General features: G+C 38.3%; 1 protein-coding gene across 1 annotated transcript; it reads left to right on the forward strand.

Moving 5' to 3' along the window:
• Positions 1 to 18,124: 18,124 nt before the first annotated feature.
• On the forward strand, positions 18,125 to 32,866 carry LOC139686360 (uncharacterized). Its single transcript, XM_071583550.1, has 2 exons — positions 18,125 to 18,220; positions 30,318 to 32,866. Exons 1-2 carry the CDS (start codon positions 18,199 to 18,201, stop codon positions 32,336 to 32,338), a joined length of 2,043 nt encoding a protein of 680 aa, XP_071439651.1. The 5' UTR covers positions 18,125 to 18,198; the 3' UTR covers positions 32,339 to 32,866.
• Positions 32,867 to 72,089: the final 39,223 nt, after the last annotated feature.

Consider the following 72,089-nt stretch of genomic DNA (forward strand, 5'->3'; position numbering starts at 1 on the left):
ACGATTAAGATTACAAAACTTACAGAATTGAACTGGGTGCCAGGGTGAAAGCAGCTAATCTTCTCACGTCAGGCGAGGAAGTCCGGAGATCTGCCAAACTCTCGACGGAGAAGGGCGACAGTGAAGCATGAAAGCGGAGAAAGCCCAAATTTACGATTTCGGTGCGCATGCGGAAGAGTCCTTGGTATCGCCTGATGATCGGGTGGTGGCGCGATTGTTGGGTCGGGCCGAAGGGATTCTTCGCCTTTGTGACACCGGGACGGGACGCCGCCACAGCCGCGGCGATTTATCTGACGGCGCAATCGAGGTCCCCCCCCCCCAATCCCACCTCCTCCTTTCACTCTCTCGGCTCCGCATCCTTGGCCTTCCGCTTACCCAGCCGGGGTGGGCGAAGTCGCCTCCGATCGACGCGCACACGTCCACGGATCGGCGGGGAAGGAGAAAGAGGCAATTATCGCCCTCCTTTGTAACAAAGGCATTCCGTTTTATCTCGGGTCATCTCGAGCATTCCACCATCCTCCACTCCTCCTTCCCAACACTTTCAGGTCACGCTCGATGCGGAATGTTTACTCGCATTCATTCTCCCCAAAATATTTGACGAGGAACATCTTCCGGATTCTCGGAGGCATTCGACCGCGCACTCAATGATGATTTCCTTCACGCTTCATCCTCGCCTGGCAAGCGCGCCGGCCTGCCAACTCACTGCCGGCGACGCGATGATAAATGCCTCCATCCGCAACCTCGGCGGGCGTGCCCACAACGCCATTTGGTGGAATCAGACTCGATTTGAAAAGCTTTTGTTGTATCAGTTGATGCGACCAATGGGTATTTTGAGAAGAGGTCAAGGTTTAGAGTTGAACCCTTCGACCATTGTTACTTATTTGATTGAATATATCAAACCTCCACTGAATACGCCGTGTAATTGTATATTTCTCTCCATTATTTTTATCCTTCGATGAAAATAAATCCCATGAATAAACTCCTGGGTAAAAGGTAATGCTTTAACGTTAGAGAAATGAAGCACAGTCGAAAATTAAGGTCCGTTTTCTCAAGTTTAAAAGGTGGCGGATCAGAACTAAGTTGCAGGCGTGTAGCGCCATCTATTGTTCGTTCTCGAAGCCACTGAAGTTAATATTTTGATGTTTGCCTATCAGTGAATGCAGATAATAATGTCTGCGAAAATCGCTTCACCCGCCAGTTGCGAAGTGCGTTCTTAGGATCATAGGGACCCAATTCATTGGGAGTTGAGCCTAGTGTATGGGCCTACAGTAATGAGTGAAGGAAAGTTTAAAAAATGTTTTCGAAACTTCAAAAATTACCGTAAATATGTGCAAGATGAAGAGCGAAACAGTAAGTCCAATATCCAGACCGATGAAATCATTCAAAAAGTAGACTTAAAACTCCAATCTGATCGACGGTTGATGGTTAGTGCTCTGGACGATAAATGTTATCCTAAAGGAGTAAGACAAACTTTGTACATTCACAAAAAAATTTTAATGCGCTACTACCGGTTTCATCACCAAGGTGACATCTGTGATGAAACCGGTAGTCCCGTATTAGTAAATTTTTGTGGATTAACAAAGTTTTTCTTATTCCTTTAAAATGAAAGTTCACAAGGTCGACACCGATACCATTGAAATGAAATGTTATCTTGTTGGATGCACCAATATGCTTACCGACTTGAAAATGCTTACTGACCAAATCAAAGATCAAAGAATGCCGAGTGGACGAGCGTTTTTGAACCGCTCTCGATAAGACCTTCCACCTAGCGCCTAGTTCCTCTTCTTGAACTCGAAAGTGGCTTGATGGAAAACGGTTTAAAGACAACGAGGAACTCAAGACCACCACCGTCAACTTGTTCCTTTCCCAGGCGTCGAACTCCTATGCCGAGGGATCAAAGAAGCCGGCGCAGCGTTACAAAAAGTCCCTAGAAGTCAACGGCGGTTACGCAGAAAAATGAAGTAGGCTTGCAGGAAACTAAAACCGCCAATAAAACCTTTTTCTGTAGAATATGTTGTTTTTATGATCATACGGCCCTCACTTTTTGAATATGCCTTGTAATTTAATTCTTATAAGTTTCATAAACGTTTTGATAGCCATGACTCCATGTCAGTTGTTTCTGTTTAACCTAAAAATGAGTACCATTTGGAATATGCTTAAGGTTTCAGTCAGATATGAGGACATTTTAGTTAATGAAACAAGGTGTGGGTTAATACTTTTACACATATAGGTGTAATTTTTGTACACTGTTTGTTGCTTTTTTGCTCATAGACTGTGATGAAAAGATAGACGGTGTCAACAAGGTATTTCAAACTTCGGTTAGAAATTTCACATAGGGGAATTTCGAAAACATCATCGGGCGAAAGAGTTAAAAAGGAAGAGATTGAGGATCGTAAAGGAAGTCAATATACGGAGGAAAGCGAAGAAAACAAAAGCGCCAGATCAACATAGCCGACGAATTCTAAACATACAAAGAGACATGTATGATTTTCCATCTGGCAGTGGGAAAGAGAACGTAACACATCGGAATAAATCGAATCCTAAATTTTCACTCACATTATTAAGAAAAATGGTATATTTAAAATAAAAATTTTCTCCCCGAGAAATAATGTCACATAGATTCCAAGGACCATTTAGATGAATAGAAATAAAATATCATGATGTTAAAAACTAGATAAAAAAGTAATGGAGCCAGATTTGGGCCTGACTCGTTAATAGATAAATTCAGATTCCTCACCAAGAGTGAAGTAATATTTCCACTTTTGGAAAATTTCAAGTAAGAAAACCGGAGTTCGGAAAGAGCTCAATGGCAAGGGAATAGAAAATCGTCATTTCTTGACCAGGTGTGACATGAATCATTTCAAGTATTTTTATTTTCCAAGTTTTACATAAATTATTGCAGGGCGATATATTTCAGCTTTCACTGAATGAGTATAGAAAAGGCACGAAAACCGGGAACGGCATACCCGAAGTTATTTCACAACGACAGAACTGTGCAAAAGATTGAACACCGTGAAAAAAAGTTACGTTTATCCATCATGACAACCCTATTTGGTTAGGATTGAGCCTTAACAAGTAGAAATAACAGCGTCAATAGTTCACCCGCAGGGCGAGAAAGCTATAAAATACCCAATTGGTAAGTAGTAATGAGGCAAAGCATGCTAGACCTACACCATCCCTTTTCTCACGACCGTCCCAGGATAGCGTGCAGGTTGATCTGTCCACCATACTATTAAATCACAAGAGCTGCTTTCCCGCAACCTCTAGGGTGATATTCTTGCCTAGATCCCACTGTTATTGTGGTACTTTACCTTCACCTATCCTGTGTCCTGGAAAAGAGGGTATCTAAAATAAGAAAATAGTGCAGGGTTATATTCTGCCGCAAGGATGATCCTGCGTCATCTCATTTTATGACGAAAATATAAATTTTTTACGGCGTCTATTTTTAATATGTCTTATAGTCTCAACAAAAAAATCCAAAAACAAAAGATCAGCTGTCGTTTTAGGAACCTTCATGACCGGAGAGGTTAGAGAAAAAAATATACATACATTTTTGTTAAAAGAAGAAGCGAGATAGCGCTGGCGAAAAAAAAACAGAGAAACACTTACAAATGAAACTCACACGTATTCCGAATTTTCGGTGACCAGATCACCTTCCTCAAGGGAAAGAAGGAACTATGTATGTATGTATGCATGTATGCATGTATGTATGTATATGTATGTATATGTGTGTATATATATACTTATGTATATATATATATATATATATATATATATATATATATAAATATACAAACATATATTCATTATAAAATAGCATTCTACTTGATTTTTGACCCAGGCTTCTACAAATTCATGAAAACATATACCCTTATTTTCGTAAATGATGTTACTGGTGAATCCTCAGACCCTAGCTTTGAGGAATACCTCTTGGGTAACACAAGCACAAATGAACAAAACCCTCATAAAATTAAATGATCAAGACTTCTTTTATTTAAGGATATGGTGCGACATGAACTATTTTTGAAAATATTTAAAGTAATTGGAAGAATTCATACTTATTGCTTGAAATTGATATTTACTGAGGTTTCAAAGCGTCCAGAATAATTCTCCCCCCCCCCCCAACACCTCAATTATCACAAAATATTCATACTTTATGTATTATAATTTTAGTCATAAATAATTATAACTGACACTCTTCAGATAAAGTTATTTTGATATCATATTGCCCGAGACTTTCCACGCTTAGAATTATAAAAGGCCGACCATTAGTCCATGCGGGTTTGATGCATTTAAAAACCAATTTATTCGGTGAATTGATAGTGGGATGAATGACGGATTAGTACAATTTCAAAGAGTAGTTTCCTCGCTCGAGATACTTCTTATACAATCGGGAGTAAGCTACCAATGATGAAGTGCGGGAGGGTGGAAGGCGTCGGTATCGGCCTACCAGAAAGGTTTACGGATTTAAGGCCGTTGAACCTAGGTTTACCTGCTCGTTCCCACAAATGAAGAGAAGCTTATCACTGAAAATCCTCTCGCTCGCAAAACATTCTCCTCATTTTACGTCCTTGTCTAGGGTGAGCAGAAAATAAAGCTCGTTTACGGCGGCGGGAGAACTATGGGAAATCCTTCGTGTCTCTTAGCCGTGGACTGGGTCGGGTCAGGGACGAAGCATTTCGAGATCCGCGCGTCCTCTCCAGCAGACGAACTCGTCGTTCCCATCGAAAGATATCCTCCACCGCCTGGTCTACCCCTCCCCCGGCAACCACCATCCCCGCCGCCGCCCCTCGCCACTGGGAGGGCGTTGGTGGGTGGGAAAGGAGACGGGCGCCACCGTGGAGGAGCCTGCCGAGGGGGCGGAGGGAGGACGCCGGGAAGGAAGAAGAAGGAGATATAGGAGACGGCAGGCCTTGAACCGACGACCGCCACTGCCGCCAACGCCGCCAAGTGAACGAGCACTCCGGTGCAGCAGCGACGACGGCGCCCCCCGTGAGAGGGAACCTCGGGCAGGAGGAAGGGAGGTTGGAGGGTGAGGGGGTGGAGCGAGGGAGAGGAGGAAAACGTGGAGCGAGAGGGAAGGGCTCGTTCGAAAGGGCTGGATTAGAGCGTAAAATTACACACTGACACGGGAAGGTACTTTGCCTTTGGCGAATTACATTGGAGCCCGAGTTCTTGGAAATTTTCTTAGGTCCACATATTCTTCAAAGGCTATTAAAGGATATTGCCCATAAAATATTATTTTTTTAAAATTTGAGAGTCCGATGAGCTAAAATTAAATACTGTCTATCCTTTTACCTTTATACAGAATATTGGCCAATTTTAACGTAAAATTTAATTGAAAAATAATATGTAGTTAATATTTATTGATAAATATTTACTAATTAACGGCTAGTCCTCTGAACACTCCACATAACTAGACTGACTGATTTTTCCCGGTGAAAGATCAACGTGAGAAACCATTACCAGAAGGTAGATGCACACATTCCATCCCTGCTCAACGATTTTAAAGCGCCTTACGACTAACAATAAAGTGGGGGCAAGCATTAAATCAGCAAGCCTATGGATTGACATGATCATGATATGCAACGTCCACTAGTCTACCAATTTTATACAGGTTTTTTACGCTTTCTGCCCTAATTTAAGTTACTTTATGCCACCTTTAAAAAGTATTTTTCAGTTCATCGTTTTATCCCTACAAGTCCCCGACTTCACGGAGTCTTCCGGTCAAGTCAAGATTTCAAGTCGTCAAGATAGAACTCTCACCAACAATACCGAAGGCTCTTGGTTCAAGTTCCGCCACAGGTATGGGTTATGTAGACAAATAAGGGCATTTTCTTAGTGATGTATTCGTATGCGATATTTTCCAAGACATCAGAGAAACACAAAATCTCAATGCTTGTCAATATTATCTTGTTCAGCTACCATTGAATCCTGATGCTTAATTTCCTCGAGTATGAAAAATATTTACAGAATCACCTTTTTATATTTGTTATAATACATTTTAATAATCCATTTCAAATTTCAAGACGATCAACTCACATTAAACGCAGTGTTTTTTCAATTATTTCCTTCAAGATCCTCCTCACTCATTGGTATGCGGTTTTCCACGTTTTGAATTCCTTACTGCGTTTCCATACCCAACATATTGTCAACTCTAAATATATCAATTCATTAGAAATTGCTTATTCAGAACTTCAAGAAGGACATAATTTTCACCAGATCTAAAATTAATGTAAAATAATTTAGGAATGTTGATAGTTGATCATGAAGGGTGAGTAATTCACTGTTTTAATATCACTTATATGGATAAAGGCATGAAGGTTTGGGGAAAATATTAGGGAAAAAAGGTTAGGTCTGACGCCAAATGCACAGCTTGGAGGGATGGTTAAAAATAATTTCCTTCGAAGAATAAAGAGATCCTAATCGGAGTTTGGAACCCACGATAACTTTTCATCGTACCCAGGACGAAGTATCGTAAAATAGTCAAATAACAACCATTGAAATATGACAGAAAGTAACAAAAAATAACCATATTAAGCAATTCTCCTTGATTATGCTTTGTAATACAAATATAGTAATTGTAATATAGCAACAAATTGGGTAATTTATTTGCAAAACAACGCATCCATTGTTTACCAGTGAAATAAATTTGATGATCGGTTTCGAATTTGATTTGATCGTTTTCGGTCGGAAACCAAAGCGCTAATTTTTACAATTATTGCCAACATATGATGCACTAATTATTAAGAACAAGAGATAATTTAACAAAGGATTAGAGCATATTTTTCACAACCAAGTGCTCAGTCAACTGCAGCAACAATAGTATAGGTGATATGGAATAATGTAACAAAGAGTCATCTTGCGTTTTGTGCTCCAAATACGATCTCTCAAAACTCATCCGGTGTGACAAGACTAGACAGTTGCACATTATAGAGAGCATTTCACAGTAAACAAAGCTACTACTTAAGTGACGCGATTTAATCCAATGTTTAATATCACCCACACTTGCTATTTCCAAGAATCTAATTATTCGTCGAAAATATGCCACATTTGCAATCGTATGCTGTGCCTTTTAAATTGCATGAGACACACAGAGGAATAATAAAGGAGCGAAAATGTTTTCTTTGCGGGGAGAGGGAAGGAATCAAGAGGAGAGAGAGAGAGAGAAGGGAAGTTGAAATGGGAGAGGAAAGGGGGCGGAGGGCGAGAGGGGGCCGACGGAAGGGCCAAAGGGCGGAGGGGCCGGGGAGTGGAGGGTGCAGAGGGGAAGGGTGCCGGTGAGCGCCGAGTGACGCAATATCTCCCCGCGGTGGAATCCCGATCGCTTGCGTGTCGAGCGGTAGTGTAAGTGGAAGTAGTCATGGATTCTTGAGCATCGGTGGCGTGGGAGTAAGAGTTGATGCCGGCGGACAGGGGAAACGAGTGTAAAGTAATAGGAGGCACGCCGTAATGGAGTGAGGGGAGCAGAAAGGCGAGGTGTAACGATGGAACACGGAGCGCCGCTCTTAAACGGTACGACGCCTGCGGATCAACTTCTGACGCCGAGGAAATGAACCAGAGACCAAATTACATCAGAAGCCTTAAACGCAAGGTGGCCGCGCGATACGGCCATTCCCGGTTCCCAATTGTTCCGAACGACCATTTTTAAATTGAAATAGTAGTACTTTGTTGCAAAGTTGCAATAAATAGTAGCAATATTTTTCTCTGTCGTAATAAAAATTCTGGTAATACTTTCGCAAAATGTGGGCAAAGAAAACACTCAGCAGGAAACGGGAAGTTTTTATAAAATAAACGAACAGTCTATAGATGAAGCAATAAAATTGCTGACCCTTGTGCTACTCGATCCTCGACAAAGGACCCGTTAAAAGTGACTCGACCCATTCACACAGTGGTCTCGTCTGTTATAAACATTTTGTAGGGCAATATCAAGACTGATAAAACTGAATCAAAGCACTTAAATTTTGTTGGAATTCATTTACTTCTACACCTATGCTCATTTTGAGGAGCTGCAAACATCCAATACAATTTAGCATCAAAAAATGTTTCTAGAAAATACTAGTGACACTATAAGAAGGCACTTTTGCTATTCTGTGGGGTTTTTTCGTAATGCTCCATAGTAAAACGAGCTTAAGCTTTTCTCTGTTCTCCGGATATAATAGACCGGTTTGCCCCAAGAATCCTGATGTGCCGCTCTTGGCTTATTATTAGTAGTCCCTAGGGTCGGATGGTTGGGTGGCACAAATATCATACATATACACATTAATGCATAATAAAAACACACGTGCTCTACCAAGGACTCGAAGAGAAGACCCTGTTTAACCTGGCGGGCTTGTTACCCACCTGACTACACCGTACGGCCTCTACGATGCATTGATCGGAGAGGCAGAGCGGTAAGAAATACTGTCAGAAGAATCTCATGAAAATATATTAATGGGAGAACTGAGAGGGAAAATATCAGCTTAAATAAAATAAATTGTAGCATGGGTAGTCATTAGCATGTTAGAGAATGTATTCGCTGCAAATATGTATCCTTGCATGATCTGTCAAAAGGAGCTTAAGAGGGCACTTGATTAAAGCGAAATTAACAATTATGACAGAGAATATTATAAATTCCCCAATCTTCTGTAAACTGGGCATTTTATTACTCCGTTGAATAACGCTGGCAAGAACTTATCTTAAATTAACAGGGGAAACATTACATTATTTTTTTCTTATTTTGAGCAGAAGCTGGAGGCTGCTGTATGCACTCCCATAGTTTATACTTTCTAGTTCACCGCAAATATCCGTAATAGTAGAAGAAAAATTCAGACTCTCTCTGAAGTGTTGCTCTTGTAAGTCGTTTGGTAGCGTTGAACCAATCACATTTATTCCATTGAGCCGTTCTTACTGGCAGGAGTTGTTTAAACCTCACATAACACATAACCTTAAACTCATCATGGCTTGGGGAGCGTCCTATGCTATCAAGAATCGAAAAAAACATTGCTCAGCAAAAATCGAAAATTTCATGCATGACTGCGAGAGATAGTTTCCACCATTAGGTAGTGTTTGCCAAATACACGGCAATGGCAAAGCGCTAACTCTGCAGAGCACAGCATTACGTTTGGAGGAAGTAGGTATCGCCTCTCCGAACGTTGTCATTTCTATTCGCTTGCTCCCACATGTGAGACCGACCGTTCCATTTCATGCCTCATTAACTCTAATTGAACTAACATAATGCAAGTGACAGCTAAAAGCGGACAATCTTTGAAAGGATAATATATTTAATTCAATGTCAGCGGAATAATTGGATCGGTGGAATGATAAAATTTCATCAAACAAATAGAACGGTAAAAGGCTTCCTGAATAATAGTACTGACTCGATACTCACTCGAGACTTGATACTTGAGACTGGGTACTTGAAAGTGCAAGGTAGCGGTGATACCAGCCCAGGTCATGCTCAAGTGACTTCCCTCTCAACACTTGCCAACTTCCTCATCAATTCCGCTCCCCTCCTCCAGGCTAAACAAAGGACAGTTGCACTCTAGTATTCAAAGGTGTCCTGACATTACGTTCTCATTCGCGAGGCCCTCGGATAGCATTCAAATTATCGTTAATCCTACTACGTACGGGCGTTTGCGAAATTAGGTGGAGCTCGTAGGATCAAGTGTAAAACCTTTATTTCTCCTGAGATTCTGGTCGCAGTAAGTTTAAATTAAAGACAAAATTACACTGTACCTTTTTAATTTAGATCTGATTTTTCTAGATCTGGAAGTGTCTATTAGGATATGATAGATTAAATATATATATTAAATAGTGCTTGAATCCATAAAATTTGTCGTATTCGTAGCTAATCAAGAATGTAAATAGGTTAAAAGGTAATAAACACGCACGTGCAATTTACACACATTAATTTGTATAGATACATAAAAGGATATCTTTATAAGTTATAAAAGTTCACAAATATGGGTATAGTTCCGGGAAGAATACTTAAATATCGCCTAGCACAGTCCTTTTCAATGAGATATTAATGAATGATATACTCTTTATGACATAAAAAATATTTAAATTTAATTTAAAATGGCTATTGAATTAACGTTATAATATGGCATGTCTTCAATCGGAAATGTCGATAAAAACTTCTTATCTTTTTAACAGCACTTAAACCAAGAATTATCTAGGATCCATCCTCACCATGACAATATTGAAGATATTTATTGACAAACACAAAGGAATCCACAAACATCCAAGGGATTTATAGTTTTTATATGGACTGACTGGAAGTTAATATGGGCTTTATTTTTAATACTGTAACACTATACTTGTACCTCGATTATCAGTTGATAATCAGATATATCTCATAATTTAGAAAAATTTATTAATAATTTTAATTATCGATGACAATACATAAAATCATACCAAAATACTATGAACCCGATTGATATAACGCGGAGACTTTAACGGCTGTACACGTACGGTAGCACACCAAACACAATTTAGTACATCAGGCTCATTTTCTTATCGATAGTGCCTTGATAATATTTTCGTTAATAGCTAAAACTTAGCCAAATTATAATGCCCAATCAAAAGAGGGACTCGACGACAGAAGCAAAACATATGCTAACCAGTATTCTATGATAAGGAAAATAAAATTTCACATGCTGGTCTTATTCGTATTTATTAAATTAACAAAATTTATAAACAGTTTTATCTCTTGCCTTACGAACACGAAATTTAGGCTGATTTTACCAATAAACATCAATTGCTAATTAAGGTGTCTGAATAAATCATACGAGTTATAAATTGAGACATTAATTACAGCGTTCAAAATTACAACTTCTATGAAACTAAATTGCTTCTTCATAAAATTTTAGGAAATTCAACTTACCCTATGATACTTATGCATGATATGAATTGCATACTCACTTGCTGCATTTACGTTTCAATGGTTACTTTTAAGCATCCTATCATACATTTGAACTTAATTGAAACTGGAAAATTCATTTATAATTTTTTTATTAATTTATTTCAACTTGGCTACTCTAAACAAATTATAAATACAATTCAAAGCAGTTTTTAACTATTCTAATATTTATGAAATTACGATATATACTTGCTCACATTTAATTCCTAATTTTTCCTTAGTTAATTTTCAATGGGACTGGCTATAAAGAGTACTCTGGAATCCAGGGTCAAATTCAAGGTCGATTAGTAAATGTATACGATAAGTGAACTAATAGCAATTAACTACTATCAACTCTGTGGCCAGGGCCGCAAAATGATGTTTCCCCTGCTTTAAATAATGAACTTGATGGGTCGAAATGAGCTAAGGAATTGGTACAACTTGTAAATCTCGAAAGATTTGAAGCCATCTCGAAAGAAAATGAAGCCAATTACAATAATAAGATACCTCCCGAAAAGGGGAGCGATTTATTGCTCTCAATTTTTCAAAACCAAGGGTAAAGCCGTCACCGTGCACATTCATCCCGAATGGGCCTGCGTCCAATTTGGAGAACGGATGGCATTCCGTCGTGTGATCAGCGTCCTATCTCCCGGTAGGAGATCAGAAAGGGAGGGAAAGTGAAAGTCGCCTTCGGAAGGGACGGGCCGTTTCGTGCACATCCATGCACACGCATTCTCAATCCCTTTAAGCGCCAAAAGAGGGTCGCAGCACAGTGGGAAACGAGCGACCTTCACTGAAGAGCGGCCGAGGGACTTCTTTCGGGGAAAGGGAGAATTTTTTGCGTAGGCACAGGAATACGCCGGCGCGGCGTCGGTGATTGGGACCAGGAAGGAGAAGCAGCCGAAAGCCGGGGAAGGAGAATGTCGGTAACAAGAGTGAAAAGGGATGAGGAGAGGTAGGTGAAGCGGGACAAGGGGTCGAGGCGGTTCAAGGGTAAAGCCATCCTCGAGTCCGGGAAGAAGTTCACCGGAGATTTCTTAAGTGTTTCTGACGACACGGCGGCGGCTACATTTCTAGGAGGCGGGGTAAGATTCTATATCCATAAGGACTCGTCCCGAGAGTACCGATGCAAATTTGTGGAGTGAGCACGTAGCAGGGAATTTCATTGATGAGCCTTAATGGATTACGAGGACGGCAAGCACCAAGGCAACATCAAGTTTTTCTCACTCCTGGCATTAGCTGGACTAGGCAGCGTGACTACGCCACGGTAATGCTTGACTTATACAGGAGTTTGAGAATTGCTGACTGGGGAAAATTAATATGCTCACCGAAGAAAATGACGATCAGTGTTTTTGAAATGAAATTTGAATTTGAGCAAATATGATCCCGTATTACACGTCTAAATACCAGGCGATGAAAAAAATCTTCAATGACGTCGGTACGAATAGTTTTTTAAGTGACTTTGGCCTGAGCGAAAAACCTCACAATATGGAACGAATATGATACCACCACGCAATGCAAAAATCATGAAACAATGTATTTGCTCAGATATCTCCAAGAGGAGAAAACGGCAGAAATTATGGCAAAAAGAAACTCGGCTTTGGCATCGCACATATAGGTGTGGGGAAATAAACCATTCACGTCTGCACAAAGGACAGAGAACTTCGACTAATGCCTTTCCCGCTCGGCCACAGTAAGGTACGGCAAGTAAATATTGTCCGGAAGATGGCCAAAAATGGCTCGATAATCGAAAATGGACGCTGGGCTCTCAAAGTGTCAAGGTTATTTACCAAGCACCTAGCCCAATTTATATTCTATTAAGAAACAAAGACTTCATATTTAGGGAGTATTCATTTGTGACTGAACCCCATGGAATCCGTCGCTACCTTAGCATCATACTCGTAGTTACCTGTCAAGCAACTGTGTGTGCTCAGAAGTGGAGAATAAAATGATCAATCAGAAATTCTCAGTTTTTCCTTCTCGTGATTCATTTTGTGATGCTCAAACATACATGTAGTTTCCACCGAAAATTCCGCACACTTCGTTGACATAAATAATCAAATAAATTCTCGCAGCAGTAGTTTTTGAACTAATTCACGACAATCATTCCCACATGAACAGGAAGATTGTGTTTGGATTGGTATCCATGATACTTTACAGCAAAGAAAAACACAAACACAACCTCGAATCATCGGCATCTCCTCGGCATCGAGATTCATTCCCACAAATTTAAAGCATTCAACACTTCTCCGTTATACGATCTCCGATTATCTTCTTCACTCATTCACCGTTTTGCAGCTCCTTTCTTCCAATGGACCACCTTCAACCACATCTTGAGAGCAATCTCCATTCTCATCTTTTTACCTTGGTGCATTCGTGCTCTAAACTTCTCCGCTGGAGCATATGACAAGAACTGATGCATTGCAAACCATCTTATTTCAGCGAGCATTCAAGACTTTTTGCTCGGCGCATAAGCATTCTAACGGTAGCATGATCGATAATACTGATTAACCCAATGATCTCACATCTGTTGCTTTCCATTTGCGATTTGTTTACCCACATTATAAATATGGACTATTACTAATATCAAATAAAATTCTCTTAACTTGAAGGAGTAATTCTTCTTTATTAGATTATTAAAATGCATAAAATCTTGAGTTTATTTGAGAGACGGATCGGGATGATGTGGTAACCAGTTTCCTGGATTCCCATTCTGGAGGCTGGGGTTTGAATCTCATTGGTGGCAGAATTTTTCACTGGAGTCCCAATCCCTAGAGAAGGTGCAATGTGGAGAGCACTTCAAGTGAAGTACGCGGTCCCATCGGATTGGACGTTAAATTGTGAGAGACCCCCTGGCGTATTTAGTTAGAATAGGATGATTCCGATGCCGGGTTTCTCTCCACCCTTCCTCCTTTCCCATCTATTTCTAATGGCGTAAATGTTCTCAGCTGTCGGCCACCTCCCCTCATTACCACTGCTACGGTAGTTAATTCGAGCTAAAGAAAGAAATACCGTACGAGCTGAAGATAGACAACACGCATTACATTTTGATGAAATACCTATTGAAAATATAAAAGCATATTCTTTACTCTCTTACAGCGAGTACTGCATGCAGTGCAATGCAAATAATTGTATACTTAACTCATAGTCGTTAAAAATAGAAATAGTTACATTTCAGAGAACAGTCAACAGGGAGAAACCAAACATATGTAAAGCGAAAAGATCATATTAATCAACGAATACCTTCATATCATATTTTTTTATCATGTGATAATTATATTGATCAGGGTTTCATCTCATTAAAAATTTTTCTCTACTCCAGGAAGTGGTTCTGTAGCACAATATCTTCGAACACCTTGATTACAGCTTTAAATCAGACTAGCTCTCTCTACACTTACACGTAAAGATAGTTTCGTGTGACACTCAAGCTCATGATGGGATTATTATTCTTCTGTTGGATGGGGAAAACTTTTGCCACATCCGAGTATAGAGATATTTTTCGCGAGTTAATGATACCTATTAGGCACGTGAAAGACGTATCACGCATAAAGTGTACATTAATGTAAATGATGTCCGATCTCTCGTAAGATTATACCGTTCATAAAAGGCGAACATAATGAGACAAAGAATAGGTGAATTTTATCACTTCTGTGCCCCAACTGAATGCCGATGTCATCTGCATTTCCGTGGAGTTTCTACATGTGAAAGGTAGGATTCGCAAGACCGCGTTGAGCGATTATATCTAATGCGACGCAGAGTTTCGTGCGATGACGGTCACGTCACTCGGCTAGACTCAATGTGGGGGATCCCGTCATGGACGCAAGAAAACCCAAAACTACCGAGGTCAATTGCGAGGGAGAAGAGGTGGGTGAGGGACGAGAAAAGATAAGCTCTCAGGAAATTAGCCATTGGAACAAAGGAGGCAGGATAAAACATGAGAATCCAGACACGGATTATATAAATGTTTGATGGGCGCAGAACAGCTTATGTGGATGAGTGAGACAATGTAATCTTTTATATACTTTGGGATCGATCAACAATTGGGGAGTGTCTTTTCGTGCACCCGATACACGAACAATCAACTCAGCAACCCTCAGCAGATGACCTATTGGCCTTCTTCTTAGCCTGAAACGCTATTAACTCAATATGGAAGAGGGAGGAAAACAAGAGGAAAAGATGCACGAAATGTCGTTCACTTTTATGGAAAAAGAAATTGCCTCAAGAAGGCCGTTTGAATACATTTATATAAAATTGTTTAGAGAGCCGAAGTTCAACAGCTGCCAATAACGAGAAGATCTTTTAAGCTACATTTGCTTTTTTAAGGTAATGCGGTCATTTACATAATAACACCTTCAAGTTCAGTACAAGAAGTTCCGACGGCTAAGACCTTGGGCCTACTGGTGCGCTTCATTGGAACTTCGAAGACAGGTTTTTTTACAAACGACTTGTTGACTTTAACACTGAAAATTGAATTTCAATCTTCCCAATTCGAATTTTAATAGCACTCTTGTAGATGACGATGACCAAGGTACAGAATTCATGTCGGTGACATTTTATAACTTCTTTCAATAAAACACGGGTGAGAAAGCTAAACGAGTAAACTAGAGCTAATCAGTTAAAATAAACATCCATTCAATATTTCTGTGATTTATTTTTGAATTTTTAATAAATAAACAAACAGTATTTAGAATAAAGTATTTTTTTAATATTCATTACTAGTCATAATACATTTAATAAACACGCGTTTCTAGAGGCTAAGTCATAAATTATTATTTTCCGAAAAACCCGATCCAATTTAACCTGATACTTATTCTGAATAACATTAGCGGTCAACAATGACATTATGTTCCAAGAATACCTAATTTTCTAGCTACATGTTTTCAGCAGAAAAGTGACTATCAAACCCACTCGTTACGTAAATTAACAACACATGTAATAGAAAATTCTTTTCAAATTTTAACCAAATCGGAAAATCTTCATCTAACCTTAGATAAAATCATCATATGGCGTTAGATACGATAGAGCAGTGTTACTCGAGAATAAATACTTCTTTTTATTTATCGATTGGTGATCTCTGACGCTAGTCGTGCATAATCAACCTCGTACAATTGTCGCTCATGTAAAAACAACTAGCTTTCACGAGCCACCTACACCCCACACGCTCTTAAGATATGGGGCATTCTATTCCCTAACGAAACTTTCATTTGCAAGTAATGTAACATAAAACTGCCATGTTTCCACACCAGCATGTGTAGAAAATATTTTTATGTAAGTAGTTTTATATACACTTTAATACGATATTAAGGATTAAGTAATAAGGTTGCTTCTTAGTTTGTAGACTGAATAATTTGCCACACAGAATTTTACTCGCCTTCAACAGATTTCCTTCGAAAATATCAACGCTCATCCATGGACTTCTTTCCACTTGTTGGAATATGAAATAGTTTCCATGTCACACGTAGATATAAGACAGATCCGTTTTCACAAGTCAATCCATGGTGCAAAAGTGAAATCGCACATTATGTCCCACAATGCATTTCAAGATAGGTCAATAGAAATTCAAATGGCAGGGGTAAAATTATAGGTCTTACTCTTCCCTCCACCAGTCTCCGAATGGTGAGAACGAGAATTGGATTTCTCGAGGGTGGAGCATGCGAGTACCATTTCTTCTACCAGACTCTGTGCTTCATCGATTCCATCCATAATTTACCTCAATCAGCTGAGCATAATGTAAACTGTGCTTGATTGAGTGCACATGGGTGACAGGTAGGGGGCTTCGAAAGGTTTCTGAATAGACACTGACGCGGTGAGATCTTTAAATCGGTCGGGTTGTTTAATCCCTAGATATCTTCACTCGTGTGTATGATTAGCATATCAACTATCAACATTGCGAAAGCCCTTAGTTGTTCCTCTATTTTGCTCATGGAATATTTTTGGATTGAAAGGATTTTCAATGAATAAAAGTTAGTTTTATCTCCTCTATCACCCGGAATACTGGGGCTAAATATACGTGTTTCAATAATTCCCACTGCAGGAATAACTTTTCATGGTCTCCTGATATTGATATTTAATGAGTATTTTTTACTCAAGAAGAGTATTTCTTCAACCATATCAACATCAACAAAGAGATAAACATGAGTGGATTCGAGGGTTTAAGGACAAATATAGTAAGTCGTAATATCGGTTATGTCACTTCTTACGAGCTCCTCTTGGTTTCCACGTACTTAAATATCACGCCCTGATTAGTTGGGAATGTCTCCCGCAAATATCCAAGGAACTGGTCACTCAAGTATTCTGCTCGACCGGTTGCGATATTCGGCCTCGGTGGAATCGTGGTCATGTGCCAAGCTTTTCATCCTGCGGACAAAAACCCTGTATTCAATAGCTATTCAATGGCTAGGCGCCGGGGAGCACGGTGGTGCATTTGTTTGAACTCATTCATCTCCAGTTAACAATTGCTTCGAGCATCTTCGGCCCAGGAATCAAGAAATAGATTTGCATCCCAGCAGACCTCCAGAACAGTCTGGCAGTTTACGGCGCGGTTGTAACGCATGTCGAAGATATGATTCAAGAGGACGGACGTGGGTTCGGATCCCACCAGGGACAACAGCATTATTTCGTGTGTAAATGCGGAGAAGGTGGAGAGAGTGAGAAAAGGGGAGGGTGAAAAGAGGAAGAGGGTGAGTGCGCAGAAATGGAGAGAAGAGGCGGGGGAGAACGTCCGCGAAACAATGCGAATTCGACGATAGATAGCATTTGTTTTCGCCCGTTCTGCGGCCGACGCCCACCCCGCGCGCCTTGAGAGTCAATGGAGGGCGGGGGTTGGTTATCGAGGGTGGGACCACGCCTCGCAGCACTCGAACCCCGGCATCCCTCTCCCCGAGACTGAGGGGAGAGGGTAGGGTGGAGGTGGAGAGAAAGAGGGAGAGGACCGCGAGCGAGCGATGCTGGCACCCCGATCTCCTCCCACCCATCAGCTGTTGGTATTGGGCGAGGGAGAGAGGGGGAGGAGTAGCTAGGAGGAGGGGTTGGGGGATCCCAGGAGGGGGAAGGTACCCTTCCTCCCCTGCGCGCTGGAGTCCGAACCCGCCTCCCCCATCCCTCCCACCCCCCTCGAGTCATCTCAGATCCTCCTCCCCTTCGCCGCCCCCGCGGGATCCAACCCCCTCTCCCCTCCGCCACCCGGTCCGAGAGTCTATATAGGCGCAGGTGACCCTCGGCGAGGCACTCCGGTGCCAGCTGAGAAAGCATCCGAAGAGACGAGGGCTTCTCCGCCGACGAGAGGGACAGAAAAGAACCGGTGCTACGGCCCAGCCATGGAGTGGAGGATACTCATAGGTAACGAAATCCAGTGACCTTTTCCCGCGGGTGCCTTTTATGAAACTGGCGCACGCTCTGGCCGCTACGGCCTCCTCCTCTCTCCCCTCCCGCCCATCCGACGCGCCTCTGATCGCACTCTCGAGAGCCCATAATACAAATCACTTCTTCGTATTTAGCGCTAAGAACAAAAAGCCTGTCGGGAAAGTTCAACGGGTTTGGTCTTTTCAGGCCTCGGGATGAACTTTTTTTCGTTTTCCACGGCGCGCGTGGATCAGTGCATAATGCGGCAGTTCACTCGAGTGATCGAAAGCGTGCCCAGATGACTGGATGTTGGGTGGGATGGGCCACGTGTTGACGTGTGTCTCGAACCGTAGTAATAATGTTTACAAATTCAATGTTTCGTCTGCATAATAAGATTATTTAAGTTCAATTCAGTTGATTTAACTTCACAGGGTCTAACATGTGTGATGATCGGCCTATCTGGGATTTAATAACAGACAAGAGAGCATAATTGAAACAATTCTCAGGAAAATATCAATGAGAGGTATTTGTGGACTGACTTATATACTCCACTTGTTCATTTACTTTTTCATTTTTGTTTTTCTTAAAACTTTACATACCAATAAAAATAGGTCAATATACCAATCATATCCAAGCCGGTGGCAGCACTTTGTGGCCGAAATAAGCGTATTCGTATTCACCTTTCTTATCCCTTTCCTTATTTACCCTATCCTTTGAGTTGTGGCGTTGGCCAAATAATCTCATTTGTATTTTGTTTTGAAACGTAAACTGTTGCGGCTATTGGAGTTTTTATTTTTCAATACTACTAGCCGTAAGAGCTCAATTCTATCATTATTCTATCATTATTTTATCATTATCTCCAAGCAAATCAATAATTAAGTGAATATATATCAATCAAAGTATCACTATGAAATTTAAATAAAAATGTATGTCCGTTCTTTAAATCAGTTTACTATATTGTATTAGCTAAAAAGCATTGTGGATGTTAGTAAATGTAGTAAGCTGCGATTAAGATTCTAGTTAAAGATACAACGTAAAATATGTATTGTATTCATAACGCACACATTTAGTATTTGTCAACAAATTAAACCATAGCTTTGCTGATGATAGCATTGACCGTTTTCATTAAAAATCATTATAACATGTTATTGAAGCAATATATTTGCCTACAAATATGTATATGTAAATTATTGTGTGAACATGTATATGTGTGTGTGTATATATATACTATATATATATATATATATAATTATATATATAATATTATTATCAGCAATCTGATACCTCAATGGCTATTAAATATTTTGCTACATTCATGACATTAGATTGCATACCTTGTGCATCGTAATTACTTAACATCTGAAGCATTTTAATTTAAATATTATTGCTGAACCAAATCACGAATTAGTCATAGAATTTTAATCTGTCAAATTTCACATGCTTTAACATGAACAAAGATTTGATATTTAAAACTTCACACTTGAAATACTAGGTAACTTAATGCTCAATAACTCGTTAAACAAGATGAAAGAGCATCGTTTAATGTGCAAAACTTATATTGACAAATGAGTTATAAAACGCACTTAAAATAAACAACGATTCACTTTTGAGATGTACTTTACACAACCTATTTTTAAACAACTACCAAATAACGGGTTGGGTTTGGTTTTACTTCTTAATGGTGTTGCATTGCATGTCTAGTGTATCGTAATTACTTAATTAACTTTTTCTCAACATTTAGATTTCACAATCACATTTGCCCCACCTAGTAAAACTAAGTTGGCATTTTTTATTATAGCCATATCGCACATTGTTTCACAAAACAAGCCTCCACGCAACAAACAATTTTCGAATAGTAAAACAAATTACATATTATTTTCTAATAAATTACAGGAACAATGAATAAAGCTAATAATTTATGAATAATTGAATATTGTACGATTACCTCGCAGGTGAATCACTCACTCAGATTGGAGGGCGAACTGAAGATATTCATTTGGCTAGAGAAATTAACGGCCAATAGCAAAACGGAAACAAAGCAGAAATAAGCATCGATAATAATCAATAAAATGTAAAAAGTATCACTATCCGAGATAACAAGCCTTCTCGGAAAAAAATGAGACTAGTTCTACTCTTTCTTTGAGAACTAGGGGCCATCACTGTTTACGAAGAATATCTATTCACATAGATATCATAATTGAAATGTATTTGCGTAAGGTATACGCCAGACTCAGTTGTTTCCTCGACACCTCCCGTAATGATCCCCGTGGCCCTTGATGGGTGTGTCAGATCTTCCCGAACCGAACGCCGTGTGAATCAGGGTCATTTGTGTAATCTCCCGACGTTTCATATGTGCTCTCGTTTTCTCGTGAGACGTGAGTGGGGAGGAGGAGGAGGATTCGGAAGGGGCGAGAGAAAGTGCGAAATTCAGTTGGTATGAAAAGCAGCAACCTATTTGGAGAGTCTTGGATAAGTTAGAGAAGAGTTTCACCAAGTGAGATTTAAATTCGTTGGATACATGGAGTATTAGTCTTGAGGTCGGAAATCCCGTTCAAACGACAGCTGCCAAGAACATCTGAAAACGGAATTTTAACCTTTTTTGACCGGTATAGGATTTACAGTCTTCAATCCAAAGAATATATTGTTGCGATCGTGTTTTTAAACTGTTAGACCCCGACAGAAAAAAATAATCTAGTATTCGATAAGCAAACCAACCATTAAAATTAAACAGTTTCTATAAGGAGTGAACAGAATAGGAATCACCGTACAAGGGAAAAACTAAGGAATTATTCTTAAGAAACAGTATAATGAAATGGGTATTAATTTTTGCAAAGGAAATGTTACGAGATACACAAACCTTAACTACTATTAGATTTTATTCCAGACATATTTGCATGCCATTCTGAAGTTTCTTTCTCACAAATTTGAAATTGAAAATATTGAAAGAGTGCAGTATTTTCTAATCACGTAAATTTAATAATACAATATTTGCAAAAATTACAGCACTGATCAATAAGAGGCCTTATACGGTAGGAGAACATTGATACATAGATGCAGATTTAAGAGAGTAGATAAATCTGCACTCGAAATTTTACTAAAGTTAATCCTCAGGACCAGGCCGTTATATTTTGCCCTCGACACATGACTGTGTACTAAATATGCGTAATGGAGAAAATGAGCCATTACGTAATTTGGTTGCCAATGATGAAGGGTAGGAAAAGGTGATGTTTGTTCGTTGGTACCGTTCAACTTAAGCCAGTTTCAACTAAAACCTTTCTACATGAGATTTTGTTACAAGAAACATAAACTTCCTTTTCTACAGCAAATTAATTGCAAAAGAAAATTCAGACTCTTCTAGATAAAACTTTTCGAAGCTTGTTTACTTATTGAAACCATTTTTTCTCTCTCGCAAATCTTCTGCGACAGACCAAATCATTTTGAAAGCTGAGTGCATCCACAATTTAATGCATAAAAATCGAATGCGTGTAAAGTTAAAAACGATCATAGATATTTAAGCGCATTGTGCAAGAATTTATTCTTTCGAAAGACTTATCGCGCCAGTTTACACAGAAATTGGGCGAGTAATTTACTCGGAAACGATTAAATGTACCCGTAACTAGATTCACACAGAACACCGTGTTTTCGGGTCAAGTGCGTTTGTCACGGGAGATCAGGCCCTCACTTATAGTATAGTCGCCGCGTGCGTGCTCTGGCAGCAACTCTGGCGGACTCCGTGACTCCCAGTGAAACGGGGGATTCATAACGGAGTTTTTCCTTCGGCCCCGAGGATTTGCCCTCTCTTTTCGACAAGCGGAGTAATACTTTTGGGCGTCGTCCAGTTCGAGGGCGTGAGCGTGTCACGCACTTCCTCGGCTGGCAATCTTGTCCCTTGGCCATTTTCGTGTGCGCCGCTTCCAAGGAAAGGTTTTCCCGAGGAACTGTGAGAAAGCCAAAAAACGTCCTCCGCGGGAAACCATATCGAAGGATTTTCTCGTCAAAGGGTGAAAGGAATCTGGGAAAGAGAGAGTCAGTTCATCGTGACTGAGGACAATCACAGATGCACGCAGTCAACGCTACGTTTAATTGTTTCGGAAAAGAAAAGGAAATTCGGATTCACTGATTGTCGACGATCGTTTATCACTACGAGCTCAATTTAAAACTTTTCGAGGAATCGAATGCCAACTTGAAGATTAAATCGAAACTCCTTCGACGAGGTTATATTCTACCGGAGGATAAAACAGGGACTTCAAGCCACCAATGAAATGATAAAACGGGAAGAGTAGCGACAATAAAAAAATTTCATAGCACAGGAAATGGGGTGCAATAGCGTGACAAATTACAGCAGAAACTGTTAAGATTTTCAGAAAAAATAATGTAAAATTCGTTCGCAGATATATAAGTGGCTGAAAAGCTAACACCTCAGAAAAAAACCAAAAGAATTCTTCGATTTATATTTCGTCCACCTTGGCTTTCACCGTTAGACTTAACTCGTTAGACTAACCCACTACTAAAAGGATACCTGAGTTTTTTTTGCGACATCGAGGGAAATATTGGCGGCCGCAAATAATGTTGGTATATTTGACCAACGGGATTAAATAAGAGAGAGAGAGGCACCATCGCTGGCAGTTTATCAAGTACTCGTTCTCCCCTCGAACTATACACAATCATAAAAAATCGAGCCCAAGCATCCAAATATTTTTGTATAAAAACCGCAATTTATTGAAGTGGTTATGCACACCAACTAATTCATGCAGCATATAGACATGCACATCTTTATACCTTCGAGTATTTTGCATTTGAGGAAATATACATTAATATTGATGTATATTCAAATATCTGTGTGTATTGCCGGTGCATTGCCATCCCCCACCAAACGCCCTTGCGACGGATTGAGTGCAATTGCGTGGATATATATAGATATATATATATATATATACATATATATATACATATATATATACACACATACATATCTAATATATATATATATATATATATATATATATATATATATATATATATATATATAACACTTTTTGAAAGACTCACGGACGTGAATAATAATGTATAACACTTAGCACTAGTGGACACAGACAAAAACACAGAAACACACAAAAAAAGAGACTCACTATTTTTCGAATTTTCGGTGGTCGTTGCCACCTTTATCAAGGAGGAGAGGGACAGAACTCTCCTGTTCTGAGTGAGTTCTCCTGTGAGTTCTGTCCCTCTCCTCCTTGATAAAGGTGGCAACGACCACCGAAAATTCGAAAAATAGTGAGTCTCTTTTTTTGTGTGTTTCTGTGTTTTTGTCTGTGTCCACTAGTGCTAAGTGTTATACATTATATATATATATATATATATATATATATATATATATATATATATATATATATATATATATATATATATATATATATACCGTGTCAATGGGCTCAGTTTTAAGGTTCGCATATATCAATGCACAAAGAACTAATACAAATAAATAATTTAAAATGATTATTAGTTCTAATTCTATGACATCAATCTATGACCACTTGTGTCCTTGATCCCACCACATCATTTACTCTGCTACTAGAATGGGATTCACACCTTCCTAGTGTTCTACCACAAAGAAGATGACTCTCGTGTTGTTTTAATTCTATAGCAGCAACAAGCGTGAAAACATAAAAATAGTGTTGCCGGCCCGCATGAGGACGGACTCGCGTGAAACAATGTGTACAGAGGCACATCTCTCACTATCTTCTTATCTCTCAAGGTTTGCCTCCGTGACCTTGATGATAGCAGTCTTAAGTCTGCACGCAATGACTTTGGGCACGATTCCACACATTAATTGCACAGCCGCATCACTCGGCCAAAAAACAGTTGCGACGTGGCAACCTGACATTCGGTGAATTCATCGGCGGAAATTTTTCCTCAATTTTTTTCATGAATACTCTTCACTAACTTCATCTCAAACTGCCGTCACATTTCTCTGTCTTTTGAGGCGTGAGACAATAGATTCTGTTTTTAAACAGCTAACTAAAGGAAATTCTTTGAATTCAATCTCCGGCGGAATAAAAGTATATATTTTTCTACCAGTACATTACAAGCGTTATTTACACCACTACTATCAATGGTAAATACACTACCTTGTTGAAAAATTTCGTTCATAAAAACGCCTACCGTTACCAGTAACCGATCTCGTAAGATTGCCAGTAGCTCAATAAGGAATGGAACAGGTGGGTGGGTGGAGGGAAAAAAATGGATTGCAACGGGATGAGAAAAATGAGAAGATAACCGAGCGAAAGTGCTCTGGGAAGAGCACGACGATGAAGTTGGGATGAGGAGGGTGGGTGGGGAGGAAAACGTCCCTTCAGGGCGAGGATGACTGCTCCGATTGATGCGTCGTCTCTCACTCTCCTTTCCCGAAACAGATGAAACTCGACCTACACGCTTCCTGCCGAATACTCGTATACGCATAGCTTCTTCATGAGCGCTCGGTTGGAGGTTAATAACCGATGTTAGTAAATGTACCGCGTTCAATTCATCAAAAAAATTATCTTATATAAGTTCCAGACTTATGGATTTCAGGCTGATTGGTCCGAACGCAATGATTCTTCGTACGCTTACACCAGGAACTTTTTTACACTTCCCCTCTGACTTTACTTACGTACATGCCAGTGTTCACTGCTATTTGGATCTTGTTTTCAACATAGTTGCCGAGGGTATGATACAACAGGACAGAAAGAGACTTGATACACTTCCCTTTCATAATCATGTCACCTTTTCTTCCTCCTCCCTGGCCACATGAAAAGTTGGAACATTGCATAAGAGTATAGAATATCGCTCTGATAAGTGTTGGAAATTTAAATATGCATTTCTTTCCAATGACTTCTTTGAAACGCCCAACTATATCGCATTTCGTTGGATCTGCTTTTGTAAATATAATGTTTCAATCTCTAATTTCTGCATTTATTGCCTCATCATTGTCATCGTCTCCATACTCCATTCTTTTTAGTCGGTGGGACTACCAAATATTTTTTCTGCCATAAAATAAGTAACCTAATATTAAATAGCTTATCTTGTGGAACCATGGCGCTATTATAAAACCTATACACTAAATCATTACAACTGCCAAGAATTTTAATTTCACGATATAAACCTACATTTCGAATAACCAATTCCCCAGCTCCCCGCTTTCTTCTTAACAATAGTGGAAAGGATGGTCAGTAATAAGAAAGAAAAGGCTCATCTGTGTGTAACGGGGAATGATTACTTGTGGCGCGTTAGAAACGGTTCAGCGGGAGTGTCCTTGACATTAGAAAATTACAGGGCACGATTCTGAAGCAGGAAGCGCTGAGTTCGGAGATGAACTGCGGAGGAATGAGTTGTGTGGAGGGAATTGAAGACGAAGTTCAGGAAAGTAAGAAGACGAAAGACGACTGAGAAAAGTGTGCGCACGTGATCCACCCGCCTTGACGGAGCACAGCGGTGAAGTTACGACCGCCAAGATGCTGTTCCTATCGCCAAAGTATAACGGAAAGGAGGTTGGCACATTTTGCAGAAAAAAAACTCGTACAACACAACGCATTCCAAATTTCAAGGGAGACAACCTTGAAATATCTCGAAGCAAGAAATGAATACGGTACCAGTAACCAACGTCTTTCTCATAACCAACAGTTCAAATCAACTTTTCAAAGTTGGAGACGTTTATGTGTCATAAATTTTGTTCCGATAACTCTTCTCCTCTCCGCGAAAAACAAGATAGTATAAAATGCAATGCCGTGATAGACTGGAGACTTCGTATTTTATATATTCTGTGTACGAAGGTTTAGAAATTAAAAACTGCATAGGAATCGATTGAAGCAGCTGGTAAATCATTATAGCAATGAAATACCTCTTCAGTTACCTTCATAATACATAATGAATAAGAAAAAACTGACATATATTTCCACAGGTAATGTATAACTTATAAAATAATTCCAAAAGAGCGAATAGTGTGTACCTAAATCGTATCGTTATTTACTGTTTCATTGATAAAAGACTTCTGACAAAACACCTATTGACAAAAAGGAATTCATAGCTTAGTATAAAGAAATAAACCCTAAAATATCACTGTAAATTTAACTTAAACAACAGGATGTTAGATGAGGAATAATCAATATTGCAATTACACTTTCCATAGGCGTAGAAAATGTTTGTAAACAATCTACGTACAATATACGTAATGTCTTGTTCTCGTACTAGAGCACTCAGGTTCCACCCGAACCTACAGATATATCATTATGATTTTACAAAATTATCGTAATGTATTTATACTTGATATTAGCAGCAGATAAATCACTAATTATGATATAAAATAGTATTTTTTTAAAAGTTACAACGACAAAAATCCGGGAATCTAAGAGCTTTCCTTTTGTTTCCACGTAGACATTTTTCACCCCTGTGACGATAGCGGACGTTAAAATAAACGTTTTTACAACGTAACAACTTAATTTCATCCAAAAGTAGCACAGATATCATATTATAACGATTACTATCCGTATTCAAATATGGGCAAACTGCATAGGTAAGTCAAGACTACGAACAAAAAAATCACTTTAGTGCTAAAAATAACGCGTAAAAATGAAATTTCATTCCATCAACTGAACATGTCCAACGCATTTATTTCCTCAAAGGAATGCACAGTTCCACAAATTTTTGAGTACGATTTTTGTCCCATTTTTTAAGGCATCTGGCATACCACTACAGCGTATAATAATCGTTCAAAACACGGAAAACACCACATGCTACCCATAAAGTTCTTTAAATGAGTGTTTTTTATAATGAACTTGAAACGACCCGGCGATCGGAATATTTTGTGATCCGCTGATTGGGCTAACTGAAACTACAGATCCCAATCTAACATATCGAATATATGATGTTGAGGTGAAGCAATTAAATAGCGGTCAAAAGTGTTACACGCCCACATATATCCTTGGGCGATTGGTAGGTGTATGCCAATGAGTTCGCCTGACCTTTGAATCGGAAAGAAATAAAGGCGTGGCTCCCATGGGGTAGGTTACGTTGACCTGCAGCTGGGAAAATTCAAGGCGTCCCTGAGACGAGCGCCGACTAAGTTATGAAATTCGTCAGTCCAGCGGACGACAAAAGCTCTCCCACCCACGCCCCTCGGACTCACCTCTAATTCTCGCGCCCCTTCTTATGAAAGCGCTCAGTCACGACTCGCTAAGTATCATGAACATTTAGGTAATATGTTTATGATTAGAAACCCCTTTTTTCACCCTTTGCTTTTATCGAGCTACCATTGAAATGATAACAAAATTAATTCTACATCTCCTTAGAATATGTTCAACCGCTGAATTCGATGAATTAGAACATTAGAGAATTGTCTACAGGTAGAGCGAAAGCATGAGACAGATGTTAGGCAGATAATATTACCGTAAGTAGTGACTTAAGAATGTTCCTAAATATCTTTTCTAATCACGGAATGTCTGCAAAACTCGAAAAATCTTATGAAAGGCTCAGACTTTAAGCATGAACCACAATTATACTAGCTCATATCACGTCTGTTGATATAGTGTTTTATTAAATGGTAACGTACCTACGAGTTGTAATTACTACATACAGGTAAAGTAAGAAAATGGAGTATCCTCGGACAAATTTCACTGAATGGCTCATCGAAACTTTACAAAAATGAAAAAAATAACTGTAAATATATTGTTTCTAAAACTTTTCCACTAACTTGATCACTTGTCAGCCTAATTAATTCCAGGAAAATCATTTGTGCGTCTCTGTTACTGCTTAAAGTGTGTTGACGTGATTGGTTGCCATTACGATTGTCCCATCGATGGGCGTTGAAACTTTTGTGGCTTTGGTCTGAAGTGGGCAAATACAGGTACAAGATCATCCAAATGCTTCTAAGGATCCGTCGTTCAAGTCCCGGTCAAGAGAACTTTTTTACACTTGATCTGCTCGATTCCATCTTCCCCACCATTACTGTGTTTGTCCTTTATATTTGTTCCTATCCCTTTTCCTTTCATTTATATCCAAGTGAATATATATATATATATATATATATATATATATATATATATATATATATATATATATATATATTCAAACACGAAATCCCGCCAAACGGCGAATAAATACTCATATATACAGAAACATATAAAAGGAAAAGGGATAGGAACGCGTATAAAGGACGAACACAATAGAGGTGGGGAAGGCGGAATCGAACGGATCACAAGAGTAAAAATATTTCCTCAACCGGGACTCGAACACCGGATCTTTCCACTTGCCGGGCGGATGCTCTTAACCACTTGAGCTATCGAGGATATGTAATTTACCCTGAGATCCGTGGGTCTTATATGTCGCCAAGCGCCCCGATTCTTTAGCCAAGAGATGGCGTCAGGGGGCTGTTTCACCCACCAAAGGAGAAATAGACAATACACAAGAGGAAAGGTCAGTGGTTAGAATTCATACAACTTGTTGAATGAATACAAGAGTTGTATGAATTCTAACCAATGTCCTTTCCTCTTGTGTATTGTCTATTTCTCCTTTCGTGGGTGAAACAGCCCCCTGACGCCATCTCTTGGCTAAAGAATCGGGGCGATTGGCGACATATAAGACCCACGGATCTCAGGGTAAATTACATATCCTCGATAGCTCAAGTGGTTAAGAGCATCCGCCCGGCAAGTGGAAAGATCCGGTGTTCGAGTCCCGGTTGAGGAAATATTTTTACTCTTGTGATCCGTTCGATTCCGCCTTCCCCACCTCTATTGTGTTCGTCCTTTATACGCGTTCCTATCCCTTTTCCTTATATATGTTTCTGTATATATGAGTATATATATTCATACATATATATAAACCATAAACAAGTAATCAACCAGAAGGTCGGTTTGGTAGTCGATGGTACAGTTCACCCAGTACTAAGCCCAATGGCGTGTGAGATTCACACATTAGGGCAGGGGGGCCATTTCTTTTCCCTGTGCCGGTTATGGTTTCCCAGGAGGATCTGGTACCCGAAAAATCACTTAGCTTGGATGGAGCTGCGGGTGCCCAGAGTGCCTTGCCCGGGAATCAAACCCGGGACCCTCCGGTCAGCAGTCCAACGCTCTAACCCCTGGACTACCACGACCCACACATATTTACATATATATGTATATATATATATATATATATATATATACACACATATTTACATATATATGTATATATATATATATATATATATATATATATATATATATACATATATATATATACATATACCCACACACATATATATATATATATATATATATATATATATATATATATATACACATACATATATAAACACACACACACAAATGTAGGTCATGAGGATGTGAGTGTATTATTAAGAGTGAAAATACTATTTGTGAATAAATTAAGTATGCTGCAGTTTTAATTAATAGACAAGATTTTAGAATTTTTAATCCTCACAATCCATTTTACAATAACGATTTTGCAAATCATACTAAATTATTTCGAATATTAGTCAAAGGGATGGTTCCCCTCGGATCAAAACACTTGGTTCACTAAAGGACTAGGATGCATTTCTGCCGATAATTTATCGCTGCTTTGTCACTGCGGTCAATGGTAACCAGCCATTTTAATACTAGAATTAGAAGAATGTTAATTGGGTAAGGTAGCTTTGACCTGAGGAAGCGAGTTCACATAGTAAGGGTTATATTTTTGCCTTTATTAGTACTAAAATTTTGGTTTTCTTTGGTGATTTCCGAGAAATATTTATTTAATAATTACCTAAAAATATCAAACTCCACTTCTATTAAAATCTATTGAGTTGTAGCTGGATAATTATAATGCCACATCAGGTGTTTATTGACATCAATTTCATATAAAACATTCACAAAATTTCTTATTCTTATCAGCTAAGATGGACGCTCCTTTAGCATTTTTCGAAAAGCACTAAAGCGGCATGGCACAGCTTAAATATTTCTTTCCCAATGATCAAATGGCGGAGAAATTAGTTGCTAAAAATATCTACTAATTAATTACTCGAGAGATTAACGATTGCAAATGGTACTTGTCGCACGGTGTTTAAACATCTATCCCATTCGTTTAGGAATTGCTGTCCTCGTCGGAGTTGGATCTGCTATCACTGAGTATGACAACATTCCGTTGGAGACTTCTCAAGCCGCCCAAAGCAGGCAGATTGCCCAGAGACCAGTCTACACCGCATCATACGGCGTGGCCCCCGGTGAATACGTTTTAAGAGGGTCCGATGAGCAGGAAGCCAAATCTCCTGCTCCCGTCCAAGGATTTGGTTACCTTCCGAGAGAACAAAACCCTCCTCAAGAGTATTTAGACCTCTTGAGACAAGCTGGAGCAGCAGATGCTGAAACTCCACAGCAACCGCAACAACAACAAAACGTCGAAAGCCAGGTCCTCGATCAGCAATACTTTGGAGCCCACTCCGGGGCGCCTTATCCGGGGTCGGGGATAACTCCAGTTTCCTCTTTAAATTTACCTCCTTCTCCTACACAGTATTCTCACACAGAAGACGTGGAGCCCCAAACTCCAAGCCCTCCTATTTCAGGTTACCCTTCTCGCCGTAATCAGGTGGCACCAGCGAATTTTGCTTCCAGCTCACTCTACGTTACGCCTCTCCCCGATACGGCGCCAGTCAACTACAAAAAGTCAAAACCCATCGCAATCCCAAGCACAAGGAAGGCACAAGGTGCTGGCAGAACGAGATTTCAAGACGATTCTCGACAGGGATCAGGAAAGGCCGTCCAACGCACCTACTCTCTCGACTATAACCTGAGGACCCTCCACACGGAAGGGGATTCGGCAAACAGAGCGCCATCAGTTTCTGCGCCATATTATCCTAATACACCAGGTACGGTGGTGAAAGGAGACGAGGATCTTTTGAGCAAATTAGCTCCTGCACCTGAACCCCTGCCATTCCCTCTTTCTGGATCGCGAAACACGAAGAAATCAAAGTCAAAGCAATCCAACTCTCCGGATTACGATGATGATGAACAAAAAATAGAAGTAATTAAGCTCCCAACCCCAAAAGATCAGCGTCCAATCACCCAGGAAGAATTGAACGAGCTCATTAGAGCGGGATATGACGTTTCCCCTGCAGGCGAAAGCCAAGGTCAGGCTTATCAGCCTAGTCAGCCAAGTCCTGCCCCCCAAAATCCTCAAGGATATCCCCGAAACTCTGCACCACAGCACCAGTTGCGACTCCCTAAGTCGAGAACTGCGGAGGCAGAGCCTCAAGCAACAAGGTATTTAAGCTCGACCAAAACGCAAGAAAGAAGCAACACCCGATCCTCAAAGCCTCGTCAAAATTCGTACTTAAGAGGTTCACCTGTAACAGAAAGTGCAGGGGATGTTGGATACTCATACCAAACCCCACGCCCGTTGCCACTGAACGCAGCTCACCAAAAAACAGTGGAGCCTAATGTTCAAGCCTACCAGCCCGGTAGAAGCGGCATTCAGGAGGTGAACGAGCACCAAGTAGGGCAACAGGCACCTCAAGAGGAAGATTACCCTCAGACGTATTCCGGCAGCTACATTCCCCAGGGTTACCCGACGGCTGCTGCACCAGAGCAACCTTTAATACCTCAGGTTCAGAACTATCCGACTGTTGCGCCTCAGGATCAACCTCAACAAGACTACCAGCGCGTATCCGCTGAACAAGCTCAACTTTATCATCATCAGCAGCTAGCCCAACAAGAGGCACAGATTTATCAGCAGCCGCAAACTACAGAGACTCGGAACGAAGCCCTATCTCAGCCAAAGGAATATGTTATTCCAGCGCCACAAAGAACTAAAGGATATGGTTCAAGAGTGAACCAAGGTTATGGGCCAACCGCCCCGTCCACTATTGACAACGAAGATACGTTTGCATACCACCAAGCTTCGGTGAGCAACCAACAGCAGGGGTATGAAACCGTTCCTACGGTGCCTGGTGTTTCGGCTGCCTTAGAGGTAACACCTAATGCAAATACCCAAGTTGGCGAAGGATATGGGCGGCGCAATTCAAGAAAAAGACCATCCTCACAACACGAATCAAGAGTTACGTACATCAGGCGTTATCAAGGGCATACAACCGCATACACAACAGAGCAGTAGAAGGCTCTTTACGATCTCAAATATCCCTCAGCAATTTTAGCTCTCGAATCGTAATTGGATGCTTGCAATAATGCTATGGTCTTTATTACCCATTCCATTCCTCTTTTGTACATATTGCTTCTACCCATCCTGCACCTCCAGTGGCATTCCACTAAAGAACAAAGCCACGCAATTTTAAAAATAAAGTTGGTAATCATTGTTTTTTTTCATTGAACCCTACTGAAAATATTTATTCACTAAAAGAGAGGAAAATATTTTGCTGAGAATTAAGATTTCACGACGGAAATAAAGACAGACCATAAGGGAAATGATAAGATATCCCTAAGTATTATGAATTCTGAGGGCGTGGTGTATTTTCAATGAATTTAATTATACTTCTCATAAAAGCTTGCTTCGAGGAGATAAAATTGGTTTGGTGAAGAATAAGTCACATTTCAGAAGGATGTTATGTTCTGGAGATGAAATGAAAAGAATGATGTATTTTTGTACATATTTATGCTTAAGTACTATTAAAATTTTACAACATTACATGTATAATTAAATATGAACAACTAACAGAATGAAGATAGAGACCCTAATAAATATATCATTAAGCCTGGAATATTAACTATTAGCAACAAGAATCAAAGAAAATACCAAATACGTATGCTTCATGGAAGAAAGCTGCCTTGCCTAGCTTGAAGTTTTGGAGAAAGAGGTGTAATTCACCTAAAGATGACCCCCCTGTATAGTAGGTGGGTAAGTAATAATAGTTGCAATCTTCTACTACTGGGTATTAGTCTACCAACAGAAATACATATTACCCCTATATTATATAAAGAATGATTTCCTAATTTCCTACTTTTAACATATTACCTCTGTTTTGATATGAAAAGAATCAACAATAAAAGGACACCACGAAAAAAGATAAACATATTTGAATCTTATATTTACGTCATCAGTCACTGATGAATTATTTGAATTTAGAAACACTTTTAGAATGGAGCACAGAAATTACATATTTATAAATATTTAATTCAGTGAATTTTATAAAGCAAACACAATGAATTAATCCAGAAAAAAAACAGAATTAAATTCTACGGAATAGAATGTACCGTTTAATCAAATTTTTAAACAATTATTTTTTTATAATACTACAAATAATTCCTTCTGAATCTTACCGTGAGGAGGACTTCTGATTATTTTTATCATCCTCGAGCGCTGTATGATTATTAATAAAACTTTAATATTATTCAGAATGGAATATTTCGACGTAAAAGGCAAAATAAAAAAATACCTATCCCACCTTAAGCTGACAAAACAGGGAAAAATGGTTGTCCATAAAATATTATCCTGGAGTAAAAAAATAAAACGAAATGACAGCTTCAAAAATATTATATTTTTTATATTTGCACATATGATTTCTATCAGAACTTCTAAATATTCGCTCTTTAAGCAAACTACAAAAATTAAATTTCAGTTGTCAATCGAAAACCTAAGAACAAACAAATGAAAATAAGTAAAATGTGTATATAATGATAACTACACTCAAAATTCAAATTAATGGCTTACTTCATTGGAATCGTCAAAAAATACTAGGCATGATAATTTGATTTGAATCAGAACTGTATCTCACAATGATATTTCGATGCTTTCACTTGAGTATCCTAAGTTGATAATATTAAAAGGGAAAAAAAAGACGCTCGATGAAGTCCTTGAGTTGAAGGTGGATGAAACGCTTCTCGCAAAAAAAACAGGCACTTGATACAACTCATGACCCAATTAAAGCAGTAAAAAATGTGGAGGTTTAAGAGTAAGGGAACAAGTAAATGATTGTTTCCAAATAGAGAGAAACAAGATTGCGTGATCTTCTTCCGGAAATACGTCTACAAATGCGTGATCCGGAAATTGAAAAAAAATGGGATTAAAATCATGTGTCTGTCTATTTGGAGAGCCGTGAGAGGTATTCAAGTTAGACGATCCTCATTCGTAGATGATACTATGGGCACGTTTCGGTAATAACGCTTTCACTTCTCCATTTCGTCTCCCTCCCTTTTTCTGGTGCCAACAACTCCTTACGCTATCAACTCGAGACTTTAACAAAGCCCTGCGAAAAGACATTTTAATGACGAATGTGGCAAGCACAGCAAAACTAATGGCCTGAGTAACGCATAATTATCGAAAAAAGCCAGCATACATATTTAAATACTGCGAACCTGGATACAAAAATATCAATGAAATACTATCAATTATGGAGTTCTTCAAGTCTATGAAGTGATGAGTTTACTTCAGTGATTTATTAGAACTCTTTCATTAGATGCCTGATTCCCCTTTAAATTAAACATTATGCAAGATAATGATTTACTGACAACACATCTGTCCACATATTATAAAATTCTTATTCTTATTAAAATGACAATTTATGAAATGACACTCTACATTGCCCATGCGTCTAATTACTCAAAAGCCTTTATCTCAAGCCTTGAACAGGAAGATGAAGTTTGGGTAATTCTTTACATAGATACCGCTTTTGTCGTTTAATAGCCCCGCTAAAATTACGAGCTCTAAAAAACATGATATGATGGCAGTTCACCTTCCTTCTCTTGTCTCACACGGAAAATATTATTTTAGAGTACGCACAAAACTAATGTTCTGGCTTAGCTGCAGCTTTCTAAAGGCATTACCGGGATTTTATATGCGAAATTCATCATTGTAATACTCAAACGTTTCTCCACAATTTATTTGTTTGAGAAGTCGAAATTTATACCTCTAATAAGCACTATTCATCGGGCCTTTGTTTTTGAAAATTGCTTCCAGTTTGGTTTATTAAGGCGTCAAAGAAGGTGAAATATTAATACCCTCATTTCAACGGTAAAGTTCCACAGGATATCAGCGACAAATGCCAAGCAATTATTTATCGGCAACATGACGACTGGGCGACATGACAAAAAGGACAGCTGATATAACTGTCAAGCTAGCGAGCACAATAAATCAAACACAATGGCTATTAAATATAAACTGAGAATTTATTTGCTAGATTTGACGTGAATAAATCAACTAAAGGAAATAATTTAATAAAAACACTATTATTTGCAGAAACATAATCATATCAAACATGTGTGAATAATGCATTTATCTAATTAAACATCATAGATGTTTAATTAGATAAATGCATACATAAATGCATAATGCATAGTACCAAATAAAAGTCAGCAACATTCAAGATGGCGTTATTATTCATTCGACTACCTCAAATGGAAGTAAGACAACTAGACAGGTGGGTATGGTATGATAAAAATGAAGTCCCGAAACTAATCGTTTGTACACAATTATTTAGCATTAAAACTTCTGAAAACCAGACAACAGAGTAATTTCCAAATCGATACACATGACGAATAAGACTCATCAAAATATAAATCCCAGGATATCCCCACTACAGTGACAGCGTCCAGAATGGATTTCAATTTTTACCCAGAACTGATATCAGTCACTTCCGGTCACTCAAGTTACAATTCATAAAACAATACCATACTTAAAACAAATTTGCGACCCAGTAAGAATGCAACGTCTTTAACCTTCTGGGTGCCGTTGTTCCATGAATAAAACCGTTTAAAAAAACCAAAGATAAAGAAAAGCGTGATGGAAGGCATTTTCTCGTGTAAGCATGGCGTCACGGGGTTTAAAATGTTCTCCCAGAGATGGCAGCGCAATAACGTATGCTTTCTAAGCCTCTACTAAACCTTCGCGCCACGCCATGCAAAAGATCCATTTATACGAGGTGTTCTCTTTTGAGCTCAAGATAATCAAGGAAAATCTTCAAAACATACTATTTAAATAAATGAATTAAGATGTCTCATATAAATGTTCCCTACTCTACGCAAGCATGAAATATTTTTAGCAGAGGGAAATCACATTGAGAATACTAAAAGAATTGGTCACACCTCACCTGAGTAAATCACATGAACCAAATACCCACCTTACTTATGCACACATATCATCTTGCCACTAAAAGGCAGCAAGATCAGAAAAATAAATCCAAGAACCGGATTAATTTACGTAATGCTCCAAAAAATATTTCACCCCAGTTTCATTTCATTCGAAAATCTATTACGTCGCTTATCCTTGATCACGAAAAACCTCATTGTTTTTAATCATGTTTTGAACATTTTCTTTGGAACGATTCTAAAACTGACGATGAAAAAGATTAAACATAGATGGGCCTTAGAGAACTGATGTCCAAAATGTATTTCTGCCAAAATGGCAAAACCAAACAAGTTACTACGCCTCCACCTTTGAGAACGTAGCCACGCAAAAAGAGGATGAATAAGGGTTGTTAGAAATACCCATGGGACAACGGAGAATGAATATCCCTTGTTTATTTCCAAGAGTTATTTTATTTTTGTTTTCATCAGGATATTCAATCACTCTTTTTAATTTTAAATTGCCATTTATGAAACATGCATGTCTAATCAGAAACGATGGGGTTAAACAGAATATGTACACTCGGTTTGGAGGCATAATCCTGTGTAGCAGTAACTGCAAATATTTAGGCTTATACTTAATTAGAGAACTTAAATGAGGATTCAAAGTAGATAATGTGACACGGGAGGCATTTAAAGTACTTTATTGGGTATGGGGAATTTAAAAGGAAGCAGCGATGCCACAAGAGAAGAAAATATTAGGTCAAGGTCTGCCCTATCCTGGGATGCTCGTCCATAGTATGGAACCCATATGAGGTGGGACATATTAAAATGACAGAAAAGGTGAAAAGAAAGGCAGCCAAATGTGTACTCGAGAGATACAGTGGTTCAGATAGCGTAACGAATATGTTGCGTTGCGTAATGGGAGTTTGTTAAAAAGGAGAAAGAGTAGGTTAGGCGCAATATATAGACAAGTTGAAATTAAACAAGCGTGGGAAGATTGAATAAAGGAAATAGAAAATACATGTTTCAAGAGAATAAATGACCTAAGTTTTCAAATGAAATTTAAATTTAAAAAAATAGAAAAAAGTTTTCATTTTTAAATACGAAGTATTCTTGAATGTAAGCAGCTACTTGGAGAGCTGTTTCCATCAAACTTTGGGGGTATTAAGAAGTGGTATACGGCAGCCAATGCGTAAGAGACCGAGTGATAAACTTCACAACGCCTGTGTGAGGTAATTGGTGTGTAAGTTATGTGGATGGCGTGAGAAGTTGGACAGCGATGGCGGGTGATGTTTGACGGTGATTAATTTTGGCTTGGGAATGATGCTGGATACTGTGTGATTTTGGACAGGGTGTGATGCTGAGCCAGGTGTGATGGTACTTGTTTGTATTTTCCTTCATTACTCTTGTATGCAGCGTCTTAGTTTTGATTTTTTAAACGCTGCTAAAATGATTGCTTTTTCAATGATCGCTTTTATTATTGTTTTGGGTCAACCCAATTGCGATCCTAGAGATTTCTGATCCACCTAACGATGCATCTAAGTACACATTTTGTAATGACACTATTCATAATAAAAATAATAAAATTGACTTTTGCCTGTTGAATGAATATTTTGGCAAATCGACGCTGTAATTCATGAATCATTCCTCACTGGATGGCGTCCAAGGAGGACGGATGTTATGGAATACATTAACCTTGCTCACTCCCCGAGTAGTAATTACGATGGGAGAACGTTCATCGAATCAGTCGACACATTCGGTAATTTATTGTTCGCCCGGCCATCACGAAGGGGATGAATGTAGTGTAGTATATTGACACACCCAAAGACGTTTCGGGAGTCAGCGGCGGGGTAACCTAAAAAGAGACCGAATGGCCACACCCACAGAATACTCCCGGTGGGTGTATCTCCCCTCCCCCTTTTATCTAAACGCGTTGCCAAATGGTATCCATTTATTAAAACCAAGTTTCATTCACTATCCTTTAACTTAATGAATAATAGTTGGGTAAATATAAGTCCATTTCTCTACGCTGAGTTTAAATGAAATGATTAGAAAAGAAAATGACCATCAATTATGGTCTGACTGTCGTGATTGGTGTTTGATGACTCCAGGGACTGAGATCTGTTACATTTCCAAGCACAGCCTAACACGACATTATATATTCTAATACAATGAATTCAAATAACCGTTTTTCAAATCCACTCACTCCCTGACACACTTCATTCCATCGAACTTGCTTATTCTTCTCGTCCCTAAGGATAACGCTAAGATTTCTGAATTGTGTCAAAATTTTACAATTTCATCAGACTTGACTTTCATTGGTCTTTAGCATGAAATATACTTTTCCTTCGAAACGTGAATGGAATTACCTGATCTATTAAATATAAATTTTGTATAACCAATTGAATTCTGATTACATTGTACTTTATTTCAAATCTTTTGAGACAAAACCTATCAATACCATTAACAGATATCTACAAGTATATTGGACACTTTTAAGTAGATTTGAGCGTGTTTCATAAAAGGTTTTCAGTATTTACTGCCTCCCATCATTCATCTTGGCTTGATTTCCTTTTTCCAATCTTTCCTTCTATCATTGTTTCCAATCCATGCTTACCTTTAGATTGATAAATAAAAATATCTTTCCCAAAAAATCAACAAATTAATACGTATCCTTGTAGGTAACTCAAGTGATTAAACTAAACTCATGTAAGTATTATTAAACTTAAAAACCATACATGAAAATAAGCCAAAACGAGGAGACACTTTTACTTAAGTTCCACATTTGACACACACACGTGCGCGTGCGTAAGTGTGTGTGTGTGTGTGGGTCGCGGTAGTTTTGGGGGGAATGTAGAGCGTTTGACTACTGACCGGAGGGCCCCGGTTCGATTCCCGGGTAATTCTCTGAGCACCCGCATCTCCACCCAAACTCTGAAATTTTTCGGGCACCAGATCTACCTGGGAAACAATAACCGGCTCAGGAAAAGGAACTGCCCCTACCTTCCCTGATGTGTGAATTTCACACGCCGTCAGGCTTAGAACTGAGCGAATTCTACCATCACAAACCAAAGCGATCTTCGGGTTGATTACTGTGTTTATGGTTGTGTGTGTGTGTATATATATATATATATATATATATATATATATATATATATATATATATATATTAAGGTAATCTACCGGTTAAGGTAGGTTTTAGGATGGACACATCTAACAAATAAATATTTTGTGACTCCTAACAAAAACAAAAAAACACAAACCAGCCACCTATCCTACATCAGGACCCTCTTCATCTCTGAGTACTTCCTTCCCCCCTTCATCCCGTCCAACATCCCTACCCTGTTCCTGCCCTTTCCTCGTTTGCCTAACATTTTCCCTTCTATTGCAGCCTTTAACATCCCACTACCGATCAATACACCCTTCATCCAATTTTCCTGCCTCCATAGGATTTCTTCCAACAAATCTCTCTCTTTACCCACCATACCAAGTACTTCCTCGTTTGTTTTCTTCTCGGACGATTTCACCTTTCCCATTCTTCTCCACACCCACATTTCAAAAGCCTCCAATCTACATCCATCCTCCTGCTTCAATGACCACGTTTCCGCGCTGTACATAGCTACGCTCCATATCAAAGTTTTTACGAGTCTTTTCTTAATATCCTTACTCAAAGTCCCTCTCATCAACTCCCTCCTCCTTGTGAAAGCCTCTGTGCCTAGCGCAATTCTTCTCCTTACGTCCCTACTACTTTGACCGTGTTGGTCCAAAACACTTCCGAGATACGTAAACTGTTCTACCTGGTTTGGTTTTTTCCCTCCTATTTTAATGTTTAGCTTAGCCTGTTTCTTTCTCGAAAATCGCATTACTTTTGTTGTTGAAGAAAATTGAAGAATGTAAACACAGAGTAAGGCAAAAGGAAGTACAAAGACTTAAATAATAAATTAAGGCGGGCAACAAATAAAATAAAGGAAGCATGGTGGAAGACGTAGTGCGAGGATATGGAAAGTCTGCAGAGGAAGGGTGAAATCGGTGCGCTGTACAGCAAAGTTAAATCTTTATCGGGAAGAAAGAAAGGAAGGTCAATGCTAATAGTTAGAGAGATAAGGTGGGTAAGATAACAGTTGACACAGGAAAGATTCAAGAGAGATGGAAGGTATATATAGAAGAACTGTATAGCAAATACCTTAGACCAACAAAGTTAGACACAGAAAAGGAACACGACGCAGAGGAAGATAGCTTAGGTCCAGGCATACTAGACAATGAGATAGAAAGGGCATTAAGGGAGATGAAGCTAAATAAGGCCGTGGGGGTGGATAAAATTCCTGCAGAACTACTGAAATGTTTAGGAAAATGCGGGAGGATGGGGCTATATGAGCTGATTCGTAGTATCTATGAGGAAGGAATCTGGCCGGAAGACTTTGTGAGATCAGTTTTAGTTCCTATTCCGAAAAAGGTAAAGGCCACGTCATGTGAGGACTATAGGACAATTAGTTTGATATCCCACGGAGCTAAAGTTGTTCTTAGGATCATAAGCAAAAGGATAGAGAATAGGGCAAATGATTATTTAGGGGATGATCAGTTTGGGTTTAGGAAGGGGAGAGGTACGCGCGATGCCATTGCAGTAATGAGATTATTAATCGAGAGGAATATAGAACACAACCAGGAGGTATTTGCCTGTTTCGTAGATTTCAAAAAAGCGTTTGATAGAGTGAATTGGGAATAACTAATGAGTAAATTGCAGAAGATAGGAATAGATTGGAGGGAAAGGAGGCTAATTCGCAACCTGTACATGTCTCAGACTGCTCAGGTACGGGTGGGGAACGGGGAGTCCGGGTGGGCAGTGTTAGGAAGATGTGTAAGGCAGCGTTGCTGTTCAACCTGTATGCAGAGGAAATGATGAAAGAGGCATGAGAAGAACTGTAGGTAGGAATGAAAGTGGGCGGAGAATTCGTAAAATCAGTTAGGTTTGCTGATGACCAAGCTTTAGTTTGTCAATCAGCCAAGGGATTGCAAGCATTGCTGATTGAATTAGAAATTCAGTGCGACAGGTATGGGATGAGAATCAATATTAATAAAACAAAAGTAATGCGATTTTCGAGAAAGAAACAGGCTAAGCTAAACATTAAAATAGGAGGGAAAAAACCAAACCAGGTAGAACAGTTTACGTATCTCGGAAGTGTTTTGGACCAACACGGTCAAAGTAGTAGGGACGTAAGGAGAAGAATTGCGCTAGGCACAGAGGCTTTCACAAGGAGGAGGGAGTTGATGAGAGGGACTTTGAGTAAGGATATTAAGAAAAGACTCGTAAAAACTTTGATATGGAGCGTAGCTATGTACAGCGCGGAAACGTGGTCATTGAAGCAGGAGGATGGATGTAGATTGGAGGCTTTTGAAATGTGGGTGTGGAGAAGAATGGGAAAGGTGAAATCGTCCGAGAAGAAAACAAACGAGGAAGTACTTGGTATGGTGGGTAAAGAGAGAGATTTGTTGGAAGAAATCCTATGGAGGCAGGAAAAGTGGATGAAGGGGGTGTTGACCGGCAGTGGGATGTTGAAGACTTTGATAGAGGGTAGAATGTTGGGCAAAAGAGGAAAGGGAAGGAACAGGATAGGGATGTTGGATGGGATGAAGGGAGGAAGAAAGTACTCAGAGATGAAGAGGGACCTGATATAGAGTAGGATGATGGATTTTGTGTTTTGTTTGGAGTAATAAAATATTTGTTTGGTAGTTGTTTCCATCCAAAAACCTACCTTAACCGGTAGATTACCTTAAAATAAAATATATATATATATATATATATATATATATATATATATATATATATTTGGGCCAAAATAGCTTGAAATGAAATTCAAGAAAAAATACAAGTGAAATTTCAAAAGATGATTTAGTTATATTAGTGAAATAAATAATGGAATACAGGGATTTTTCATTGAAATTAAAGAGTAAATGAAAAATAAAAGTACATTGCAACTGTTAGCGATATTTTTACCAATTTTAATTAGTCAATGATGATTTCCATTATTAAATATGGATATTATACTCCTTTTTAAAGATTTTTTGCAGTCTTTTGAGATGTGAGTTGTCTCTGTTATCAAACGACAATATTCTAACCCAAATACCCTGAACCTCATCTGTGAAATCGAATTCCTTCCAAGCGTACCTCAGTTGTTCATCTTATTAACAAATGGAATCATTTTACTGAGTGCTAGCGTGTTGATAATGTGAGTCAGGCAACAATGAATGAGAAAACCTGTTTCCTTTCGTAATTAAATACCGGAACCAATTTGCACATTCATTTCATAGTGAATCTTCCCCGTTGTAATTATTTGTTCTTAATTTTAAGTCATACATAAACTTGAATTTTTTATGCTAATTTTTACATTGATATTGATGTAGGTTTTATCTTACATAGTGTCGAAACAGGTGTAAAATTACACTATTATAACGGTGTTTTATTATTGCAGAGGAGAAAAAAATGAGCGCATCCTTTGCTCCTCATGACGAAAATGCCGATTGCTCGAGGAAGCCAACGGGCGTTGATATTGCCACCGAGATTTGGCGATTGAAAACGGGAAAATCAGGTGACACTAAAATTTACCGTTGATTTTTGCCTGGTGAGGCGTTATGAAAAGTTCGAAGAAGTTTTCATTGAAGCTCTCTGCGCCCACTGAGACAGAACCGCTAAAAGAGAATTTTCTTTAAGTATCGAAACAACCTTGCTTGGAAGCGCACTATGGGAAGAAATCCCAAGATCTAACTGGTAATATGGTAAAGAGTGTAATATCCGTAGTCTGTGATAAGCACTTGGATCCCTAAAATGCACGCGAGACAGTATTTACTCTTACACCTCTTGCGTATACCAAAAATGCACGCGAGAATTTGACAAATTTTATTCAACCCAGGATGATTTATTTGGAACTGAAAGCCAATTTATTGAAACATCACCACATTATTTCTTGAACTCTATAAGGAGCATGGGACAGTGCAGTATAGCTTTAAATCTATTCAGGCCAGTATCAAGACTAGGCTAGCCTGTTACCAAAAAAAATCATGGTCAGTATTTTTATCTTTTTAAAGAGGCAGCATAGAACTATAAGCGTTGGAGGTATTTGACGGTGAGTAGGATTGTAGAATTGGAGACGAGGAAAACCTTACTCCATAACAAATACCTCAAGTGACTCCTCGGTTTTACGTTTAACCTAAGGGATAAATTAGGTACTGCGCTGAAATTTCTCTCCAATTATAACACATCGGAAACGCAATATTTATGATGCACAGTATTAAAAAAAATGTATGGTGGAATACACCGAACTCAGTCAAAATACTGAATAATCACTTCTACAGTTAACCAATAACCTTAAGTTCGACTTTGAAACTGAGGATGAAATAGCTCGTACTCAATCCCCAGCCGTGTGCAATCCATTGGATTGAAGGTGAACAGCACTCCTCAACGTGCGGTCCACAAAGGAAAAAAACCACGGTAGCAAAAAAGCACACGGCTTGGTTTGGTTGGAACTGCCCAGAGATATTGCACGTATTTAAACACGAGGCCATCTGTGAGAACGCACTACATTACACCTCTTACTCATCTCACAAATTATTATAACTCAGGTTCTTCGATTGCATCTTTCAACGGGTCCATTTACGTCTTCATGATGCTCTGCGAGTCACCGGCACGTTGTGTGGCAGGGGATGCGTCCGCATTAGGCACGGTACGCTAAGAGTTGAGGTGACGTACAGTACGTGTACCGTTTGTAGTACCGAAAAAACCTCCGTCATATTAGGCAATGAAATATTACGTGTGTCAAGTTCGTGAGGAAAGGACCATCACCATTAGTAGGGACATCATGCAAACAAAAAAAACACAAACTTGTTTGACCAAAAAATAAATTCTAGCATATTGAGCAAGAATAAGCCACTAAAGTGACGAATCCCTCATAGGATAAAACTTAGTGACCATTTAGCGGCATTTTAAAAAGTATGAAGAAGGAACACTTGATAAAATTTTGATTAATGTCCAGAAAATTGTTCGTTTTAAACGGGCGGTAGGAACAGCCTATCGCGCAGAATTCTCCACAAGTGAGTCCGCAAGTCACTGATGCCATTACCCCTCCCCTAAAAAAAATCCTGGCAGAGTCACGTTCTGAGCATCCAATAACCGCGTGACCTACATATCATCTCCTCTCCCATCAATGTAGCTCGAGGTGACCATCAATTGGAGTTTGGCTCGTACTCTTTCACGAAGTTTTTTTTTAATTTTTCCGGTAATTATAATTTTCGGCTAACACTGTTCCCGGATCATCTACGAAAACAGGAAAACGTTTTATTTAAACTTAACAGTAACTGTTGTACCATTTCCTAAATAAGTAGCACTTTCATGACATTATTTTTCTCCCTATATCAAAGATGATGAATATTTAAAAAAACAAACAGATTAATTTTTCGTTCACTGTTGGTATAGTGGCGAAAGCAGTGAACAGATGTTTGACGAAAAACGCTCAGAGGAAAAAAAAATCACCGAAGCAATGCTCACAGCCTCGTATCTTGAAAAAATGAATGTTACCCCGTATCTGGCAAAAGTGAAAAGACGCGGATTATATCATCATTCCTCAGCAACTTTATGTGACTCACCTCCAATTATATAAGCATATCTCTTCCAGAAACACCTCAAATTGCCCATTGATGGAATCTATTCTTGATTCATCTACGATTATCATAGTTGGCCGTTCATACTTTCGGGATTCAAACGCTCCGGAGACGACTGATGCATCCTCACACCATAAATTTTCTGAGACATAATTCACCATGAATCAGTCTTCTAGTGGGTACCTTACTTATATACGAGGCTAAGCGCAATGATCAGGCCATTCGAACGAGTGCCCATTGATTTGAGCGGTCAAATCCATTACGGCCCCAAAATTAATAACCCCTTCGCGCACCGAATTGTTCAAATTTCTATCCCGAAAATGTCATTGTGTCACTGGGTCAGTAAGGAACAACATCCCCCATCCTCCTCCCACACCTACCGCACGCTATGAAGAAACAAACGGCCGATACCGAAATAGAGGGGGGCATTAATCTAACGTTTCTTTTTCTCTCATATTCTTTGATGCCGAGGCCGTCCTCGGACAAAGGCGGGGTCCCTCCGCATCCACACACACACTGGCCCACACTCCCGCTCACCCTCCCCGAACATTCCTCCCCTACTGCCTCCGCCCCACGGACCCCGGCAGCGAACCGGCCCACACCCGGTCGTCCGGCCGCCCACCGGAGAGGGCACCGCCTTCGGCCGTCTCTTCCATCTCACTGCCACACAGGAAGGTGCGGCCTTGACACACCTACGCCCCCTTTTTGTGCATGCGCGCATTTTTTCGGCGTCCCCTTAAGGCGATTTGTTCGTCCGGTCGAGAAAAATAATATTTAAGTCGCCGCCGCGCCCCACCACTATAACAATGCTAAGCTTAGCGCTTCATCTGTAGAACGGAGCCTCGGTCGTCCTTGTGGCGGATCGAGAATCTGAAACCGGGAGATTAAAAAGAGAAAAACAGTAACAGTTGAGGGGCTCGCGGTTCTTGTGATGAGGAGTGTGGGTGGACGGTGTAAAAGATTAACGGCTGAGATATGGAGAGATGAAGGGAGGGCAGGGAGAAATCAATGGGGCGTAGAGGCGGCGAAAATGACGAATAAATTTGACCGAAATTTGGTCGGATTATTTTGATGGATGAGTGGATGTTATTCAGGTGACGTAAAATTTTGCCCGGAGATTACACATCATTTCCTTTCTGAACACTTTGGAAATCAATTTCTTAATAACACATCCTTTGTTGTAGCACAAGAACCTTCGGAAAACCTATGCGATTTTCTGCATTCCGAAGAATAATTACCACCACTTCAGTATTGCCCAATCTTTGGTTTGAGCAACGTCTAGTTTGAAGGACATGAATATATTTGAAACACGCAAAGACGAAGCCAAGAGAAAATTGTCAGTAGAGCTTTTTTTAGGGATGCTTTCAGTAGCTTCTATTTTATTCCCGGGAAAGCTGCTGGAAGCACAGCTGCATTGAAAATACGTAATTATTTGTGAATCAAGCAATCAAAATCAGCTCAAATGTGTAGTTAAGTAAGCACGACTGTTTTCATTTATTTTTAATTGCAGTTGAAATTGAAATGGGCGAGCGACAGATTACTTTGTAAGTGCGATCATATCATGAAGCAAGAAAAAAATAATCGGTGATTCCTAATAAATATAAAAAGAAGCGTCATCCTTGAGCTAGCATTAAACTTTCTTGGATGCAAATTAAAAACAATGCACCTTAATTAATTCGACCAAAATTTTATTTATGTCCACTTGTCAGATATTTAACTACAATACAATTACTTGCTTTCATTTCATCTTCCACTTAACCTGCAATTGGATAAGCTGAATAAGGCGGAGTCATTGACGGGTCCTTGTGAACACCATGCCAGGTTGGCGAGTTATGTGTCTGGTCGGAAGGTAGGGGGTTGAAATTCGGCTAATAACGTTGGAATATTCAATGTTGTGAGATGTTTTGCATATCGAAACCTTCTGCTGAGCCATCTTAAGTTCAACAAAAACAACGGATATATTACAATGTTTACAATTCAGATAGCGTGAGAGTTGACATTTGCACGGGGAGTTCTATTCTGACTTACCAAGCCGACCTTCGGTTTGAAGACGCCGGTTAATAACATAATTAAAGGTCATTGGTTCCCCTTCCACGAATCAATTCTAAGGCCATTGGCAGCAATTTCCTCACTTTTGCCGCCCAATTCACTCTCATTCTGGAGGTTATATGGTACATACCATATAATTACAAAGGATAAAAACCGCCTAATGACACTGAGAACTTGAACCTGGTTGCATTTTTTTCAAGCGCTCATTTCTATTGTTCCATAAAATCACATTAGGCGCATGCTTCGTTAAAGCATGATGTAAACCTGTAATAAGAATCATTACCTCCCAAATGCTACATTACATACTGGCTCTGAACAACTATGAGGAAACTATGCAACTATAGGGAAACGAGTAAATATATTTAAAGACCTTCTTTAAACCTAGTCAAGTAAGCTAGTTTTAACTCCATCCAACGTCAATTACCAAGTATTGCCTCCAATATTTTCCATTCGTGAAAAAGTATGGTCTGCATACAAATAAAATATTCACCATAATATTTACCCCACCGCATCACTCTACCCACAGTATATTTTGACAACTTACTCAAAGGTTTATGTATTATGACACCAAGATCCTATTCTAATAGCACATAGACAGAGACAGGGATATAAGGAAACTATTTTCTTGAATAGTTTCATATCTTCACACCGAGCTTACTGGCTGCTTCAATTGATAACACGGAATATATGCCTGTATTATGTATACCAGACGAATATAAGGCGAATATAAAATTTGAAATATTAGGGGATATAACTAACATATTAGCTATTTCATAGTACTTTTAGGTTTAGACAACACTTCTGTAGGCCTAAAGCGTCAGACCATCAGTTTTTTGAAGCTACAAGTTAATTAGCAAGTCCTTTGAAAACAGAGTTAAATGAAATACAAAGATTTCAAATATGCATACTCAGAAATAAAGGTAAAAAGTTACCTGTTACAGTCAGCACAATCGTAAGTGGCAAATACAAGGACATGGAGGTATAGCTTTGATCAATGGACTCTTAAGTTTAGGCACATTGATACTTACGATATTGTGTCACTACTCAAAAGACAACTTCGTAGTACTGTATTCGGACTCACATGGTATGATTCATTTTAACTTAACTTTATTGCATTTCAATCGAAAGATTCGTCAAAACAATGAGTTAACAATTTCAAGATTAATTGAAGTGGACTTAAGTTCAATTTCACACACTGTTAATCCCGTTAATCGTTGGGACGATTTTGCATTAATTCCTTCCAACATATATCATAATTCGGAGTTAAATTTTCCAGAGTTTTATCCTGGCATTGTGTTTTACATCAATTAATTGCTAAACTTCTGTCCCTCAGAACAAGCGCATACGATCAGTCGCGACATAACGTGACATTTTAAACTAGGGTGGTGAGCGTTCGGCAATTCGTCAGAAGGACCCCGATTCGAATCCGGCGTAAGTTAATAGCCACCTCCTCAACAAGTCATACCGTACGATTTTTGGTGTATTAAGACGTGAGAATGACGTATAAAGTGGTATCTCATCCCTTGGATACGTGAATTTCACCCACTCTCACCCTACCAATCTTCAGTTCAACGGAAAACTTAATTTCATCAATATATCAATTTAATGAAACGAATGTTTTGTTCCGAACAAGTAGGCATCCGCTGCCGTCGCAAGGAGAAATAAATGCAATAAGCGTGGGGATAAGCACTACAGGTTCCGATATCGGATCTCCAAGCGTGAGATAATAGGCACTGCGGAAGACGCCGGGAGATCACGGGTGGCGGCCCTCGCGCTTTCACATAACGGTTTGAACCCTCCCCCTCCACTTGGTAGGGCGGCCGCCGGCGACTCGTGATGGGTGGGAGAGATCACGCCTCGGTGCGAGGCGGAAGAGGCGCGAAGGCGAAGAGGAGGGACGGACGGATGCGGTGGCCACAACAGATACCGCTACTCCGTCTGGCGGAGGATGGGCGCCCCTGCCCCTCCCTACGCGCGATCTCCCACATCCATCCCTCTCCCCACCCCACATCACCACCATCCGCCGTCCGCCCTTGAGGGAACACGCCGAGGAGGCTGGTCGCGATGTCAACTTCCCACCTCCTCCAGACACGTCGAAGATGACATCCAGCAACGCTTCCGTAGCAGACCTTGGGAGGCGGGAGGGATTAAAAAAGGTGACCCATCCAAGGATGACCACAGAAACGCAGGTTTAAGTTCATGGCACCGTGCCGAAATGAAAATAAGGGCAAAGGGTGTGGGACAGGGAAGGGACAGGAGATGACAGTCTCTCTCTTAATGGGAAATCGGCGCGCGATGCCTCCGTCAAAGGTCATCCCGTCCAGTGTCATACTTGCCCAACCTTGAACGCTCTGACGGACGATCCTGGGGTTACTTTCAGGGATAATGCCTCGCGTGCTGTCACGGCGGAATGAGGACGACTAATGCTTCGCTTCAAGGTGCTCGCTGCTAAGGAGGAGGATTCCGCATGCGGCTGGGACGCATACAAGGCGTGGCACGGAAGCCAATAAATCATCATCAGCGAATCGCCGAGATGATATTTCGGTTGCAGAACACTAATCTTCTTCTTAATCCTGTATATGCAAGAGAGAATGGCTAGACAATGTTATACAAACTTTTTCGAGCATATTTTTGGTGGCGTGCAGTAATGTGGCAGAGTGTTTAAAGATACGAAAAAAATAACGACATTCGGAAAGTCATGATGGAGTATAATGGAAAAAGCGACATGAGCAAGTGGACAAAGGACGTGGAGAGCTAGCGGGATTGAATGGATTGTAGCTCTAAGGTTTAATGCTCAAGAACGAATTGTCTAATTATTGCAATAATGATCCAATCCGAAGAATTTTCACGTCAAATTAAATTAAATTGCGTACAATGAAGGACTTTTAAAAACATTCAGATCATATGTGCAAGGTATTCTGGGACGTAAGACACAATAATCTACTGTAAATTTTGTAGCGCGGTTTAAGTAATTATCATTATGAAACGTCTTTTGGTACGAAATTGGGACTAGATAGTCCCTTCTTCCACGTAACCCCTCGTCGTTTATATGAAAAAATAAGTCCAAAATCACTTCAACAAAGAGTGTGGACAATTTTTATAGTGATATAGGAAAATACGAATTTAAATATGCACACAAATATTAATCAATAGATAAAATAAATCCTACACTGCGGAAAAAATGGGTAGTGTTTAAAAAAATATATACAGTTGCGGGAAAAACGTAATAATTGTGAACTGATATCCTTAACAAAAAGCACACAGACGAAAACACCCTCACAGGAAGTGAGTTGTGAAAAACCTGCAAAACCTGCAAAACCTACAGAGATATGACAAATGTACGGGTACCTTATAGCAGTGAAAAGGTTATTATATATCATGGGAACACAAAGAAACGGTATTGATTGTATTTAAAACTAATCGTAGAATTAATATTTGGAAAAACTGAAATCTAAACAAAATAAATAACTACAAATAAGGAAGAACAGCAGCTAATAATCAAAGGAAATTCCAGATTTGTCGCTGCCGACAAGAAAAAATATATTCACAAGTTACTCTTGGTCCGGTCAATAATTTTTCACGAACGATTTGTCCACCTTGATCTTGCTTCATATTTTTTTTAGTTTTCCCCTCAAATCTGGAGATTTGCAAAAATAAAAGCTCATAATAATATTCATTATTTATAAATATTTTGGTATCAGTTCATTATACTAATTCATTATTCAATAAAACGGTTAGAGTGTTAAAAGAAACTATAATGATAACCAGAAAAATGTACTTGGGAACAATGTGTGATTAATACTTTCAAGTTATAATGATGATGTTATTAGTTTAAAGGTTTTTTACGCCTAGCTAAGAACCAAAGACGTAAATTAAAAGGTAAACAATCGCGAACATAAAGAGGAACACTTTCGTTCCCTAAATGGACAAAAAGTAAGTTATTTCCAATACGTCAGTCTTTTAGAATATGGTAAGCCATATTTATATTCCTTTCGCAACAAGGGCATGGACTCTTCTGTTTATCGAACGATGCAATCTAGGCGAAGAGTTGTTATGTACACATAATACATCATAGACTTGCACACCTGTACGTCAATTACGCCGCATCAAGACTAGCAGTTGAGCAAGGGCCAGGCGGAAAGGAATACTTTAACTTGTTCGTTATTGCTTCAAAGATCGAGGAAGGATCAAAGGGAAAGAGTGAATGGTGTGGACACCACACTTCTGCATCTCTTTGCGTAAGAGTACCTTGATAACTCAACAGGAGAAATGAGAAATTGCTTACTTTTATTTAAAACCTTAACATTCTTGATTAAAAAAATAAAATAAATGAATAAGTCCTAGTAGTGGTGGCTGGTGATGAAGGTAAGAAGGGCAGGAGGGAGAGATAATGGAGAGAGATTAGCAGATAAGGGCTAAAGTTTCATGATGAAGAAATTGTACCAAACGCCTAAAACGATGAAGTTCATTTAATCTTGTCATCGTCATTTCATGCTACTGTTCGATATTCCCAATACTGACATACTGATTCTCTCTTCCACTAAATGTTTGCAGAAATCACATATTTTGGTGGCCTAATTCAGGAGCTTAAAAATATAGTGCGAGCCTTAAAAGGGAAGCGTTTATTTTATATATAAGAAATAATACGACCATAAAAATGTTCACGGGGAAAAAAGTATCGAAGGACATTTCGAAATCATTTAATTTTCAAAATGCAGTGATGGATACATCAGAATATCAATACCTACCGCAAGATTGTAAAATATTTGAAATTATGAGCACTGTCATGAATACTTATCTAAAATCTGCATAATTATACGCACCATTTTTATTTAGGTCCTCATCAAAGAATGAGAAAATGTAGTATGAGTCTGTTAGGACCCATAACTTTCCACGACGTAAAGGCTGAAATTTCATCACCAAGTAAGCCGAAGATGTCAGCGGCTGGGAAAGTTCAATCGCTCAAACTTTTCTAAAAATTTCACTTTTAATACAGTCATTAGACTTCATATCATTTTGACCATTAATTATAACGAATCCAATTATCGGATGTACTTTAATTGATGAAAATTGGTTAATCTTCCAGTAAATACAGTCAAATATTCCATGATTCATGGTTGAACGGTAATTTTGTAGCAAATGGCCAGAAACACCAAGTTCCTTCTAAATAACATTTCATTATTGACCGATAAAATAATTTACATTAGGAACTACGTTATTATGAAATAAGGACAATTTGCACTTTTCCACAGTTTATTTAACGTACGACGCGTTTCAACTCACAGAGTCATCATCAGGTACAAGACCTGATGATGACCAGGTCTTGTACCTGATGATGACTCTGTGAGTTGAAACGCGTCGTACGTTAAATAAACTGTGGAAAAGTGCAAATTGTCCTTATTTCATTATGATGAACTTCCACGACCTCAAGCCTGAATCTGTTGAACTACGTTATTATTTACTCAATTACGTGATAAAGTGTAATGCATGAAGCAAGTTGATGGATTTTGGGCAATAACCTAATTAAAAAAAAATATATTAAGAAAAGATCTGCCATCTGAACAGGCTACATGCGTTTTACATTTTCCCTTGAAACCTACCGAATGAGCTGAAATTACTGATTAACCATTGAAAATCTCTTCAAAATTCAAAACTCCCTGCTTCAGGACGACAACTCACAAAGTATAGAAGGTAATCACTGGCTCATTTACCTAGTCTCAAAGCAAATAACGGCTGAAAAATGTTAAGTGGTAATTTAAAGATCCATCATCAATCCAAAAAAAGATGAAATTTTTTCGTAGCAAGAAAAAATCTCCCCAGCGGTTGCGACACGGCGGCAGGGCGTTCGTCCTCTTCCATCGCTTCCACACGGTGAACTTTAAAATGTAAACACACTCCCATTCTGTCTTCGACGAGCGAGAAGCAAGGCCACACGTCAACTTGAGTTGCCCTTTTCCGGCAAACCAGTTTTTGATCGCGATAACGGTGGACCCAGACGTCTAATCCAACAATGAGACTTAGCACAGGGCGTGTTACTTCCAACAAAAATAGCAAAATCTCTGGACTACACCAATCAGAACAGTCTATGTTCATTCTATTTCACACAGGACGCTTTCTATGAGTCAACTTAAAAATAGACAAAAATGCGCTTATTTATATTTTGGAGCACCACAGTCTTTATTAGGGTTTCAGAGCACTATTAAATTAAATTAATTAGCCATAATATAATGAATTATTTCTCCGTAGTCCATATAGTTCCTGTTACTTAAGGTATATCACGTGCACTTGAGATGGGGTTAATGTAGAGTTTCACATATACAACCGTAGATAACCCTTCTTGAAAGAAGCCTTTTGTGCATCGAGAGAAAGCTTAAAAATTAAAATTTCCCAAACCTGGATTACAATTTCACCTTTTCCGGTGAGTTTTTAGCAATCAACATATACGCCGTAAGCCCTTTCCAAGAAAAGAAACGATACTATTCGAGCAACTATTTGAGCCCATTTCTTTGGTTTTTAGAATAATATGATTATTTAAATTCTCTCATTAGCATCTTCAAGAGGAAAATATTGTAAAATAGAGCTGAATTGTGAAAAGCCCGTGATAGATGGCAGATAGAATAAACGTTACGGCTTCACTTTGTGGATTGCCTTGCCAAATTCCAAGAACTGTGGGAGATGTCGCGACGATGACTTTCCCGGTCAAGGCGAATGATTTTTACACTCTGGAATTGTTGCTTTGCAATACCTGGCCTGATCAGAGGAAGGACAAAAACACACTCTCTAAATTTAATAATTAATATGAGACATGGCTTTAATGCGGGGAAAATATTTAGGCCAAAATTACGTGGAATATGGAGACACATTATGGAAAATAATTAATGAAACACTAACGGTTGAAGAACTTTCAAGACACATGGGTCTGTCCACCATTAATTTGTCAAAATCAAAGTGTAGCTGAATTTCATAATTTGAAAGCATATATGCGGCATAGTCATGGATATGGGGTTACTGCTCACTGAACTACTCCCAAGGTATTTGTGTAAATGCAAGGACACTGACTTCTATACATAAAAGCTGAACTGGATTCTACTCTGGGTGAGTCTGCTCCTTGGTTTACAACAGTAAAATGTTGGGTAGCAGAGTTTAAACGAGGCCGAGCGAGCTGTCAAGACGAGCATCGCATTGGTCGACCAAATGAGGTGAAGACTCCAGAAACGGTGAAGAAAATCAACAAAGTGATAATGGATGATCGTCGACTGAAAGTACGCGCGCTAGCAGAAATAGTAGGCATTTTAAAAAGTGTGGCTCATCGTATATTAACTAAAAGTTTGGACATGAGAAAGCTATGTCCAAGATGGGTGCCGCGTTTGGTCACATTCGAGTAAAACCAGTGTCGTGAAGATGTTTCAATGGAGAGTTAAGCAAAGTTTCAAAGCATCAAAGCAGAATTTTTGTGCCGTTTTATAGCCATGGATGAAGCATGGGTCCATTACTTCACACCCGAGACAAAAGAACTATCAAAACAATGGATTCAATAGGGAGAACTGGCTCCAAAGAAGAGGCAAAGACCGTTTCATCTGTAGACAAAGTCAAGGCATCGGCTTTTGGCGATGCGCATGAGATACCTTTCATTGACTATCTAGAAAAGGAAAAACTATCAAACGCGAGTATTATGCGAACTTATAGTAACGTTTGAGCGAAGAAATCAAGCAAAATTGGCCGCTTTTGGCAAAGAAGAAAGTGTTGTTTCATCAAGACAATGCATCAGCTCACAAATCCGTTATTGCAACGGCCAAAATTCATGAATTAAAATTTGAATTGCTACCCCATGCACCCTATTCGCCAGATTTAGCCCCCTCGGATTATTTTCTGCTCGCAAACTTGAAAAAATGGCTCGGTGGTCAAAGATTTTCCAACCGTGAAGAAGTGATGTCGGCAATTAATGGCTATTGTGAGGAGCAAGGCAGTTCTTTGTATAAAAATGGTGTCGAACTTCTTGAACATCGCTGGGAAAAGTATATAGAGAGAAAGGAGAGGAAGGCATGCAAAGAGGGACTCATCAAAGACGTTTCAAATTCCCACTCGTTATCATATCTGGGAAAGAAAAATATTATAAGAAATGTAAGTAACTATACACACAAATGAATATGATACATCGGCGGTATGTTTCATTCCTCACATCTTTTCTAATGACTACTATAGCGATTGCCTGAATATACTGACTATCGCCGCACTCTGTTGTGCTGTTCTCTTGCGTGTTTCATCAAATTTTAATTCGTAAGGTATTAAAAGATAAGCACAAAGAAACAATTTATCCTGATAGATTTTCTTACTTAATAGAGATTCTTCAAAGAGATCAATGCTCTCACTATTGTAAATAGACGTAAATGAAGTAACAAAGGTCACAGTTCCAGTGAACTTGAATTTTCATTTTTAATAGCCAAAGAAGTAGTACCTAGGCAACAGAAATGCTCTCATCAAGAGAATTGCGCTCAATCAAGTTACATTCTAGATAAATAACATCTAACCTTTAATAAAGCTTAAATTCTGCCTTACAAAATAAAACATCCTTGCTTATCCGGGTTGTTTCGTTTCCAAGTCGAGTGCATAAAAATTCGCAAAAATAATATTAAGTTAACAGAAATAAATGTACTTTAATTCAAAATTAGGAAACAACAATCGTTAAGCATTTCGTGAAGACCCAGTTACGAAAAACTGCAAGCAAAGTTCAATAAAATATTTCGCAAATGAGATCGACCTTAAGGAATTCTAGAATCGGGAACAAGGACGAGCGGGCGAACCGAGCGGTTGCCTTAAGCAGAAATATTTTCACGGCTACTAAGGAGTTGCGTTTCACCTCAGTGACATTGGATTTTAAAATATTCATGGGTCTTATTTACGAAGTTCATAAAATTACACCAAGGAATGTTTCGCATCGAAAGGAGTACATTCTGGAGAAAAATCCTACACAATAAAAAAGTTTACTTTAAAAGGAATCCATTGTCAATATGGTGAACATTCGTATAAGAATTATAATTGCGGACAATTCAACACAAAACCTGATAAATCAAAGTTGAGATATGTTAACATTTGCCTTCATTAAATCACTGACAAGTTTAAATTTGTTTCTTCATTACTGCGAGCTGTAAATAGTATGCATGAAAAATACAATTTATAGCATATTCCATTGAATAATGAGAAGAGGAAACAAGTTCAATTGCCGCTGTCCATATATTTTAATTAAATCCAATAAAGAAATGCTCACATGATTCATCATACATTTATATGAACAGCAAGTTGGTCCAATGAAATTGAGCCCATGAGATGAAACATCAATTTTAGTTTTATTATTAATAATATACACTATTACATGTATAGTATTATAACTCTGCACGAACCATATTTGACAGAAGAGAAATTTCCAGTACTTCAAACAAAGAAATTTGAAAAACTTACGGACGGAGTGTAAAGCAATTGCATGCTGAAAGTTGACTGCAACTGATACGGCATCGAGTGATTTAGGTGGAGCTTTACGGCATATGCATTGTGTTTAATTTTTATAAGCCAGATACGTGTAAGTGGTTAAGTGTATTTACAACAAAACGCCTTCTAGATGATACAGATTGAACAGTGAATTGAAAATGATGACAGGGAACATTTTAATAGCATATCCGTTTATTATGCGCTGATACCGATTTTCTGCTGTCACTGGAGTGTGGAAATGGAACAAATATTATACGCCAGGCGAGAATTAACAGTTCTCCACACCCATTTTAGACAATATATGGATATGAATTGCTAAAAGCAGCAGAATATATCATCGGTCAGGCATACAGAATAATATGATTTAAAGCTGACGTCAATTTTGAAACAAATATTTATCAAGTCTCTCATTTTAATTCATATAGGTAAATGGAAGACGTATCCTTATCAGTGCAGCGCTTGGAAATAAATCCAATAATAGTTATACAACAGATATTGAATGCGTTGCTACAAAAAAAATATTGGCAAAAGAAATGGATACATACTAAATAATACGTTTTATTATTAATAATATATAGTATTATGACTCAGTGACTTCATATGCATTTTTAATTGGCATTTTATTTTGGAATCACATTTGTAAATCTTGATGGATACTTAGGTGGAGGCATACTAGGTCTCAATCAAACCATGGCGTATCATGCGACAGCATTACCATAGTTACTTTAGTTATATAAAAATTATAACAAAATATTTGGGCATACACATAATTAGATTTGAATATATTCCAAATTCGAGAATTTAAGAGCACAAAATATAATGGTCTTGAAACTATTTTGATCGTGACCGGCGGGTGACTCCGCTAAAAACAATCAGCGACCAGTATTTTCCTCGGTTTCTTAAAAAGATATCGACTTAAATTTCTCGTCATGTCATAGAAAATTTGGCTGCAAGCCAAAAAAAAGTTCATCTAAACCTGCGGTTGCCAACCATTTAGTCCTTACGGATCACCTGACTTACTATTTTGAAACCTGCTGGCCAATAACGTGATGTATTACATCAGTTACTAACATTAAGAAATAATCACCATTTATTTCCATTTGAATAATATCACATGGTTATTGTTTTATTATTATACTAGATCAATTGTGTGAAAGTTTTACTGAGATAAGGTGTTCCTGCTTTCTCTAAGTTTCTCGGCCGACCGACAATGGTCAACGGACGACGTGTTAGCGTACGGTGATCTAAATAAATGGTTGAAGACAAGACTCAATAGTCTCAAAATGAAATGCAACCTATAAATCTATAATGAAAGCTTTTTTCATCCTCATAAAGTATCTTAATAGATGATAAATGAATCAAATACATTTATCCCAGGGTTTTTTTTTACTTCTGCACATTCCACAGCATGTAACGGTATGGTGTTAATGGCAGAGGTGATCTCATTTCGACATTTAAAATGAATACCCATTTGGTAAAATTCTGAATAAAACTCTGTGATTTTTAGAGACACAAATCTTAAAAAGAAAACCAGTTTTTTAATTGGTCACGATCTCTGCGGAATGGGGATTGAGAAATATTTAATTTTAAAGTTTATTACATAATTCTATGGAACTAATGCCATATATCAGACTATATTTAGCAAAAACGTTGTGACTATTCGTAAGGAAAGATGATCACTCAAACTAAGGTTAATCAAGATGGTTTTATCATCTGAGGCTTGGCAATCCTAAGATGCCGTTTTAAGTTTTCCCTGCTTAATGTAAATTCCCTAATACATTAGGGAATTTTCTTTATATATTTAATCCCCTAATGCATTTTTTACTCAATCTTCTTCCATTTTGGAGTTTATTTCTTTATTTATCTTGCATTTAACTCCTTAAAATCCTTTTGGGCTCCTTACGGTAATCCTATCCCTAATTATTGCCAGTCCTATTAGATAATATAGAAATTTTCATTATCAGTTAACCATAAACAAGATACAAATTCATAAAAACATACGTAAGCAAGAAAGCCAATAATCATTAATAGTTTAGAAAAAAAAATTTCACATAACACAGAAAAATGACATAGTTTTAAGAGCAAGTTTACGTATTAGCATTAAATTAAAACTTGTTAAGGAAATGGTTCAAGAACGGTTCATCAGCTATTCTTTTTGTTAAGGCTTCATTGTGTCGTCTGTATTTAAATTTGTTAAGACATCAAATTAAGAAATAGTATTCAATAATATGTGGATAAATTTTAAATATGAACTTTAATATCTAGTTGCATTAGCTGATATTTCCACTCAGATATGAGCTTTAAAGTCCACGAACAACATTGAAAGTTTCCTCAAACGGATCTTTGTCTGATTTTATACAATGCGTCCATAAAAATCACTTTTTATCTTGAATTATATGCGTTCTGAAGCTAATTGACATGGATTCTAAAGCCCGTTAGTATTATATCTGAATGATATAACCTCAAATGAATGAATGTAGGAGTCCTTCAGTACATAGCTTACATATTACTTTCGAGATCCATCTTAATGAACCGAGGGGACACCAAGATCTCATTTCAATAGTTTATATTTTGATTGCGATTCAGTTGGCGTTCATTGCCATTGCTAACTTGGCGGTTCATCACTGTTTACTTTATAAGTTATATCGCTCGCTCATCGTGATTGTTACCTGATATCAAAATCCAGCGATCGTGGCTCTAAGAATCAAACCAATACCTTCATTCGCAGACCATACAAAGGGCTAATAAATCGTTGATTATTGCGACACATGCAGGGGATTTTAATCTGATGAACGTGACCTTAAGTGCCATTCATAAACTTGCGTGAATATTTGCTGACCTCCTTGAGAAAAAATGTAATTTATTATATATCCATCAGTATCCAACCGAAAGTACATGCAGTATTTGACTACATGCAATTTCTAATTTGATGAAAAATATTAAATACGTATTTTATCAACAAATCAAAATTAATTATAACTCATGAATATGCACATAATAACAGCGCTTGAATACTATACAAAATTATAATTATCTCTACTTTTATGAGAAATTTATAATTGTTTAAATAACCAATATACAAAAATACGTAGGCATTTCATTCCGATTCGTGGTATGATATCGAACTAGGGTTAATTGTGCTTAAAAGATAAATAATGCTTTATTTCATCCTACATGAAAAATGCATTTGCATAAAACTGGAGCTGGAAATTTTAGGATACCCACTGACACCCAGACATGATTAAAAACTAATGAAACATTGAAACCTAACTTTAATCAGCACTTTTCAGAATATCTACCTTATCTGTAATCCGATATGTTTATTACACCCAGTCTATACTAATATATAAGAGTCAATAAAATTTTCTCTGAAGCAATTGTCTATTCTGGAAGTTTTCTCCTCAATGGTTAACTCAAGTAGAACATTCTCCCATACATATGTCTATAAACAACCCTAAAAATAAACTATAATTCAATTAGAAGCGAGAAAAAGCAAATTCTAACAAAATTACGTAATTTTATCCTATGAATAAGCATTTAGCCACATTGAATTAGTGAGTTAATCTGAAATTGACACCGACACCTTTTACGTCAGAAGAATAGGAACAGCAGCATATACGCAATGCTGGCTGCGTCTTGTGTAGGTTATACCTATCAGACATTCTCAAATATAAACCGCAGTTGGAATATGATTAAAGTATAGCGTAGCTGTTAACGATTTTAATGCCGACAATTACATGGAATGAAAAATATATGACCTGGTGAAGTTGAATTATGATGGCTTCAGGAAGATGCATAAGCAAACCGATGCAAAACGACTTTAATGGTCGATGTTCCAGTAAACCTATTCTTTAACGCATGAATTTTGTGAGAGCGCAAATGAGAATGAAAGAGACGGAAAGGCCGAAGGCCGAATCCCCTGTCGAAGTTTCCATTGGAAAACAATCCTCTTAAATTTTACATGCGCTTCACGAAAATGATAATATGCCTATAAAACCCATTGAAATGAGGACAGCGCTGTCATAAGGTTTAAACTTCCTGAAAAGAGAATCATCCAAATATTCACTCGGGTCAATAATGAAGACCAATCCACGAAATAAACAAATATTTTTCGTTGGCCAGAGTCGACTCATTTTGCTCGCATTTGGTTAGCTAATGCGGAGTGCATATGAAAGTGCTTGCAGTTCATTCACCCTATCAATATGAAGCAGCACTGCTCGACAACGAAGAAACCACCATGATTTATTAATGTTCCAGCACGACATAATTCCTTCGAGAGATTTTAACTTACACCAGCATCACGAAAAGTCCTATCAACCGAAATAATTTTTTATATTTCATTACCGATGATGGATAAATGGATCGAAACAAGCTCGTGAAAATAAAATATTAACATAATTTCTTCTCTCTGTTTTTCCTACAAAGTTAAGCCTCCAACCAATCCATTTTGCTATGCTGCGGCGCAAATCTCTGTTTTTACCTAGTAACATATTTGGATGGCAGGTGAATATCAATGAGATATAACATCTGATATTCCGTCCAAAAAAAATCCTAATAATAAAATACTTTCTCTCTTCTGTCATACACCGGTCGAATTCGAGAAGGAATGCAACTTCACACCCATGGAGTGGTTGGCAGCTGAGGCGAGAGGGAGGACCAATTTGGCTTATTTTTACAGAGGACCTACTTGCTGTGACATTCGGTGCCAAAGTGATCGGAGTCATTGATTATGCAAAATTCGGTAGTTTCGCTTTCTCTGATAATCGGCATTCACGCCGCGGTTATCCGCATGAGGCCGAAATCAAGTTCAGAGAAAGGGAAAGGATTCCGAGTATACAAAGTATCAGTCACGGCAATCATAACCGGCGTTCCTCGTTGAATGAGACGCCATTTCTGGCAGACGTCCAGCGCACTACTAAAGGACCTCTTTATGTGTATATTGTATATCCCATTTTATTTTAGTCGGGTATGGCATAACTAAAACAGGCATGCACATTACCTCCATATGTGTTTGAAGATAAATGTTAGACTGATCAAAAATTGAAATTTAATTTGCGTCATTAATTCACTACGAACACTTTCGAAGCTCTTTATGAGGAAACTTTCGAGCCCTAAGAGTAGTTGAGAGGTAAATTCCACTTTCTCCACACGTCTGAATTAACTATCAGGTTAAAAAAATTACTTAAAATGATTTTGAAAAATCGATTACTTGTCCTAGGGTAGTGAAAACTGAGGGTCTTTAGCCAATTACCTCAAATAAAAATATTACACCAGCTTCTTTCGAAAACAAATGCATAATTCGTCTAATGGAGTAAGAGGGATAATTTCCAAACATATTTCTTCGAATGCCCACGGGAATGAAATCAGCGTGCAACTGATCTTATGCTGACATTACAAATTAGATAAAGTCTTTGAAGGACTAATGCTGTTAATCTTGGATTTTTGCGCTCATAATGTTTTGTGTGCTCTTCAGAAAATACTGCACATGCGAATGAAATAGTAAGGGAGGCGTGATAAGGGCTGGAGACTCAAGTGTAAGTGGGGATCTCATTAAATCAGATTTGCATATGATAAAGCGTTATTAAGCCATTCGGCCAATATGTTAAAATTACTAGGCGCGTTTGAAATTGGTGTGCTGGGAACGGGATGAGGATTAATTATAGGAAAACGAAGATAGTGAAATTCTCAAGAAATCGGTAGGCTAAGATAAGCATCAAAACTAGAGTAAATAAACAGGAACTGATTCACATTATTTAGGAAGTGATTTGGAGGAGGGTGGAAAGAGAATTACAGGCATTAAGAGGAGAATAGCTTTGGGTTCACCAGCTTTTACCAAGAGCTGGGAGTTGATGGCAAGCACCTCAAGATTTAAACAATAGACTAGTGAAAATTTAAATTCGGAGCGTAGTTTTGAATGACTCGGAAAATTCTCCCTCGAGGCAAGGAGATAAACGTAAATTGGAAGCTTTACAGATGTGGGTTAGGAGAAGAATTGGGACGATAAAATGAACAGGAAGGAAAACAAACGATGAAGTTCAAGGCAAGGTAGTGGAAGAAAGACAGTTCTTGGGATACATTCAAAGAAGGCAGAACAGGTATACGCATGTGATACTGAGAGGCAATATGATGCTGAAGACAGTAATAAAAGAGGATACAACGACCGTAAAGCGAGGCAGATGCAGTAAAAAGGCATTTTTGATGAAATTAATATAGATAGAAAGTATGCAGCGCCCAAGAACTAGCTGCTATAAATTTTAGTATATGATTTAAGAATGTTTTCTGGCATGCTATTTAAAACCTATAAAAAGATATATGAGAAGTATATTATTGTGCAATTACGGGATCCATCATTAAATTACCATTGCCTTGAAGTAAATTAATAATATATTATTGCAAAATTCTCATTTATACAATATTAAACTGCATTCCTTCCTACTTCTAACCTCGCTCATTTGTGGTATGTACGTATTACATGGGCTTTTTAATCCGTGTTCAAGATGTAGGTATTTAATTTACTCGTTATTAGGAAACAGGACTCGGCAACTTTCGTAAGGATTTAAGGCTCTCGATAATATTTCTAAAACACAATACAATAGATTACTTTTGATAGATGCTAAATATTTTAAGATATTTTCCTTCATTAACACGCAGCACAACACAGGTACTGAAGCTACCCTAATAATGAAATATTGTGAGATTTCGGCAAGTATTTTGAACTGGGAAAATTGACTAATGACTAAGTTTTAAATATGATAGATGAAGGTAAGAAGTCGCCAGATGAAATTCTAAAAAGGCAGAAAAATTGATTAGAGTTGATATTGAAAAGCAATAGCCATAACCACAATAATCAACCCGTTGGTCGGTTGGTAGATGATAGGTGATAGTTCCCCAGTACTAAGCCCAAAGTCGTGTGAAATTCACCCAGCAGGGCATTGGGGCAAGTTTCTTTCCCTGTGCCGCTTATGGTTTCCCAGGAAGATCTGGTACATGAAAAATCACATAGCTTGGGTGGAGCTGCAGGTGCCCCGAGAGGTTTGTGCTGGAATGGAACCCGGGCCCTCCGATATGTAGTCCAACGCTCTACCCTTGGACTACCGCGACTCACTGCAAGACAATATGATATTAAATTTAGCTATAAATAGAAGAAATTTAGGTATGAGGGGAAAGGAAGTAAGAGAGGCGGTTTTTTTTTGATAGAATCAAGGCAGATAAAACTAGTGAAAAAATTACGAAAAAAATAATGCAGGGCAAAAATGGAATTACACGTGACGGGTGTATTGACCGGCAGTGGGACGTTGAAGACTGTGATTGAGGGGAGAATGTTAGGCAAACGAGGAAAGGGAAGGAACAGGATAGGGATGTTGGACGGGATGAAGGGAGGAAGAAAGTACTCAGAGCTGAAGAGGGACCTGATGTAAAGTAGGATGTTGTGTTTTTTTTTGCTAGGGGTCACAAATTATTTAATTAGTAATTATGTTCATCAAAAAACCTACCTTAACCGGTAGATTACCTAATAATAATTATAATTTTTTTCTATACATATATATAAATATATATATGCATATATAAAACCAATGAAAATGTTTAACAATGTGTTTTCAAACGATCTAATTGAATGACCTATTTAAATTGCTTTACAGTTTTAGGTGTAGTCCTTCTTGAGCCGAAACCGGTCAGACCATTTTCTAATAAAAAAAACTGGGAAAGTGCGAAGATTCGTTTATAATGAAAGCGTTTTGATCAATACGTGCATGAAATAAATATTTAATTTTCAGCAATTCAGATCGAGGGTATATGGTTAAATGATGCATTAAATTTATTTTCAATAAAAATGTAACTAAGTGACACTGTATTCGGCCCTTATGCAATTCAAATATTTCAACTGCATAATGTATCGCAATGAATACCAATGTTACGAGTACAAATAATACGAATATTATCTAACTTTATTCCAATAGCAAGGACGTTTTCTTATTGATAATCTATAAAATTCAATGCCAAGGGTAGTACGATATCGTACAATCAGAATTTATGGGTATCCTTCGGAGCAAACACTTCCTACCCTCCAAAGGAGAACAGACGACGATGAAGTAAGCCGCATAGGCAAATCATTAAAAGGTAGCCGAATCAAGCAGCATGTTCTCTTGCACCACCGCATGCACTTAATATTTATGGCCACTCGGAAAAGGAAACCGGTTGCAGCGAGATGGGAATTTCCGACTGCCTTCCCACCTGGTGCAATGGAAGCCATCAGTGCAACACCAATCACCCATCCCACTCATCCATAGTCCTGAATAATTCTCCGAGCTCGAAGGGGGGATTCGGTGACCTTTTCGATCTTTTTCGAGGGCAGACGATTGAATGACGTTGGGGAGGCGACGAGGGAAATGACCTTGGCTATAGGAGGCGACGGTGCAATCTCAGCATCAATCCCGGTAAATGATTTCCAATAGAGTGCAACGCACGGACCTCGGCGAGTGGCCCGGCGCTTTCAGGCACGATAAAAACCCGTTCGGTAGTAATGATCCTCATGACGCAAGGAAGGCCTCCATTCGGCCATTCTTTGTGGTATTTTTCTCGTCATTACGACAGCCTCGTTCCGTATGACGCCTTTCAAATTGGACAGTGGCCCACGTAGTGCTGAGCTCCAGATGTCTGGATTTTTGTTCGCAATTAGCATTTATCTTATGGCGATTAGAGATAAAACTAAGCAAAGTTCAGGAAAAGCGACTATTGCCACAAAAATAGATACCGTTAATACTATCAGGTTTACGAACTAGACAAAGCACATATCAATTGGTACATAGCAGCTGACCACCAAGTGTTACATTAAAATACATTGACTTAAATGGGAATTGAATTTTCTACTGTTAGTGGAAATGATAAATACGCGCATACCATAGGAAGGTTAAATAAACCTCTAAATATACACGAAAGTCAATTCGATCCAAAAATCCAATATCCATCAGGCCGTTCACATGAATGTTAAACCGAGCCATGACATTTTTCCACATTTTTGATGCTAATAACAGGGAAACATATTTTCGCAAACAGTTGACAATGTAGGAGAATATTAGTGGATAGGTACTTAGTGTTATTGAAAAAAATCATTCCTATCATTCTAAGTACTTATCATAATAAGTACTCATCTACCGTGGTATTCTCACTCATAGAAGCAATAGACTAGCAAGGGTCAATGCTGTAAAGTGCATCCAAGCTAAAGAGTGCGTGATTAATTTTCATTTATTATTATTATAATTTTTAATTTTATTTTATTACGTGTGATTGGTGGGCCCCTGGCGCCGAGGGAAACCTCTCGAAAGCCCTGATAGGGTTTGAGTGCTTGAGACTAGCAAGGATCAATGCTGTATAGTATATCCAAACTAGAGAGTACGTGATTAATTTACATTTATTTCATTTCATTTTCTATTTAGTTATTTTTAGTATTTTTATTATTTTTATTTTATTTTTAATTTCAGTTATATTTTTTTTGATTTACTGCATATATCTTCTCTAATTTCCCTCACCCCTCCTTTGCCCATTTATAAGAGTACCGCTGGGGTTGACTCTTCCCATATTCATACGGCCGTAGTAACCGTTCGCTTAATACAGGCATCCTTACTCCTCCATTGAAGTGCAGCAGTAGTCAATTAGTTGTTTCCTAGTTCTAATCTCGGTTAAACCGATTGACTGCCCTAATACATCAATTTACAAAGTTGTGATGCGCATTTACCCTTTTGAAGAATATATATACATTGAAATCCGTTTGATATTACAAAATCGTTAGATTAGTCAGTCTTATTAAATTCAATCAAGTCATACTTCTTCTCGCCGTCTATCTCCCGATCAAACGACATTTATTCTCAAAAATGTAGTTTTTACAGCTTAGTTCCAGGATTTACCCCGGATTTTCCAATTTGTTTTTGAGTGCACATATGTAGAAGAAGTTACAAACAGTGTCATGCAGAAGACGATGCAGAAAAACGCTGATAGGAAAAGAGCATAAACAGCATGTGGACGACATAGCTTTATTTTCAGGCACAATAAAAACCCAAAGCCCGAGGAGAAAATGATCAATTTGAAACAAAACTGAAAACTAGAATAAAACATGCGTGAAAATAGTATCACAGAAGATTTTACTCTTTTTGGAGGATCGATTTTACAATAGCTAGCGTTGGAAACGAAATATAATCGATATATTTCAATCAAACAAGGCATTTCGGAATAAGCGACTATTAATATCAATTTTCGATGAATCACGCATGAGGATTTTATAATTTGAAGTATGATAGGGGCGCATGAAAAAGAACCAGAGAGGCGACGAAAGGGATATAAGAACAACAAAGAAAAGAGGTAGGCCTGATTAACTGACGAAGAATCCCTCCGTGTATTGGGTAAACACAGAAGTCCAATGAAGACAATGTCAAGAGGAAGAGAACAGCGTACTTACTATAATACACAATTTTTTACTGAGCAACATAATGAAAGGGAACACGAATGGAAAAAATAGCACCGGAAGGCCATGGATGAATTACGAGAAGCAAGTTACGGAAGAAGTCAGCGAAAGACACCATGAGAGGATGACGGGATTAGAAGGAAACAGAATGGATTTGAGGTATCTTAAAAGTCAGTCCCATGACTGATTCGTCATTAAGATGATGATATTGAATACTGAGCGATAGAATTTTCCAGTGAAAAAATCGCAAAAAAATCAATGATGATGGAATTCTTGTAGTTCTACTCTAAGAGCATTCGAATCTTCTGTTTTAATCCACAGTGAATTTTAAGAGAATAAAGGGTGATAGAAAAAATTGTTTGACCGCGAGCCATAGAATAATAATATGAATAATATTTTAATCAATTATTCATTTTCAATGCAACAATTTTAGAGTGTAAAAATCATTCACCTTGACTGGGATTCGCCAATTAATCATCTCTGGTCCCTAAAAAATATGGGCTTTTGACATTTCCACAAAAAAACGATATATTTGTGAAAATAAGCAATCCATGGTGCACGAATAACATAGCACAATACCGATAAAAAGCACCAATACCAAAGCATTTTCACCAAACGAAAGGAAGGGCGACGCATTATTTACGCAAGTGATAACAAAATTAAAATTCGCTTTAAGCATTTAATTAGGCGAACTTACATAAGAAGTGAAATCACTAAATGAGATACGGTACCCAATACTGCTTTCGTCAATTTTTAGACGCAAGCATTTTATTCAGGAGTTAAAAGCAAGGAGATTGGAGAGAAACACAGATATATACAGATATATATATATATATATATACATATATATATATATATATATATATATATATATATATATATATATATATATATATATATATAGCCTACTCTCATGGCACCAAGAGTACCACACTACTTGTATTTCAAGTGCCCAAGGACTTCATTGGAAATGATCTCTAGGATAATATCCAATTAGTATTACAATATATTTTTTGATCGAAAAGAGTGTATCCGAGTCTTCAAAGGAGAATTGGAAGAAGGCCTTGGTCGGCGATGTAATCGTACGAAAGGTACCTATCCTACCCGGTTGGAATCATCAAACGCCAGATCCCGTACGAGGGTATGCTGGAGTCATCATGATAATCGAAACGTAGAAAAATGTGCAGACCAGTTTTACCAGAAATTAAATGCCGAACATTAGGATATTTTTTTCTTTTGAATACCATTTGTCCAACGTGACTTGAAGGTAATTTATTCCGATACCACTCATTAAGGCAATTTAAAACCTGTTTTTTCGTGTAAAATTGAAATTTCCTGACACTAAGGAGACACGTGAGCAAAGGACACAGAAACGATAGCTTTTAACATTAAGCAACATAACAGGAGAAACGACTAAGAGGCATAGAATTCTCACTTTTTTTACTATGATGCATTTTCTGTCACACGCTTCTTGTTTCCTTCATGTGTCTAAAAAGATACACTGTAGTTACCGCATTATACGTTATTAATTCACTCATTTAAAAACACCGGAAAACAATTGAAAGAAAATAGGATATTAAAACGTACATTTGCATATATTAAAGCAATTAATCGACCCAGAAAATCTGCAAGTTGTATTTAATAATGAAGCAATACGCGTAATAAGTAAAATATGAACAAAAGTTAGGTACAGTTATTGAAATAATTGATTAATTAAAATTTCTCGTTTCTTATCAATTCGTCAAATATTTCAAACGATATTTTAAAAAAACATAAAAATATTGTTTTTCTGTAATTCGTTTAAGTTCAACTTAGTGAAATCCGTAATTATTGCATATAAACATAATCTAACAGGCTACATATTCTCACTCGACAGGGTGGGTCACTAAAATAATAAATTTTTAAATTTATTCGAAATATAATCAGTTAATGTTTGCCTATATCGCTATTATGTTTAAACTTGATTAATACATCAACTTTAGTTTTGTAAAAAAACCATTTTGCCCGATCCAGACAAACTAAGATATTCCAATGCTTCGTAAAATAGTCTATCTTAAAAATATTTTAAGATTTTAAAAGTCATCCAGAGCCTTCTTCCCAAACATGATGATAATCTTTCAGGCTAATCAGTTGAGCGAATAGATGCTACTAGGGTCATAAGCTTAATACGTAGGTCATAAGATTTAAGGTCATACTTTCCTGTATCAATTACCCATGGTGCCCAGCTGTGTGAATACCTGAAATCGTTTAGTTTCTGGCTTGTATACACATTGTCAATACTTGTCATTTAATAATCATGTCCCTGATGGAACTAGTTAAAATTTCTTTTACTACCGAATAAGATAATTTTCTTGATTGATTGAGATGAATGCGCATATAGTATTCTGAAGAAATATCTGGAGTTTCAAGTACACACTTCTTTGAAGTAGTACCGAAACTATATAGGAATATGCAGAAAATTCAAAGCGAGGTGCGACCATGCGGATGACACATTACCATAAAGCATTTAATAATGCGAAAGATGTCACATTATCATTCAATGAAATTAATGGAAAAGTTGCACGAAACCATTAATGTACCATTATGCGAAGGAAATACATGGAGGAATAGAATGAAGAAAAATAAAACCGATCTTTTATCATTTTTATAGTTTTAATTTGAAGATAGAAATTTATTGTTTTCATTTTTTTATCTCTTTTTCTAAGCTTGAATTTCACCGCCTCATTTCATATCTTGCAGTTAAGTTCCTTAACGATGCATAACATTCATGAATGAGCAATACAATATCATGCTTTACATGTAAGAGATAATGGAAAAAATGAAACACAATAAGGGCAGCGTACGTACTGCATTCTGGCTGAAGACTCACCAAGCTTAAGTTAAATCAATTCTCTTATTCGTCCATTAAATTTAAATATTACTGATGTTACACGCAATGTTCAATTGAATCAGACATGATTCTTATTAATACTATACGCTATTTAAATATCAAACATTATGTTAAAAACAGTACTTAATTTTTAATAACGAAATCAAATGTTTCACCAATATCAAAGTTCTATACATGGCATTCCATCCGATTTGTTCATAATTAGTTTGTATGTGAGGACTAGTTTGTGCAATGACAATAATTTCCGCCGCAACGGAATATCTGAAAACATTTATAAATTTATTTCTTCCAATTTCACTTCAAGAGATGGATCGAGTCATCACGAAATGTATCTCACGAGCACTCTCACCCTGAATGCTCTCCATGTTTCACTTGATAACGGCCGCTGAGTGCTAGGAAATGATAAACCCGCGGCGGCCGCTCTCCGCTTTCACCTTTTACGCCGGGAAGGAGGTATTTTAATGGTCAATCACGTTGCTGTGGTACGTAACCCTTTGATTCTCACTTCGAGAGGGCTGACAAGGTTGGATGGATGGGCGCCAGGGCCACAGCAACTCCCGGCCTGCAGAATAACGGGCCGCCCTCCCTCTCCGACCCGCCTCCCTCGCCCCACCGGGGCGAAACCAGGGCGCGCTGGAGTCTAGGCACGATCGCTCTTTTTGCGTCACTGCGGTGATAAAGGCACCGCTTGGATAAGGGATGCCAAAGTTACACGGACACAGCGGGGCGTCGTCTAGATGATGGTTTTCCACGACGGTGGGCAACATAATGGCGGAAGTTTTGCCTCAAGATCGAGGCATTGGGAGATGACGTCTGTCGGAGTAGTTAGCCGTTCAAATCTGGGAGAAAGTGATTTAATTTCAAGAAAGCGGTTCTAACCAATTTTTTTACCCAACCCAACTTTTTGTATTCGACTGGAAGGAGACGGGCTTAAATGTAACAGATTAGAGAAAAGCAACTTACGGATGGCAAAGCGATTTGACTTCAAGAAAGCAGTTCAAACTTATTTTTTTACCGCACCCAACTTTTTCTACGCGACTGGAAGGAGAAGTGCGTCACTTCAATAGTTTAGAGAAAAGCAACTCACGAATAAGCAAGCCACAGGCGAGGGAAACTTGCTGTTTCGTCAGTATCTATGGTATTCTTGCCTTTTAACCAGAAAACATTGGCATTCACTCCCCAAACATGCACAGAATATGTATTTCCTCAATAATTTTCCTGCGAAAAACTAAACAAACAAACCTCCAGTTCATTATAATTAATAAATGCCGATGGTTAAAATACAACTGTAGTTATTAATCCATATGTATAAATTGAGATCACTCAAACTGCCACTGCATAAAATGTAATCAACAAGGTAATCAATGAAATGCTACTCTGGATTGGAACGATCTTGAAGCGTGGTGATCTGGGCTAATAAACGTAAACAAATAAATTAATATATATGTTTTCATGGCATCGTATTAGTGAATTACGTCTCCGTCAACATTTATTGTACGAAAGCTCGCAATCATACCCAAAGATGTTTTCCAGAGAATCCATTAAGGCTTAGATAGCTGTCGTTTTTTTACAATAAAACTGAAGCAATGCACTGTAAAAATCATGAATAATATGATGTCATTTGGTATTAAATCAAGATTAAGATATTTAAAATGTCCAGAGCTCCAAATGGGAAGGCAATATTATAAATCGCTTTGATATTTCACATACCGTTCCGCATATACTAAAAGGCATCAGATGCGGGTACACTTTTATCATGCCCGCCTCAGCTGACCTGTAAGAGACCGATTTCATAATAGAGCACATATCAACAATAGGAATGATGTTTACAAGTGCATTTAAAAAAAGATTGTCCTAATGATGCATTTATTGAACATACAAAATCAATTTTCTGGCCACAAGTCTTCGATCTTCTTCAATTTAGAGGGGATGACATTATATACCCATAATATATTTTACTCTCATAGTAGCCAGACATTAAAACCATTTGTATTTCGGGGGAAAATGACCTTTCGCGTATTTTGGGATATTCGCGTATTCTGGGGAGTGAGTATAATCCTGTTAAGAGAGGGTTAATGGAGAGCCGGGAAAAGTATGATATTGCTCTTTATTAAATGCTTATGTATAGCACACACCATAATCGCCGAAAAAAAATTAGTTGGAACGAATTGATAAAATGCAGAATGTATTTTGAGCTAATCGGGAACTATTCTAGGTACACAAGGAATTAGATAGAAGATAGATTTGAGAAATATGAAGAACAATTAGATTAGATAGATCAGAAAGTTTGTGGAATAAGAATGTACCTAGAGAAAATGTGCT

Source organism: Hetaerina americana, unplaced genomic scaffold (assembly GCF_022747635.1).
Source record: "Hetaerina americana unplaced genomic scaffold, ioHetAmer1.1.p SCAF_1, whole genome shotgun sequence".
Lineage (NCBI taxonomy): Eukaryota > Metazoa > Arthropoda > Insecta > Odonata > Calopterygidae > Hetaerina > Hetaerina americana.

What these genes read in the sequence shown, in the direction of transcription:
- LOC139686360 (XM_071583550.1), top strand. Translation starts at nt 18,199, where the DNA reads ATGGAGTGGAGGATACTCATAG. An exon ending in GGAGTGGAGGATACTCATAG is followed by an intron (nt 18,221 to 30,317) that starts GTAACGAAATCC and finishes CCATTCGTTTAG; the next exon opens with GAATTGCTGTCCTCGTCGGA.